We start from the raw sequence: 61,012 nt of genomic DNA, 5'->3' as shown, positions 1-61,012 counted from the left end.
CTTAACCTTGTGCGCCCTGGACCAAAAAAAAAAAAGAAGGGGGGGGGGGGAGTCTCCCGGTAGGCGAGCGCTTAGCCGGATGGGCCCCGGGTTACGCTTAAACCGGCCCAAGTGGGGACCGCGGGCGCTCCGTGCTCCGTGGGTACTCTGTGACCCCTTAGTGATCATGATGGGGTATTTCGCCACCCCACACCACATTCGTAAATTACGATGGCAAATACTGGGGTCTCGAGGGACCCGAACCACCGGAGCAAACATCTCTCAACTTCACATAATCATCATCATCATCATCATCGTCTCCTTTCTCCTCCTTCGTCCTTCTACCCTGCGCTTGCAAACGCTCAGCTTTACAGAGGGTAGTCTTCACTTAAACCGGCCCTCTCCTCAGTTCTCCTGGGCCTCGCTGTTGGACGCTTGGCTTTACAGAGGGCAGAGTTTGCATAAACCGCCCTCCTTGAGGGCCTCAGACTCTCCCTGCCGCCTTCCTACCTCCTTCTGCTCCATTCTCCTGCTCCTCGCAGGCAAGCGCTTAGCCGTGTGGGCCCCAAGATACGCGTAAACCGGCCTTCGCGAGGAATGTGGGTGCTCTCTACTCCGTGGGTACACTGTGACCCCTTAGTAATGGCGATGGGGTATTTCGCAACCCCAATGCACATTCGTAAGTTACGATGGCAAACACTGGGGTATGGAGGGACCCCGAACCGCCGGAGGAAACAACTCTCAACTTCACATCATCATCACCATCATCATCGTCATCGTCGTCTCCTTCTCGGCAGTGTTCGCGTAAACGGGCCACAGTGAGGACCTCGGACTCTCCCTGCCTCAGCGTCCTCCTTCGTCGTTCTGCTCCGTTTTCCTGCTCCTCGCAGGCGAGCGCTTAGTCGGATGGGCCCCAGGTTACGCGAAAACAGGCCTCCGTGAGGACCTCGGACTCTCCCTGCCTCAGCGTCCTCCTTCGTCGTTCTGCTCCGTTTTCCTGCTCCTCGCAGGCGAGCGCTTAGTCGGATGGGCCCCAGGTTACGCGAAAACAGGCCTCCGTGAGGACCTCGGACTCTCCCTGCCTCCTAGTCCTCCTTCCTCCTTCTGCTCTGTTCTCCTGCTCCTCGCAGGTGAGTGCTTAGCCTTATGGGCCTCGGGTTACGTGTAAACCAGCCTTCGCGAGGACCGGGGATGCTCTCTACTCCACGATTACTATGGGGTCAAAGTGTACCCACGATGGGGTATTTTGCAACCCCAATGCACATTCGTAAGTTACGATGGCAACGACTGGGGTGTGGAGGGATCCCGACCCGCCGGAGGAAACAACTCTCAACTTCACATCATCATCATCATCGTCTCCTTTTCGGCAGTGTTCGCGTAAACGGGCCGCAGTGAGGACTTCGGACTCTCCCTGCCTCAGCGTCCTCCTTCGTCGTTCTGCTCCGTTTTCCTGCTCCTCGCAGGCGAGCGCTTAGCCGGATGGGCCCCAGGTTACGCGAAAACAGGCCTCCATGAGAACCTCAGACTCTCCCTGCCTCCTAGTCCTCCTTCCTCCTTCTGCTCCGTTCTCCTGCTCCTCGCAGGTGAGTGCTTATGGGCCTCGGGTTACGCGTAAACCGGCCTTCGCGAGGACCGGGGATGCTCTCTACTCCACGATTACTATGGGGTCAAAGTGTACCCACGATGGGGTATTTCGCAACCCCAATGCACATTCGTAAGTTACGATGGCAAACACTGGGGTATGGAGGGACCCCGAACCGCCGGAGGAAACAACTCTCAACTTCACATCATCATCATCATCATCGTCGTCTCCTTCTCGTCAGTGTTCGCGTAAACGGGCCTAAGTGAGGACCTCGGACTCTCCCTGCCTCCTAGTCCTCCTTCCTCCTTCTGCTCCGTTCTCCTGCTCCTCGCAGGTGAGTGCTTAGCCTTATGGGCCTCGGGTTACGCGTAAACCGGCCTTCGCGAGGACCGGGGATGCTCTCTACTCCACGATTACTATGGGGTCAAAATGTACCCACGATGGGTTATTTCGCAACCCCAATGCACATTTGTAAGTTACGATGGCAAACACTGGGGTCTGAAGGGACCCCGAACCACCGGAGCAAACAACTCTCAACTTCACATCATCATCATCATCATCAATGTCTCCTTCTCGGCAGTGTTCGCGTAAACCGGCCTAAGTGAGGACTTCGGACTCTCCCTGCCTCCCCGTCCTGCAACCTCCTTCTGCTCTGTTCTCCTGCTCCTCGCAGGTGAGCGCTTTGCCGGATGGGCCTTGGGTTACGTGTAAATGGGCCTAAGTGAGGACCTCGGGCTCTCCGTTGCTCCTCATCTTCCTTGCTCCTTCTCCATCGTTCGCCTGCGCCTCGCCTAGTGAAAGAGCAGCTGCGTGGCCTGCCTATTATGCGAACACCGCCCTCCAGTTGGACCTCAGGCTCTCCGTGCCTCCTCGTCCTCCTTGCTCCCTCTACATCCTTGTCACGCTCCTCGCTAGAGTACGCTTAGGTTTGCAGAGGGTGGGTTTCGCGAACACCCCCTTCGGTGAAGACCTTGGGATCTCCGTTGCTCCCCGTCTTCCTTGCCCCCTCTATATTGCTTTCAAGTGCCTCGCTAGTGAAAGAGCAGCTGCTTGGCCTGCCTATTACACAAACACCGCCCTCCCTTGGGACTTCAGAAACTCCTTGCCTCCTCCTCATCCTTGCTCCCTCTACATCGTTCTCATGCTCCTCGCTAGCGTACACTTAGGTCTCCTGAGGGCCGGTTTCGCGAACACCCCCTTCGGTTAGGACCGTGGGATCTCCGATGCTCCTTGTCTTCCTTGCCCCCTTTACATCATTCTCAAGTGCCTCGCTAGTGAAAGCGCAGCCGTTTGGCCTGCCTAGTACGCGAACACCGCCCTCCGTTTATGCGCCTCGCTTGAGTACGCTTATGTCTGCGGATGGCCGGTTTCGCGAACACCCCCTTCGGTGAGGACCTCGGGATCTCCGTTGCTCCTCGTCCTCCTTGCTCCTTCTCTACCGTTGTCACGCTAGTGAAAGAGAAGCTGTTTGGCCTTCCTATGACGCGAACACCGCCCTCCAGTTGGACCTAGGGCTCTCCGCGCCTCCTCGTCCTCCTTGCTCCCTCTACATCGTTCTCAAGCGCCTCGCTAGTGATAGAGAAGCTGTTTGGCCTGCCTATTATGCGAACACCGCCCTCCAGTTGCACCTCGGGCTCTCCGTTGCTCCTCATTCTCCTTGCTCCCTCTCCATCATTCTCAAGTGCCTCGCTAGTGAAAGAGCAGCCGTTTGGCCTGCCCATTATGTGAACACGGCTCTCCGTTTATGCTCCTCGCGAGCGTACGCTTAGGTCTGCGGATGGCCGGTTTCACGAACACCGCCCTCTAGTTGGACCTCGGGCTCTCCGTTGCTCCTCATCCTCCTTGCTCCCTCTACATCGTTCTCAAGCGCCTCGCTAGTGAAAGAGAAGCTGTTTGGCCTGCCTATTACGCGAACACCGCCCTCCAGTTGGACCTCGGGGCTCTCCATGCCTCCACCCCCTCCTTGCTCCCTCTCCATCGTTCTCAAGTGCCTCGGTAGCGTACGCTTAGGTCTGCGGAGGGCGGGTTACGTGAACACAGCCCTCCGTTTGGACCTCAGACCCTCGCTCTCACGGGCCCCGCTGGCGAGCCCTTAGCTTTGGGGAGGGCGCGTTTTGCGAACACCACCGTCTGTGAGGAACCCAGTACCTCCCACACACACACACACACACACACACACACACACACACACACAGGAGGCAGTGAGGAGTAGAAGGAGGTTGTTGCTACGCCTGCGTCGCGAAACCAGGGCTCATTGTGTGTGCGCCCGGAGCAGCCACGGGGGAAACACATGGGACAACCAACCAGTTTGGGGCCATGGTTTATTCAACGTGTATTTTCAGTGTGGTTTAACTTGCTAATCTGATCTGAAATACTTTCCTTGAATGTGCCTTAATTTCACCTCTTTTTTCTTTCTTCTTTTCTTAGCTTACTGAAAATGTTGGCGACCAAAGGCCGGATCCAGGGATGTATGCTGCTTGTGCTACTGGCGTTATGTGGGCAAACTGCTCGCTGTCAACATCGATACAAAGGTAAAGTGCAATCCCAGGGTTGTGTGCTGCTTGTGGTACTCGCTTTATGTGGACAAACTGCTTGCTGTCAACATCAATACAAAGATAACAAAAGAAAAGCCTAGTGTAACGTAGTGTTTTATGGGGGTTTTTTCTGGAATGATTCAAATGTTACCATCATTTCCCCAACCCCGCAGGCTCTGCGACCCGTGAAGAACTGAGACTCCTTCTGGTCGGTAAAACAGGATCGGGAAAGAGTGCGTCCGGAAACACCATCCTGGTGGATGTGATCGCTTTCAAAGAAGACGTTTTGCCCGAGTCTGTCACCGACGGCTGTCTCAGAAAAGAGGCAGAGGGCAAAGATGGAAGAAATATCGCTGTGATCGACAGTCCAGGGCTGTCTTCTGGATGAAATAGATGAAATGGTGGATTTCAGTGGAGTAAACCACTACACCGACGAGATGTATAAGGCGGCCCAGAAGAAACTCGAAGGAGAAAGGCTGAAGGGGAGAAAGGAGGAAGAACAAAGAAAAAGGGAAGAAGAGGAGAGGATCGAATTGAAGGAGCGGTGTAAATTCTTCGGCCTCGCTTCCTTGGGATTATTTGGCACAGGAGCGTACTTTACATCTTATGTTCTCATGGGGCTCGGTGGAGCCCTTGGATATTCTCAGTTAAATTGTACACTGTCAATGTTCGCTTAGCTAAACCCACCCCGTTTCTCCTTGTTAAACTATGAAGGCTGAGTTTCATTTCACTTGTTTTCTAGGATTTCTAGTTCCAACGCAGTCTATGTACTTACTTACTTACTTACTTACTTACTTACCGTGAAAACTGCGGTGTATCACCTACTCGACCTAGTGATCAACGAGTACCGCACCGAAGCGTGCAACGGGTGCAAGACCAATCACCCCAGCCAGAGACAACACGAGTGTCTGCGAGTCTTGGACGATGACTTTTACGCTGAACATTATTACAGCATCAGGAAAAGACTCCTCACGCCTCGTTTCATTCCTTCCATTCAACGTCTCCTGATTGCCCGCAACATGGAAGCGGACGACGTCAAGGTCGGCACCGTGGCGTAGACGCTGTTGCATGAGCTGAAATCGGCAAGGAAAATCTTCGACGCCATCACCGAGGCCTACGACAAACTGGTGGGAGAGGATGTGGTGAAAATCGGCCAGCTGCGGCTGGTCACAGAGTGTTACAAAGGAGATTGCTGAGATTCGTTTGTCACGAAAGGCTGATTCTTTCAATGCACGCATCCTACGGTGACATTTTTATCATGTATTCACAGCCAAGAAATATTGACATGATATTAGTTAAAAGTATTATAGAATATATAGTGCAACCTTTCGCATACATTTGTAATCTGTCCTTTCAAACTGGTGTATTTCCCTCACAAATGAAAATAGCAAAAGTTATTCCAATCCATAAAAACGGAGAGAGATGGCAGTTTACCAATTATAGGCCAATATCACTACTCCCACAGTTCTCAAAAAATTTAGAAAAGTTATTTGTTAATAGACTTGATAAATATATTGAGAAGCACACTGTTAGCCTTTGCAGTAATTTCCATAGCTTAGTACTGCAAAATCAACAGTAAAAAACTCTAAAGGATGTTTGCAGTTTAGTACTGTAATTTGCATGTAATTGTGAGAAAATTCCATGAGATTACATTATTTTTACGGTAACTCACCGTACTCATGGAAACAGCTGTAAAATACAGCAAATGTAACAATTGGTGATGTTACTGAGATTATACTATTACACCATCCGGATTTCTGTTGTTTTCTACTGTAGATCTAAGAGTAATTACTTAAATCCTCATTCAGAGTGTATTACTATAAAATGTGATTCACTGTGAAAGTAGTATAACATATAAACTACAATATACAGCATATTTTTAACTTAAGGAGTAAGTTGCAGCCACACTAAAATTTAATTCTTTGAACTGAATGGAACCTCATATATTAATAAATGTATTTGTTTATTCAAACAATGTGAAACATTATTAATACTATTAATTAATAGTATACTTGTAAGGTTAGTATTGTGATAGAGTCGAGTATATTTTAATTATACTCTTGTAGACATTATGACATTATGCTAGTACAATTATGGTGAACAAAAAGTACATTTAAAAGTTAATTTCAAGAATACTGTTATGTACTAAAACGGGGGCCAATATAGTCCCAAGAACCATTATTAGTATACGTACTAGGTAAGGTATACTTGGGAAATATAATTGAAGTATACTTGTTTTTTGTATGGCCAGCAACAAAAACTAATGGCTACATTTAGAGTAATGTTTAAAAATGACTTCATTTAGCAGGGTGTTCCTTTTTTCTCTTCTTATTCTTTCTTATACTGGACCTTCATTTGTTTTGTATAAGGTGGTACTTTTTAAGACACCTCTGCCTAACTACAGTGAACTGACCTAATAATATGCTCTGGTCGTCATTTTACACAAGTTAAGGTGTCACATCCATGAAACCTACACCACTAACCAGCATCAGTACTACAAGTTCACTCTCAAAATTAATAAATTCTGGGACAAGCAGAAACTGTATTTTTAGCGGTGCATTTTGTGGCAGGCCAGACTGCTATTAAATACACTCTCCTAAAGAAATAATTCCTTTGTAGCACCACTTCGTCTTGGTTCAGAAGAGATGTCCTGATATACGTGATAATGTAACACATTATCACAGTTTAGCGCGTTGGGTTGTGTTTTTAAAGCGATTGTTACGTTTTTAAAGCTTTTTAATGCGACAGGTGCGATAGCCGACACCACACCTTCACCTGACGTACAACGTGACGTATGACGCACACGTCGGGTATTCACTTTCTAAACAACAATGGGGATAGAAAATATTGCTCGAGTGGTTAATGCTCCTTTCGCTGGTTGCCAACCACCATTAAATAACAACAAGAAGAAAATATTGATCTGCTTCTCTTAGTTTTGCACGTTTAAGCTGCAATTCAGACTCAAACAAAGCTGCAAAGCAGGAGAACAACATGGCCATCAACTATTCTGTGCCACAGATCCAGTTCGCTGCAGCACAGAGTGATGATGAGACTGTTAACATGTGCAACTAGAAGTAGTCAGAGGTAACTGGATGTTCAATCGGATTAAATGCAAGGTTGATTGGATTATATCTGAAGATCATATGCTATTCGTGATAACTCTGCTAGACTCCAAATTGCTCGTCCATGCGGGAGTATCTCAAAATTAAATGAAACCACTTAACAGTAATAAGAACGCATTTCGGACTTCTCTCGAATAAGTGAAAAAAACACTTACCTTCAGACTGATTAGCTGGTTCTGATCCAACTTTAATGTATCCCATGTCAGTCCGTTTTAGGTTAGTTTGTTTTGACTTTTAAGCTACCCTACCAGGATATTTTCATTCAAATGCTAAGACAAGATGTCAATATCTATGAATGTGGAGACTCAAAAGACTAGTTAGGTAATAGTTGCCGATGGATTTATGAGACTTGATAGAAACTTGGACGTTTGCAACAGGTGAATCGGTGAACTACCGAGGTTGCGCCCAAATGCTTAAAGCTGTTAGCTGGTCAGTGTTTTCAGGTGTGCTTGTACTACCTGTACGGTGCGGAGTGCTGACTAAGTCAATGTAAACCCATTAAAGCGTCGAGCTCAAATATCTTTTCATTTTTGTGCACTCTTCTCTTGTCGGCACACATTTCCTGTTTATTGAAGCCTTTTGTGAATAATTTTGATCATGTAAAAACTGGGAATTGGTCCCTATTGACAATACTCTTATTTTTTGCATTGCATATGTCATTTAGGAAAGGTAATTGGTCACTGAACTTTTTGCAACTATGTGTATTTCTAAGTTTTGTGGCTTCAGTGCACGCAAATTTATATTGTTCAGTTTGCATGTTAAAAGCCTGCCAAGCACCCCAAGGCTGATTATGCTTGGTAAGAAGTCATTTATGAAATAGAGCTGATTAGACCATATTCAAATTTCTGTTTGGCACAGGAGCTTTTCGTGGACACAGGTATCCAGTCTCTGTTTTGTTAGCTCAAATTTCTGTAATTTCCTTTATAAACCAAGGTTGTTGGACATGTGTCTCAGTGAATCCAGCAAAGTAACAACATCAAATTTCACATTACATATTACTGATCAACATAGTAGTCTAGCTACACCAACAGCAGGAATACTGAAGTCAATACTGTAAAGTTTAACAGCAGCACAAACTATAAACTCCAAAATAACCATACAGTTGATTCATCTCCGGTAATTTAACTGGGCTGACTCTTTGTTAGGTGTGTTAAATGTGCAGAATAATTCCCAATTATGTACAATTATAATATGTTAAAATGGACTTATGTACATAAGGCCATTAATAATTAACTGTATGTAGCTGTTTGCTTTATGACTATCTAGACAGTGTGAAGAAGTGAAGTATTGAAATTATTTTATGTTGCATAATGACAACATGTTGCCCTGGGACCACTGTGAAGCAAAAGGTTGTTCACATTAACCCTCATGTCACAACTTTCCTCCAGCGGCTTACTGAATTTGAGTGGAGAACTTCAAATTAGGTAACTGTTTTTGCCATTTTTAGTGATTTTCTTGTATAATTTAAGTGACCAATGTGTTGTTACCCATGTCTCCACAGATGATCCATGGCTCATGCTTTCTGGATATTTACACAAGACGAGCAACAATGAAGAGAAGCTCTCTCGCCATCTTGCAAGACGCTGTCTCTGTCCAATAGGTTTTTTGAGTGCAACAGTTTTGATTTTTTTTCCTTCTTTTACCCGTTTGTTAAAAATTATTTCAGCTACTTACACTTTAATTGTCACATGTATTGGCTCACCCTACAAATCAATGAACTCAGTCCACAAAGCAAGATAAGGGTTCAGTGCAGGTCAGTCAAGTTCCTTCACACCACACACGCTCATCCATGTCCTTGTGGACCCTGTTTTGTGCATTGATTTGGTGGTGTGAGCCAGTATTTTGGACAAAGTGTATATAAAGGCAGAAGTGTGGGGCTTGATATTATATTCATTACAATTCAGTTTATTTGTATGGTGCCAACAAAATGAATGCCAAGGTACTTCACATTGTAGGTTTAAGACCCTACAAAATATAAATAAGGAAACCCAACACTTGAGCATATGTTGTCTGCCATGATATGGATATGACATAATATCGTTATTGTTTGTACAACCATCTGAGAAAATAATGGATTACATGGTTTAGTAAAAACAAGTGCTTCCTCAATGAAAATATTTTTTCAGTTCTTTTCAGTTTTTGATTTTGGAAATGTGTATTTCAGCAGGGAAAAATCAGAATTGAAATAAAGTGGTGCAAAGCACATGAATTATATTTTGTGTGTGTGTGTCTATCTATCCATCCATCCATCCATCCATCCATTTTTTTGGAACCCTCCAGTCTCTTACAGTATGTTACTGTTAACTGAAATTACGGTAAATTACGACCTGTTAAACAGTAAATGAAATAGAAGATGGCGCCGGTGAGGTCGGCTGCCGTCACGACTGCTCCGACCACTTTTTCTTTGTCTTTGTTTTTTAAGTTAGTTTTCAGCGTTTCTAAATCGGCAAAATCACCACCATTGGGTACATTAGGTATGACAGTGACACTCTTGTTTCTATTGGTATACAATGTACTCACAATTCGAAGATTTTAACTCCGGATCCGAGCTGGCCGAGTGAGATCTTGAGGGAGAACAAAGGGAAGCGGCGGCGGCCTAGAGGGAAGCGAGCCGGCGTCAGGAACAGGCTGAGAGCTCGTGCACACCGCACACCTCTGCCTAGCATCCTGCTCGCCAACGTCCAGTCACTGGAGAACAAGCTTGACGACCTCAGGGCCAGGGTAAAGTTCCAGAGAGACATTCGGGACTGCAATCTCCTCTGCTTCACCGAGACATGGCTGAACCCAGCGGTGCCGGACCACGCCATCCAGCCGGCCGAGTTCTTCTCGGTTCACCGCATGGACAGGACACGGGACTCGGGGAAGTCAAGGGGAGGCGGCGTGTGTTTAATGGTGAACAACAACTGGTGCAACAGTGCGAACGTTGTTCCTCTCACACGCTCCTGCACACCAAATCTGGAACTACTGTCCATCATGTGTCGTCCTTTTTATCTACCTCGGGAATTTACATCGGTCATTGTAAGTGCCGTTTATATTCCACCACAAGCGGACACGGTCACCGCCTTATGCGAGCTGCATGAGGCACTCACAAAGCACCAGACACAACACCGGGACGCTGCGCTTATTGTGACGGGGGACTTTAATAGCGCCAACCTCAAACGCGCAGCGCCGAACTTTTATCAACACATCACCTGCCCCACCAGAGGTGAAAGGACACTGGACCACTGCTACACTACGGTCAAGGACGGCTACAAGGCACAATCCCGCCCTCCTTTTGGCAAATCTGATCACGCCGCCATCTTCCTCATCCCAAAATACAAACAAAGGCTGAAACAGGAAGTTCCGGTTCAGAGGAAGGTCGCGCGCTGGACGGATCAATCGGTGGCCGCGTTACAGGACGCACTCGATGACGCAGACTGGGGCATGTTCAGAAACAGCTCCGATGATGATGTCAACGTGTTTACGGAAGCGGTTGTGGGATTCATCGGGAAACTAGCGGATGATACCGTGGAGACAAAGACTATCACAACGTTTCCCAACCAGAAGCCGTGGGTGGATAAAACCATCCGCGACGCTCTGAGATCCCGCACCGCTGCCTACAACACGGGATTCATGACGGGGGACATGGACCCGTACAAAGCCGCGTCATATAACGTGCGGAAGCAGCGCTACGGGAGGAAACTAGAGTCACAACTCCAACAGAGTGACTCTAGGAGCCTGTGGCGGGGACTAAGGACAATAACGGACTATAAAGCACCAACAACTGGTATGACGAACGCGGCCGTGACTCTGGCAGACGAGCTGAACACTTTCTATGCTCGCTTCGAGGCTGCAGCTAAGGACTCCAACGATGCTAGTGTTAGCGGCGCTAACAGCTGCAGACAGGAAGATACTGCCAGCACCGGAAACGTGCTCGTCATCTCCGAGCATGAAGTGAGAGCCTTCAAGAGAGTGAACACCAGGAAAGCAGCAGGACCAGACGGCATCCCAGGTCGTATCCTCAGAGACTGCGCATACCAGCTAGCTCCTGTGTTCACTGAGATATTCAACATCTCTTTATCTCAGTCGGTGATCCCCACATGCTTCAAAGAGTCCATCATTGTTCCTGTCCCGAAGAAACCCCACCCTGCTTCTCTCAATGACTATCGCCCTGTAGCCCTCACCTCAGTAGTGATGAAGTGCTTTGAACGCCTGGTCAGAGACTTCATCATTTCTTCACTACCAGACACACTGGACCCACTACAGTTCGCTTACCGTCCAAATCGTTCCACAGACGATGCCATCTCTCATCTCCTCCACACATCACTCACTCACTTGGACACTAGAAGGGGGAATTATGTTAAAATGCTCTTCATAGACTACAGCTCTGCATTTAACACCATAATTCCCTCCACACTCACCACCAAGCTGGAGCATCTGGGACTCAGCTCATCTATGTGTCAGTGGATCTCCAACTTCCTAACTGGCAGACCACAGGCAGTAAGGATGGGCGGACATGTCTCAGCCTCCACCACTCTCAGCACTGGAGCCCCCCAGGGGTGTGTTCTGAGCCCCCTGCTGTACTCTTTGTACACATATGACTGTGTGGCCACTACCAGCTCCACCACCATCATCAAGTTTGCTGACGACACCGTCGTGGTGGGCCTGATCTCTGATAACAACGAGACGGCCTACCTGAAGGAGATTAGGAATCTGGAGAACTGGTGCCAGAGGAACAACCTCCTTCTAAACGTCAGTAAGACAAAGGAGTTGATAGTGGACTTCAGCACTAAGCAGGAGAGGAACTACCAGACCCCTGTCATCAACGAGTGCCCAGTGGAGAAAGTGGACAGCTTCAAATACCTCGGAGTTCACATCACGCAGGACCTGTCATGGTCCTGTCACATCAACACCGTGGTGAAAAAGGCCCGTCAGCGTCTCTACCACCTCAGACGCTTGAGAGACTTCCAACTGCCCTCCAAGGTGCTCAGGAACTTTTACTCGTGCACCATAGAGAGCATCCTGACGGGAAACATCTTAACCTGGTTCGGGAACAGCACCATGCAGGACAGACGAGCTCTACAGAGGGTTGTGCGGTCAGCTGAGCGCACCATCCGCTCCGAGCTCCCTGACCTGCACTCAATCTACAGCAGGCGGTGCTGGACCAAGGCCAGGAAGATCGTGAAGGACCTCAGCCATCCCAACAACAGACTGTTCTCTCTGTTGAGGTCAGGAAAGCGATTCCGCTCCCTGAAGACCAACACAGAGAGACTGAGGAGGAGCTTCTTCCCGCAGGCGATACGGTCTCTCAATCACACCACCACACAGTACTGACCCACACATATAGTTCTTACACACACACTGGACATTCTGGACATTGTTTTCACTTCATTACTTAAATCACGCTGCTGTTATTGTGTATATATTTATTTATATTTCTTCATACATTCTTATATAGTTCTATATTGTGTATTCTGTTGTACAGTTATTTTATTTTCAACTTTAATTTATATATTTTATCTTATTCTCCCAGTTAAATTTACCCTTCATTCTAATTTGTGTTGTACAGTTATTTCACTTTTAACCTTAATTTATATTTTATTCCTTCCTAGTTAAATTTACCCTTTTTAATTTTTCATATTTATTTCCTATCTTATTCATAGCCTTTTCCTTTTTTGTTTTCTTTAGGTCACGAGCAGTTGTCCAAGCATTTCACTACATATCGTACTGTGTATGCCTGTGTACGTGACAAATAAAATTTGAATTTGAATTTGAATTTGAAATGACACGTTATTGGTTGGGACACGTTATCCTCTAGCAGAGATGAATATTTTTGGTACTGATGATGCGTGATAACGTTAAGTTACTGGTTAATATATTGCAGTTTATCACCTTGCAGCAGGCTTACAGTGGCATACTGTGAATAAACGGTAGTATACCAATTTCTTAATCACAGTATGATGTTACTTTGTTGACGTAATTTACGACATAACGGTATCTCACTGGCATCACTGTCGCCAGTGAGATACCGTAAAAAGGGCTACGGTGCGTTACCATAATTTGTCCAAGAGTATTATACCACACCAGCAAAAAACGGTATCATCCTGCAGAACGGTAAGCTACCGTAACACGGCGTCACGGTATGACGCTGGCAACAGTGACGCCAGTATGTTACCGTAAAGTGGCGATGAAAAGTCTAACAGTGCATAATCTCCTAAGTGATAACCAATATGGCTTTAGAGTGAAAAGGTCCACTTCGATGGCAGTGATGGAACTTGTAGAAGGGATATCTAATGCTATAGATAATAAGGAATATACTGTTGGTGTTTTTATAGACTTAAAAAAGGCGTTTGATACAATTGATCATTCTATATTAATGAATAAACTAGAGAGAAATGGCATAAGAGGGTTAGCATACAAGTGGATGAAAAATTACCTGGATGACAGATATCAATATGTCGAATTCAATAATGTAAAATCTAAGCAGTTGAAGGTAACTTGTGGTGTTCCTCAGGGCTCTGTGCTGGGCCCTAAATTATTTATATTATATATAAATGACATATGTAGTGTTTCCAAACTGTTAAAATGTGTATTGTTTGCTGATGATACCACTCTGTACTGCTCAGGTAAAAACCTAGAACAGCTTCTGACTACAGCGGAAAAGGAGTTAAATATATTAAAAACTGGTTTGAAGTAAATAAGTTATCATTAAATATAAAGAAAACAAAATTGATTATTTTTGGCACTAGACAAATGAAAAATGTATCTAAAATCAGGGTTAATGGAATTGAAATTGAAAGAGTGCACGAAAATAAATTTCTTGGAGTGATAATTGATGATAAGCTGAGTTGGAAGTCTCATATAAACCATGTGAAAACAAAAATGTCAAAAACCATTGCTATTCTCTACAAAACAAAGCATGTCCTGAACAAAAAATCATTATACACACTTTATTGTACTCTGTTGCTTCCATATATGACTTACTGTCTGGAGATATGGGGTAATGCATATAAAATGAACACTCTTCCTATTTTCTTTTCTTTTTTTTTTTCTTTTTTCTTTTTTTCTTGCGCCTGTCCCGTTTGGCTCTTTTGCCATCAGAATTGTTGTCTAAAGGCAAAGAAAGATGCCCAACGGATTTACTTTACCAAATTGACCATCCCAGCCTTGCCGTAATGGTCCATTTGATTCACCTTTTATTGTTTATTTTATTTTCACTTACTGAATACGGGACAGACTTGACTGGGGGAAAGAAGGGGAGAAAGAAAGAGGGAAAGAGAAACAGCTGAGAAGAGGGACGGGGGAGAAGGGCAAAAGACAAAAACCAACAGAATGAGCAGAAAAAAAAAGAAAAAAAATGCATATATCAATCACCTGGATCACCTGCTGAGAAAGAAAAAAGAAAACAAGCAGAAGAGAACAAGAGTAATAGAATAAACAACATCACAATGATATATGGGAATATGACAGTAAATACTAAATATTAAACATTATTGTGCAGCACATAAGATCAACAGAACACAGTGTGCTTTGAGGTAGGAGCCAAAAAGGGTGTAGTTTGTGGGTGTGATCACCCGTGTGTACACCTGTGAGCATGGACGCGCTTGTTTTTTGTTTTTTTAAAAGGTTCCTTCATGTAATGATCTGCTAGAGGGTGTGGGGAGCCACAGCCCCGTCCTCCAGGGTATGAAGCAGGTATGGAGGAGATCAAAACTCCAGACATCCAGAGGCCCCCAGAACACAAGAGACCAAGGAAGACCAACAGAGGGGCAGCCGCGCCACTGTCCCAGTAAGAGCTGAGGAGAGTCCCAGATGAGGGCTCACTCAGCAGCTGCGGAGCAGAAGCCAGGGGGAGTTGCAGTGACGCGCCCATGAGCTCTGCCGGCAGCCAGCCGTGCCTGAGTGACCGAGCCCCAGGTCGAGAGGCCGGGGGCACCCCACCTCCGAAGTGGCCCGAGCGAGCCCCAGGCTCCAGGCCCCGATAAGCGGCTGCCAAGGAGTGAGCCTGTGTGTACCTGGATGCCCATCCCCGGACACAAAGAACCACCAACGCACCGATGTCTGAAGGAGTCCGCCACTGGCAGGGGAAGTGGTGGTGGGGGGAGATAGGCCTCCAAACCTTGGAGGGCCTGAGATGTCCCCAGAGAGGTGGCGCCTGACACCCAACCTGACATATAGACACAGACATACAGACACACACAGATACAAACATCCATTCCCACCCTCATGCTCTCATATGCACTTACTCATATGCACTTACTCCACACTCAACCAACGTGGACATAAAGTGGACATAAAGAGACGCTGTACACACGATCACACTCCCCAAGCATACTCTACAAACCGGGTCTAGGTACCCTTGCCCCTGGAGGGGGGAACTGCACCCAGACCCAGGTGGTGTTACCCTTTTCCCTGCGGTGGGGGGAGGCAGACCGCCCCGACTCCGCAGCAGCAGGGAGGCCCCACACTCCAGACCGCAGTCGGACGGCCAACTCCTCCTCCTAGCCCCCCCGCTCCAGCAGGCCGCAGAGAATGGGGGTGAGAGAAGACTCCAAACCTCCCTCCACCCGCTCATTGTAGTGTTGATGCATGTGTGTTCTAAGGTGCATTTAAAACCCAGGAGGGCATGGAGCTACCTGCCAGAGAGCAGCAGGTAAGCGCATAGCCCCTCCTGCTAGCCCTCAATGTCTACGTGTATTCAAAATTGAGAGGTGGGCAACGACGCCAGGGGTGGGGTGTACACCCTGATGGTACTTTGGATTCCGTGTATCGTGCCCACCCCCAAGATCCTATATGTATGTGTAATGAGAGTGTGAGTAATGTGAATGTCTAAGTTGTGGGATAAAATTGAGGCAGAGGCAGCCAGAAGGGGACGGGGGGGTAGCCTCCTCTGCACCCTGGTGACATACCCCTACTCCAAGGTCCTGCATGTGTGGGTGGTTGTGGTGGAGCGGGAAGAGGGAGGCTCTTCCTATTTTCAAGTTACAAAAAAGAGCTATAAGAATTATAAACCAATCAAACTATATAGACCCAACTAACATTTTGTTTATTAATCTGAATACCCTGAAATTTTCTGATTTAGTTGAATATAAAATAGCACAGATAATGTATAAAGCACAAAATAACTTGCTTTGCCCCAGTACTCAGAAGCTGTTCAAAGTCAGTGAGAGTCAATATGACTTAAGGGGAACAGATTTCTTTAAAAAAAAAACAAGATAAGGACAAATATAAAGCAGAGATGTGTTTCTGTTAGAGGAGTTAACCTGTGGAATAGTTATGACAGTGATTTAAAAAGGTGGAGTTCATTTTCCTTGTTTAAAAATATGTTTAAAAATAGAGTATTAGAAATATATATATATCAAGAATTGAATTGAATTGAATTGAAATTTTTATTTCAGTCAACAACAACAGATTATAATTTTACATAAAAGTACTCAAACAGAAACCGAAAAAGGAATAGGCTGAAGCCTTATGGCTTATACTTATCCTATCCCTTACCCCCATAGAAATAATCAAATCCTTAACCAAGAAAATAAATAGCATTGATAAATAAGTTGTATAACAGTTTGAAAAGAAATCAATGATAAATCAAGAAATTAAATCAACACAAAAAAATTTAACAAACCAAATTTCTATAACCTTGTATAATAGTAATTTTTAAAATCTTCCTGAAGAATGACAAAGAAAAACACATCTTCAGTTCATCATTAAGTCCATTCCATAATTTCACTCCCAAAACTGACACACATCTATACTTAACATTGGTTCTCACTTTAGGCATTTCAAACTTATAAGACCCCCTTAAATCATATTTTCCATCTCTTAGTTGAAACATACTTAAAATACAAATTGGAACATTCTTTTTCATCACACGATATATCATTTCTAAAGTTTTAGAATATATAATGTCCATGAATTTTAACATAGATGATCCTACAAAAAACTGGTTGGTGGACTCCCTATATCCAACTTTATTTATTATTCTAATAGCTCTTTTTTGCAATTTAAATATTGAATCCAAATATGTTTTGTATGTGTTCCCCCAAATTTCTGCACAGTAGGTCATATAAGGCAAACAAAGGGAAGTATACAATATATAAAGGCAGTTCTTATTCAAAAAATCTCTTGTTTTATAAAGAATAGAAATAGACTTGGATAATTTTCGTTTCACATGTTCTATGTGGGGCTTCCAACAAAGTTTATCATCAATAATTACTCCTAAAAATTTTGTCTCATATACTCTTTCAATTTCAACATTATTTAAATTCAATTTTGCTTTAATATTACTTTTACTACCCCCAAATAACATAAATTTTGTTTTACTTTCATTCAATGATAGTTTATTAAATACAAACCATCTATTTAACTTCATGAGTTCTGTTTCCACTGTTTTCAGTAATTTCTTTATGTCTTTTCCAGAGCAAAATAAGTTTGTATCATCAGCAAACATCACATATTTTAAAGTATCACTGGCTGTACAAATATCATTTATATAAAGTAAAAATAACTTAGGTCCCAAAACAGATCCTTGCGGAACTCCACAAGTTACTTTTCTAAGTTTAGATTTCATGTTATTAATACTCACATATTGGAACCTATTATTCAAGTAACTATTTAACCAAAATTGTACAACACCTCTTAAACCATACCTTTCACACTTCCGTAAAAGTAAAAAATGATCTATCGTATCAAAGGCTTTACGTAAATCAATAAACACACCTATTCCAAACTGTTTTTCATCCACAGCCGTTGCAATATTTTCAATAAATTCCATCACAGCTAGAGATGTTGAGCGATTTCTTCTGAACCCATACTGATGATCATTCAATAAATCATATTTATCAATAAAAGAATCTAGTTTGTTTGCAAATAGTTTTTCAAGAATCTTTGAAAACTGAGGCAGTAAAGATACCGGTCTATAGTTTGACACAATCTGTTTATCACCAGTTTTATATAGTGGGATCACTTTGGCAATTTTCATTTTATCTGGAAAAATTCCAGTTTGAAATGATTTGTTACAAATATATGTTAATGGCTGAAGGACACTATGAAGAACTTCTTTAATTAGTGACATGTCAAGGTCGTCACAATCCATGGATTTTTTACTCTTGAATTTACTCACCACTTCTACAATGTCACTCTCACAGACTCCACCAAGAAACATTGAGTTACATTTACAAGAAGTAGAATCTACTTTATCATAATTTCCTCCTGGTACAGAAATCTCTTTTGCCAAGTTGGGACCTACATTAACAAAGTAATCATTAAATTCATTAACTATGCTCTCAGTATTCTCAATCACTACATTACCTCTTGTTACAATACGTGTTGGAGAACATATATTATGTTGATTTTTTATTATCCTATTTAATACACTCCAGGTAGCCTTAATATTTTCTTTTCATATCGCATAATAGATGTTAATTTATTTCGATATTTCTTATATTTGTCTTCATTTTCCTTTGTTCTATGTGTCAAAAAAATCCTGTATAACCTATTTTTATTTTTACAGGCTCTTTCCAGACCTTGTGTAAACCATGGTTTTTTCTTTTTATAATTTTTAGAAAACTTTTTAATTGGACAATGGCTGTCATAGATTGACAAAAATATATCCAAAAACGCGTTGTATGCATCATTAGTGTCTTCCACATAAACTTTTTGCCAGTCATAATTTTCTAAGTCTGTTTTAAAAGCCGCAATTTGTTTTGGTGTTTTTATTCTACCACTGTAATCAATTTGCTTTTCCTCTTGAAAATGAAGTTGATTGTTCATTTCAAACACTGAAAAGACAGGCAAGTGATCACTTACATCTGTGACTAACAGTCCACTATGTATCTTGCCGTTTATCTTATTGACAAAAATATTGTCGATCAAAGTGGCACTATCCATCATTATTCTGCTCGGCTTTAGAATCAACGGATGGAATCCAAAACTAAACATTGTATCAATAAATTCTGAAGTCTTATTATGGTCGTTTGCCTTCAATAGATCGATGTTAAAATCACCACAAAAAAAAGTCACCTTCTCCTTGTGTTTTTCCAATATTACAGAAAGAATGAAAAGAGCAAAAAAAAAAAAACCCCAAAAACCCCCCAAAAATTCTTGATTCTTTTGCTTTGATGTAGTTACTTATCTAAGGTGGAAAGTTTTTTTTTTCTTGTTTGTTTGTTTGTTTTGTTTTTGCTTTGGTTTATTATTTGCTTCGAGCCCTGTGTACAGGAGCTGCATGCAAAAAGATCTTTTGTTAAAAGGGTTGGCGTAATAAGCAAATGCTTCAGCCAATACCTTTTGATTAGCCTTGTCTCATGCTTTCTTGCTTTGTGGTAGATCTTTGTTCTGTCTTCACTGAGATATTTGAATGCTAATCAATAAAATAAAAAATAAAAAAAAAAGCAAAAGCTTGGAGAAGCTGGTATTGCTAGGCAGTCTCCCATTCAAGTACTAACCAAGGGTAACCCTACTTAGCTTCTGGAGATCAGATGAGATTAGGCGTGCTCAGGGTGGCATGGCCATAAGCTACTAACCCCAGCACAAAGTGTCAATTTATAGAATCAAGTGGTGAAGTGGCCAGTACTTGAAATGACTGAAAGATTTATTAGGCTGTTTTTTGAGTTTTGTTAAAAAAAGAATGACTTCATATAGGAAAAAATATATCTCAAAAATAAATTCAAATATTGTGCATAGTTTTTGTTTTATACAGTTGTCAGTAGACAACTTTCTTCGTTATTACATTCTTGGTCACTCATTCATCCTGTGTTCAAACTACACCCCACTGCAGTGGCTCCACTGCATGAAATCAAGCAAAGACTTTTAAAAATTTACAATTTCATAAAAAGACATTAGATTGAGTAAACTGTGATTGGCAAACACAGAGAAAAAGTAATAGAAAATACTAGAAAGCGAAAATTTCTGAAGAAATTTTAAGTGTGCCTATGCCGCCGCTAATCAGTATAGTTTGCCATTCAAACGGCTACAGAGAGCAAAACTCAGCAGAGCAGCCATTCTCCACCATGAACTATGATAAAACCAAACACCGCTCGCGCCTCACAGATGACAGCTTACGGTTTTGTGTAAAGATGAGGTGACTTCGTACAGCCCCGATTTGTAGACGCTGTGCGCAGAGGTTCATAAGCAGACCCGACAATGTTTGCATGAACACGCTTTGAAGCATTACGTTATGGACCACTTTTCACACATAGTTGCTGTACCCACACAGCTGGCTGTAGCTTTTCATCTCACAGCCCGACACATACAAAAAAGCAAAAAGCAAAGAGAGAGCACAGACTTTACACCTGAGAGGCGTGATTGCAGATGCCCCTGAGGTGGGTCCACCTCCCCTGCAGCGGCACTGCAGACCACGCCCTGCCACACACATCAAACACGTAAAATAAATATTTATGCACTTTTGCATTCACTTTTTGTTTTTTGTTATTTTTACACAGTGTTCTGAATGATTAACAATGGTCTACAGCAGGGGTGTCAAACTCAAATACACAGTGGGCCAAAATTCAAAACTGGAACAAAGTCGTGGGCTAACATTAATATTTATTGAAAAAAAAAATCTTCCCCCAGATATAAGAATGAATCTTTTCTTATGGACTCAAACACGTTTTGCTGGAAAACTGAATATGGAACAAGCAAAGCTTAATACTAAACAATATATATATTAGCTGTATAATACCAGTAGGCCAGCTCTAATAGTAATTTGGTATGGCTTCGCAGGCCAAATGTAATTAGGCTGCGGGCCAAATTTGGCCCACGGGCCAGAGTTTGACACCTATGGTCTACAGCCAATCTTGTGTATTATTTTACAAACTTTGGTTGTAAGATTCAGATAACTATTTAATAAAAGCTAAATATTTTATATGAGAGTAAGAAAGAAAAGTATATCTTTGTGTCCCCCTCTCCCTGTTAATGCCCTACCTGGCCCCAGGTAGTTCAATTCAACCAGGCGTTCAATTTGTGGCTCGGACCGTGCTATGATGTTTCTTCGGGCTACGAAGTGAGCATCCAACCTCCTTTTAACGGTCTCATAATCGCTTGCCTCTTCGGGAGTCAGGTGCAGGGATACCAATATTTCCTCTGCCTCCTCGCCCATAGTGTAGATAAGGGCGTTCACTTGATTTTCGTCCGCTTGCGGGGTGACTTGAAACTGACTCATGACGTCTCTTTTCGCGCAGCTCCTCTCTGGCCGACCTTTAACCTGGCACCGACGCCGAAACCTTACACTTATGCCCAACTAACGTTTCCAGTTGTCTTCTGACACCATGTTCCGTTATTTGAGGTTATGGATGTTATTTGACTGGAGGCATAACTGACAGACACACGAGACGCGCCATTACTCCAATGAGTGTCCTGTATTATTTTTCATCCCCCCCCACAACAACAACCCAGCAGAAACGTTCCTACCGTTTAACATTTAGCTGATACTACAAGTAACAGCGCCCACAGCTGTATAGAAACTCCGTCGTGCTAGCTAGCACGCAGTACGAGTTATCGTTAGCCACCACTGGTCGATCAGCGGCGAGCGATCGTGGTTGAAAGGAGAGACGCCTTACTGAAAAGGTGTTTTTTAGCGAAGGGTCGCTAGCCGGCGGCTAGCTAGCCGGCTAGCAGCAACATCGTGAGAAATCTCTTGCTAATATGGGATGTTTTGACAAAACGAGCAGATATTTAACGTTTACACACCTACATTCTCACCTGAAAATATCTTAAAAGTTTACTTTGTGACCTAGAAACACGAATAAGAGGAATATATTAAACCAAGTGGCAGCCGCCATTGTTTGACTCTGGGATATGGAGTTTGCAAAGTTTCACTTTCAACTCCCATTCATTTCAATGGGCAAAAACTTGCATTAAAATATTCATATTTAAAAAACTATAGAAGTAATAAACACCAAAAGTCATAGCATACCATTCCTGATCCAGCCGCACAAAATGATATAACATATATGAAGCTTGTGTCAAAACTGTGGGATGAGTTACGCGCGAAAATTTCAGGCTGAAAAAGGAAAATAATAATAATAATAAATCCGAGCAATAGTAATAAGTGTGCCTTTTGGCATAGGCACACTTAATAAATCTGAGCAATAGTAATAAGTGTGCCTTTTGGCATAGGCACACTTAATAATAAATCCAAGCAATAGTAATAAGTGTGCCTTTTGGCATAGGCACACTTAATAATAAGAATAATAAATCCGAGCAATAGTAATAAGTGTGCCTTTTGGCATAGGCACACTTAATTAATCTGTATTTGAATTAAAAATGGAGTATGTTAAAATGAATGGTCATGTGAGAATGTGCTAAAAACAAAGGAGATTCAATCCTGGGGGCCCACAGTTAGAAACTCCAGCAAGTAACGCCAGAGGACCCACCATCACCTGAAAACTAGTCCAAATTTGCTTTGGACTCCATTTTTTCTTATCAGAGGAGGCAGGGTTGACATTTAAGAGAGAAAGGTATTTAGTTAGAACGGAATGAGTCTAATCACAGATTTCAGTGTGTTTTATAAGCTGTGTGTTTTTGCTGCACTATCATTGTTCATCCATTCATCCGTTTTCTTCCACATTTTCCACTGAAGACCATGGCCACAGACTTCGAGGTGCTGATTCTCATACCCGCCACTTCACATGGCTGCAAACTCCTCCTGGGCCCGCTGGTGGCAACCACCTGATGAAACCAACAGAATCACATTGTCTGCGAAAAGCAGACCATTTGGATAACGACTTGGTTACGCCTAGAAATTCTGTCCAAAACCATTATGAATAGAATTGGGAAGCTGTGGCAGTGTCCAACACCCACTTATTGTGCCAATAAGCCAATAAGCCAACCAAGCTCTTGCAATGGATTGTATAAGATCCGAATGCCTCTTAACAATGGGAAAGATACCCCAACATCCTGAAACTCAAAGTGACACGGTTAAATGCCTTCTCTAAGTCCACAAAACACATGTTTATTGGTTGGGGAAACTTCCATGTACCCTCAAATATCCTCGCAAGGGTGAAGAGCAGTGTTCTTTGACTGGGAAGAATTGTAGAGGTATGTCAACCAATCACTATAACATCCAGAGGCTCTCAGGGTGAACTGGCAGTTGTTGTAAAGAAAGTTGCTTAAACACATGACATCGTCACCACCTAACCACCTCTCATGGAGGTGGAAGTTGATCTTGTGGTGCTGGGTCCTCTGCCAAACATTCCCAGCACACTCTCAATATATGTTTAGGTGTGCCAGGTCTGTTCAGCATCCTCACCTCCCACCACCGGGGGGTGATCAATTGATAACTCTGCTTCTCTCTTCACCCAAGAGTCCAGAACATATGGCCTCCACCTGGGGCCCGTTCTTCGTACGTCGCTTACTACATCCAAGATCAAATGACACATCCAAGACCAAATCATCGCGCTAACCGTGAGCTCGCTAATCCGGTTCTCCGAACACACCTGCTGTTGACGATTAGTACAGCTGGATGAAGTAATGTGAGATCACTGGGTGTCGTAAAAGGGGCTACGCATTGATAGTAGAAACATTGATCGGCAACCCTCTGATTGGTCGGCGAAAATGTCGAAGGAGCGCGCTCGGTATTTTTCGGCAGCAGAGCAAGAACTCTTGATTGAGGGATTTCAGGAGTTTCAGAGTTTAATTAAAACGCAAGGGAACACTGCAAAGGCTGCAAAAGCAAGGAGAGAGGGCTGGCAGGAAGTTGCTGACAAATTAAACTCGTAAGTAATTTAATAATAATAATAATAATGGATTGGATTTATATAGCGCTTTTCAAGGCACCCAAAGCGCTTTACAATGCCACTATTCATTCACTCTCACATTCACACACTGGTGGAGGCAAGCTACGGTTGTAGCCACAGCTGCCCTGGGGCAGACTGACAGAAGCCAGGCTGCCATATTGCGCCATCGGCCCCTCTGGCCAACACCAGTAGGCGGTAGGGTAGATTTATCATATCACACTATATTATCCAATATTATATTACATTATATTATATTATATTATATTATAATATGTTATATTATATCCTCTTTCACATTAGAGCCACAACAGGACCCACTAGAACATGGGAACAAGTAAAAGTGAAATATAAGAATATTCTACAGAATGGTAATATTTATCACTCATATTGCTTTTCGTCTCTAGGAAAGAGACCCTGGAATACTCTGTTTGTTTGTTCATAACAGCAACCAAGAAAAGGGCAGAGCAAAAAAAGACAGGTGGTGGTCCTGCACCCCCTCGTCAACAAGTTGGTTAAGTAAATAATACCCTCACGGGAAAATCAATATCTCTCAATGAGCACACTGTCGCGCTGAGCTAAAGGATCCTGTCTATCCCGTAATATACGCTGAATTCTGAAAACTCTCCTTATCAATCTTGCACCTTCCGCAATGGGTGGCTCGCGTAAACGGACAGGACATGGCTGCGACAGGCTTCCCAAATCCACCTTCGCTTTTATAGCCGTGGTCTCTCATCTTGATTACACGAGCAGGTTTATGCTTACGGCTCTGTTGCTATGACAGCAAGTCCCGGATGAGCTTCGGGGAACCGAACGATCCAAGATCACGCGAAATCGTCAACAATCTAATCCAGCTAACTTACTTAGCGAGGTACGAAGAACGGGCCCCAGGAGACTAAATTGTCCTACTGGGATAACTTAATGCTCATTTGGGCAACAACAGTGAGAGCTGGATGGGCGTGATAAGGAGAAACATCATTTCCTTGTTTGTTCAGTTTTTTGTTTTTTTTACTTAAAACTCATTGTTGCAGCCAGTGTTGGGAAGGTTACTTTTAAAATGTATTCCAATACAGATTACAGAATACATGCCCCAAAATGTATTTTGTAACGCATTCCGTTACATTACTCAATGAGAGTAACGTATTCTGAATACTTTGGATTACTTAATATATTATCATGCTTTTTATAGCTACATGAATGTATTATTGCTGTGTGATTTATTACTATTACTGAAGGTTACTCGCCATTTTTGCAGCGATCTCATATTAAAACTATTTCGTACTTATATGAAATAGGTCCACGGGACCTCTGGCTAATACGTCGGCTTCCGTGTCGGGCTCTGAAAACTAGCTTTACTTTGTTGTCTGGGTCAACTTTGCTAGCGAGAGACAGAGAGAGGTGTGGAGTCTGCGCTTCCACAGGCCCCGCTAATTTACAGACTTATTCTTGTGAAGGGCGAAGACAAGACAGAACATCTTCAACGATCTTTTACTCGCTAGCGAGGGAAGGCTGATCGGAACCAGGCCCGCGGAGCTCAACGCTCCTCACCTGTCTCCAGCCCAACTCCTTCAAAGAGCAGCCCTCCTTGTAAGCCTTTTATTGAAAAGCTGTTACAATACACAGTAGTTTACACAAGCACCTCCCCTTGTAAAAAACCCCTTGGTTACAAAGACAAGGCACTGTGTGTGTATGTATGTGTGTGCACGTGTAAGCACGTGTATGTGTGTGAGTGTGTGTGCGTGTATGCGAATATGTGAGAATGTGTGCGTGTGTGTGTCTCTCTGTGTGCGTGACTTCCTGACCACAACTGTTTTTAACAACATCCTTGGTCAAAAGAGGGTAATCTCCCCCACACCCAATATATAGCTCAATCCCTGTATTGGTTCACCATGCACAACACAGTTGAAGCCATAAAAGGACAGGAAGCTTACCAAACATCAAACAGAACCTTCACATGGGATGTGTCTGTGATAAAACACTACAGCCTCCCCCCAAAACCTTGACAGGCTGGGGAGGGGAACAAAGGAATGTCTTTGATCACACAATTTGAAACTATGTAGAAATGGTAAGCATAAAAATGACAACATTTAACAATTCACTTTAACAAGAGGCGTTGAAAGGCTGCTCCAACGGAACTTATTGTTTCGGTGGAAAACACGAACATAGTGTACAGTCAAGTCTTAATAGCTTACAACTGGGCTCGTCAGGCACTCTTTTTGGCTGCAGTGGTTATTATTATATTTGCATGCTTCCAGCTCCCGTTTCTGCTCGGTGACAACTCGTACTTTTCCACTCTCCTTTTTCTCCCTCCCTCACTCACAGACACAGAGGCTGTGTCCCAATTCAGGGTCTGCACGCTTGAAGTACGCATTTTAAGTGCGATTACGTCACCGCCACGCGACGACGGCTGTCCCAATTCGAAGTGTACTTCAAATGCATACTCCAAATGCGCCGTCGATTTCCCCAAATATCAAGCGTGGTCCGGTGCACGCTTCGTGGTCCAAAATATCCCACAATTCATAGCGCGGCGGTGGGTGTGGATAATTTTGCCGCAAAATACGGCAGACGTCAGAAGGGAGCGGCCGAAGAGTGAACTGTCAAAAGTAAGTACTGAATATGTCACTTATTTATGTGCGAATGTTTAATAACGAAGAACATTAAAACATTACTGCTGGCCCCATGTCGGCAAAGTTGTGTGACATTAGTGATGTTTGTACTTTCAGCATTAACTTGGTTTTAAAGCCTCTACTTCTAAATATATATATAGTCGACCTTAAACTTACAGAGAATGTGATGATTTTATGGATAATTAAAGTCAGTCATATATCCACAAACACAACAAGCTGAAAGTCAGTGATGCTGCTCGGTTTGCAGTCCTGAATATCACGGCACAAGCAGGATTCACCGCACTGTTAATGTTAGCTGTGTTATATTGATGCCTCTGTTCGGTGGTGTCGAGCCAAACGGACTTTAACGTGTGTTTGAACGAGCTGACGGTTCACTCGTTAAGCTGAAAGAAAGATGCTTTAATCACAGGAGTCACATGTGTCCACTGTACCATCTGGGAACTCTTCTTGTTTACACTCGTAATAACACAAACACTAAATCCTCCTTCTCTTGTGCTGTTTTGTAGCAGTGTATACACCTGAGACTGTCACCTGTCTGTCTGTCCTACACTCTCTCTGTTTCTTTCTCTCTGATTGTGGAATAAAAGTATGAACATGTGTTTATAAGTTACACTTGTGTTTGAATCCTGCAGCTTATCACACATTTGATTTCCATGTGTGACAACTGCAAGTGTCCAGAGAGAGGACAGACTGAGGGACCCACTGCTGCACATCATCTGTGAGGCTTTGCACCCCTGATGATCCACCAGGACAAACTCAGCAGTGTGTGAGGAAGAGGAGGAGGAAGAGCCAGCAGCAGCTGACAGATGGAGACAATAGACAGACTGTTCCCTGTTTGTGAAGGACTGCTAGGAAAGTTTAACATAACTAATTGTCTGTCCTGAATCAGTCTTATTAGGTAATGTTCAAATAATGTTATCATCCCAGTGTTTTCAGTGTGGGAGAAAGTACTCAGGGCCTTCAAGTTACACACTATGAAAGGCAGCAACAAGTTTAATGTTCAGAAACCTAAAGTTTGTATCAGCAGCAGAATGGAGCTAAAAATAAATGTTTGTTCCAGTTCTATGAAGCTTTGAGTATTTTGGATTAGTAGCACTGCTGTGTTTGTTGCATCATATTGCTGTAACTGTTTATATGCTTTATATATTCTGAGGTAAGTTGATCTATAGTGTTACATCATATTCTATAAGGATGTTATGTGTTTGTATACTTTCTGCCCAGTTTGACCCATTTAGCAGAAGTCAGCCTATTTAAGGCTCTGATATCTATTCTGTATGACTTAAAGCAGCTATGACATGGTCTGATTTTCTCACCCAATAAAGAAATATTTCATATATCAGTCTACTCTTCATTCTATCAGACACAGTTTTCACAGGTCGTACATTTTGTTTTTACACACATATGTAAGCATTGAGCCAAATGTAATAATGCCAACATATTAAACGAACAATATTTGTCTCTTATGTATAATACATCTGTATATACACTTTTGAGTGAAGATTTAAGGTGATAGGAAATATAAATAACTGCAACTTGAATCTTTCAAGTTCAAGCTCACTGCTGTAATATATATATATTTCCAGTCATGTGGTCTCAGCCTCAGATACTCAACTAATCAAAGTGATGTCATGACAAAAATGAATGACCAACAAGACATTTTTCTTCTCCTTCATTTCTGTCACACAAAGCTGTATGTAACGTTTCTCGCGGTTAGTATCATGGTTGCTAGGCAACCTGAACAGCGCGACGCAGGCTAGACCGTCCCATTTCACAAGCCTCTCATTTCCGCACTTCTCGTACTCATAGTACGCACCGTACGTAGTACGCGTAGTGTGCGTACTTCAAGCGTGCAGACCCTGAATTGGGACACAGCCATAATAGGCTTTGGGAATGAGAACGTGTTGTTCTCCCTGCAGCATGGACTACACTGCCCATGAGGCTACATTCTTTAGGGCTATGCCTGTAACACGTCATTTGAGGTGACATGGGCCGTGAGATTGAGACCCAGGCATTAGAGCCTCCTCATACGTGTTTTGTTTGGGTTTCCACCGGCGTGGAATTACCAAAAGAAGGCATAGCCTAAAATATGAAACAGGAAAAGACCGCCGTGTAATCCATTTATTTCAACAAAGTAACTGTATTCTGAATACCATCTTTTAAACAGTAACATAACGGAGAACAGTTACTCACATTTTAAATACTTAATGGCCATTACACCGGTTTTAGTTTGGTCATCTTTTCAGCTGAGTTATCGAATGAATCACTAGTTAGGTAACATTAATTGTCGAGAAGCATCTTCAGTTCTCAAGAACTAAAGAAGCTTCTCGGAGGAGAGGAGGAGATTTAAACGTCTTTAAGAAACTTAAAGAGTCCAGTTGCTTTTCTTTTCAAGCTCCTTAGATCACCTTAAATGTTCTCTTGACTGACATTTGGTACATACTCCAAAACCTCCAAAGACAGTTAAAGTCACGATTTGATAGTGCAGAGATCGATTCTTCTCTCTAAAGTCATACTTCATACACTCTGGGACAGGAACTAGATGTGTAAGAGTTGGGCAGCAGTTAAGCAAGTTTTGAGAATTTCTGTGTTTAAGTGATGGTCTGTTTGTCACCTGGACTGAATAAAAAAGGTCTTTTTATGCTGGTAGATAAGATTTTCATACATGAACACATACAGTGGCTTGCAAAAATATTCGCCCCCCTTGAACCTTTCCACATTTTGTCACATTACACAGACATGAATCAATTTTATTGGAATTCCACGTGAAAGACCAACACAAAGTGGTGCACACGTGAGAAGTGGAATGAAAATCAGACATGATTCCAAACATTTTTTACATTTTTAAAGTGGAGTGTGCGTAATTATTCAGCCCCCTTTGGTCTGAGTGCAGGCAGTTGCCCATAAACATTGCCTGATGAGTGCTAATGACTAAATAGAGTGCACCTGTGTGTAATCTAATGTCAGTACAAATACAGCTGCTCTGTGACGGCCTCAGAGGTTGTCTAAGAGAATATTGGGAGCAACAACACCATGAAGTCCAAAGAACACACCAGACAGGTCAGGAATAAAGTTATTGAGAAATTTAAAGCAGGCTTAGGCTACAAAAAGATTTCCCAAGCCTCAAACATCCCACGGAGCACTGTTCAAGTTTGTCAGAGTAAGGGAAGCTGGTCAGAGTTGATGGGAAGATGGATGGAGCCAAATACAGGGCAATCTTGGAAGAAAACCTCTTGGAGTCTGCAAAAGACTTAAGACTGGGGCGGAGGTTCACCTTCCAGCAGGACAACGACCCTAAACATAAAGCCAGGGCAACAATGGAATGGTTTAAAACAAAACATATCCATGTGTTAGAATGGCCCAGTCAAAGTCCAGATCTAAATCCAATCGAGAATCTCTGGCAAGATCTGAAAACTGCTGTTCACAAACGCTGTCCATCTAATCTGACTGAGCTGGAGCTGTTTTGCAAAGAAGAATGGGCAAGGATTTCAGTCTCTAGATGTGCAAAGCTGGTAGAGACAGACCCTAAAAGACTGGTAGCTGTAATTGCAGCAAAAGGTGGTTCTACAAAGTATTGACTCAGGGGGCTGAATAATTACGCACACCCCACTTTTCAGTTATTTATTTGTAAAAAATGTTTGGAATCATGTATGATTTTCGTTCCACTTCTCACGTGTGCACGTTGTATTGGTCTTTCATGTGGAATTCCAATAAAATTGATTCATGTTTGTGGTTCTAATGTGACAAAATGTGGAAAAGTTCAAGGGGGCCGAATACTTTTGCAAACCACTGTATGAACATTCGGTCCTATATAAACACAGCATATTTCATTCATTACATCTGAATATCAGGAGTGGGACCACACCTCATGCACGCCCCTTCCGGTTTTCAGTGAATATATGCCTCCTGCACTAATACCTGTTCTCAATTTCAAATTCAAATTCGAATTCAAATTTTATTTATCACATACACAGTCATACACAGTACGATATGCAGTGAAATGCTTAGACAACTGCTCGTGACCTAAAGAAAAAAAAGAAAAGGCTATGAATAAGATAGGGAATAAATATGAAAATTAAAAAGGGTAAATTTAGCTAGGAAGGAATAAAATACAAAAATTAAAGTTAAAAATGAAATAACTGTACAACACAAATTAAACTGAAGGGTAAATTTAACTGGTAAAGAATAAGATAAAATATATAAATTAAAGTTGAAAATAAAATAACTGTACAACAAAATACACAATACACAGTATAGAAATATATAAGAATGTATGAAGAAATATAAATATATATACACAATAACAGCAGCTGTACAAGTATTAACTGGAAATGAGGAGTATAATGACCAGTGTTGTGCAATCCACATTATTTAGTGTCTTGTGCAGTGCAAATATGCTTAAAGTGATTTAAGTGATGAAGTGAAAACAATGTCCAGAATGTCCAGTGTGTGTGTAAGAACTATATGTGTGGGTCAGTACTGTGTGGTGTGTGATTGAGAGACCGTATCGCCTGCGGGAAGAAGCTCCTCCTCAGTCTCTCTGTGTTGGTCTTCAGGGAGCGGAATCGCTTTCCTGACCTCAACAGAGAGAACAGTCTGTTGTTGGGATGGCTGAGGTCCTTCACGATCTTCCTGGCCTTGGTCCAGCACCGCCTGCTGTAGATTGAGTGCAGGTCAGGGAGCTCGGAGCGGATGGTGCGCTCAGCTGATCGCACAACCCTCTGTAGAGCTTGTCTGTCCTGCATGGTGCTGTTCCCGAACCAGGTTAAGATGTTTCCCGTCAGGATGCTCTCTATGGTGCACGAGTAAAAGTTCCTGAGCACCTTGGAGGGCAGTTGGAAGTCTCTCAAGCGTCTGAGGTAGTAGAGACGCTGACGGGCCTTTTTCACCACGGTGTTGATGTGACAGGACCATGACTGATGTGAACTTCGAGGTATTTGAAGCTGTCCACTCTCTCCACTGGGCACTCGTTGATGACGGGGGTCTGGTAGTTCCTCTCCTGCTTAGTGCTGAAGTCCACTATCAGCTCCTTTGTCTTACTGACGTTTAGAAGGAGGTTGTTCCTCTGGCACCAGTTCTCCAGATTCCTAATCTCCTTCAGGTAGGCCGTCTCGTTGTTATCAGAGATCAGGCCCACCACGACGGTGTCGTCAGCAAACTTGATGATGGTGGTGGAGCTGGTAGTGGCCACACAGTCATATGTGTACAAAGAGTACAGCAGGGGTCTCAGAACACACCCCTGGGGGGCTCCAGTGCTGAGAGTGGTGGAGGCTGAGACATGTCCGCCCATCCTTACTGCCTGTGGTCTGCCAGTTAGGAAGTTGGAGATCCACTGACACATAGATGAGCTGAGTCCCAGATGCTCCAGCTTGGTGGTGAGTGTGGAGGGAATTATGGTATTAAATGCAGAGCTGTAGTCTATGAAGAGCATTTTAACATAATTCCCCGTTCTAGTGTCCAAGTGAGTGAGTGATGTGTGGAGGAGATGAGAGATGGCATCGTCTGTGGAACGATTTGGACGGTAAGCGAACTGTAGTGGGTCCAGTGTGTCTGGTAGTGAAGAAATTATGAAGTCTCTGACCAGGCGTTCAAAGCACTTCATCACTACTGAGGTGAGGGCTACAGGGCGATAGTCATTGAGAGAAGCAGGGTGGGGTTTCTTCGGGACAGGAACAATGATGGACTCTTTGAAGCATGTGGGGATCACCGACTGAGATAAAGAGATGTTGAATATCTCAGTGAACACAGGAGCTAGCTGGTATGCGCAGTCTCTGAGGATACGACCTGGGATGCCGTCTGGTCCTGCTGCTTTCCTGGTGTTCACTCTCTTGAAGGCTCTCACTTCATGCTCGGAGATGACGAGCACGTTTCCGGTGCTGGCAGTATCTTCCTGTCTGCAGCTGTTAGCGCCGCTAGCACTAGCATCGTTGGAGTCCTTAGCTGCAGCCTCGAAGCGAGCATAGAAAGTGTTCAGCTCGTCTGCCAGAGTCACGGCCGCGTTCGTCATACCGGTTGTTGGTGCTTTATTTCATCCCCCGCACCTGCTTTTTATTTACTTCCCATTAGTACATGGGGATCTGCCTGGCCTGGGAGCCACTGCCAGTCCCCTTGGAGACCCACCCCAAATTGCAGCATCTGTTCACGTTTCTTCATCCACCACCATCAATCGTAACTGAGAATGTAGGCCCAGCTAGTGAAATATGTCTTTAGCACATTCTCACGTGAGCATTTATTTTAACAAAATCCCCTTTTATTTCAGCTACATAGGAATACTTTCCTTCTCTTTAAAATTCTGTTTTTGTCACAGTTTACTCAATATGTTAGAAAGTGGGCAACAAAATGGCTTCAGTGCAAGAAAGAAACTAGTTCTAATAGTGACCAGTAGAAAAACGCCACAATCGCACTTAAAAAAGGGTACACAAGATTTATTGTTATTTCATTGCAGAGTAGTGGGCTGGGCACTCCTTGCTGCAGTACACAGCATGTGCTGAGTTTCTGTTTGCGTTTGTGAGTTTTGTCTGGGTCTGAAGTGAACTGGGATGTCGTGCTTGGAGAAAATTCTCTCAATAAACCTGCTGGATAAGAGATGACAATGTTGTTCTGTATACTTTATTAAGTCCCATAGGGAAATTACCCTCTGCATTTAACCCAGTGAAACAGTGGGCAGCCACCAATCCAGCACCCCAGGAGTAGTGTGTACTCAGATAGCAAGACGACATTGAATTGATGTTGATTTTTCATCCGAGGTATCCAAGGTATCCAAGGTTCATCCAAGTACCACAAGTGCTCACGAGTACCACAGGGTAGCCGTTCACTGGATTCAAACCTCCAATCTTTTGATCAGAGGTTGCCGACCCCTGTTCTACAGTATTCTAATTTCAGCTGATATCATTATCCATGCTATAGTCAAAGGAGCTTGCAAAGAAAAGCGTCTGGATTTTAAGTTGCTTGAAGACATTTGACCTCTCATCCGAGAAGCTTCTTCAGTTCCTGAACTGAAGAAGCTTCACAGACACATCCATGCTATACATCACATAGAAGAACTGGAGATGTGTTTTTATGGGAGTACCTGTGTGGCTAGTGTCCTTCTTTTTGGCATTTTTCAGTTTCCTCTTTGCTTCCTGCTCTTTCTCTTTCCTGCCGATCCTGTCCTTCTGTTGCAGTTGGTTTCTAACCGTGCACCTTCACTTGACTTGACGAAGGCTCATTTGTGTTAACCATGTGTTTTAAGAGTTTTATTCATATGTGTTCCTTTTCTTTCCTTTCAGACTTCTAGGAAACATTTTCTGCCTGGTGTTGCAGGATCCTGATCACCCCAAGTTTGTGTTCCACAGGGTAGTGTGAGTCAAAGAGTAGGTACTGGTCTGTGTGTGGGGGATTCTGGTAAACTTCAGTGTTGAGACCTCCAGCCTCCTCAATGAGCACAGCATATTTCACCACAGGCAGACGGACAGGCCATGGAGTGAAGCGGACAGCATACGCACTCACTCTGCTCAATCCAACAACGTGCTTTAATGAACCAGGTTTATTAAGGCACAATGGCAACATAACACGGTAGAACAACTTTGAATTTTTTTGATGAATGGGTGTAGTCCCTAAAGGTTATGATTACATCTTGTATCTAGAACAAAAACAGACAGTAGTGAGGTTTAACCTGTGTTTCAGTCTGAACAGTAAAGTGTATATAAAGATGGCTTGCCAGCTCCCCAGAAATGAAAGAGTCTCGAAAACGGCTACTGCCACTTGCACTGGCTTATTCCTACTATACTGGCTTATTTTTTTCCACTAACTGACAAAATTGCTTTAGGTGGGGTTTGATGGAACAGAGTACACATAAGGAACAATAAAAATAAAAAAAAACTGTAGACATAGATATGTGAAGAGTTACTTTTCTCTTTTTCTGCAGAGGTTTGTGTTTAGTTCGTTTTTGTTCAGAATCTAAAAACATATGCAATTTTTCCTGTGGCTTCATATAATGCGTGTACCAAGAATAGTGCACACATCAGAATTTAAGTCATGTTAATGTCTTCTCACACATCCACTAAAGCTGGGGTATTGAATTAAATTTTCAGGTCTAGTTCAACAAAACTTCCCCAAACAAAGGTTCGAAATACTATAAAGTTATACATCCACTGTAGTTAAATGTAGTATGCGTGGAAGCACTATAACAGCAGTATCAGTGTCTTTATATAGTCAACAATAGGCTGGAAAATAAAATGACCAAAGCACAATTCGACAGTATTTTTGCAATGTTTATTAATAATCATCATCACACTGAGCTGATCGCACTCTAATAATAAAATGTTCATTTTTCATTTCAAGTAAAATGAGGTTTGCATTAAAAATACAAGCTTTTAAAAAAAGTCCTGAAATAAAGTGCTTAATCTGAGCAATTTCAGTGTACATGCAGCTTTACGTAGCTCTTTGACACTAAAACGAGCTGCTGGTAGTCAGTTAAGTTCCAGTTTAGTCCACCATCTGTCTAACAACATGGAAAGACTAAAGAAAGTTGCTGATGATGAAAACATGCTGCGTTTCAGAGTACACCACTTTGCTTTTTGGCCCCTGCTTGAAAATTAATGGCAGATTTTTTTTAGAATATAAAAATATCATTTTCATGTGATGTGATCTTTCATGATCTTACAGGATGGTGAACACAATGCATGTGGTTGTGTCACAAATAACAGACATAAAAGTGGCAAAGTACACAACTCTATCACCTACAGTAAGTATGCTTTATTTTACAATCAGAGACAAGACACTGCTGATAGTTTTTGCATGTTGTCACTGAGGTGGAGGAGGTGGAGGAGGAGGGGGAGGGCGGGGAAAGTCAGAAAAGGGGGCAGAGTTTGGCAGCCAGAAAGAAGTGGAGAAAGCAGGATTGAAGAAAGATGGAGGAGGAGGAGGAGGGGGGGGGTAGAGAGGGAAGTTAGAGGGAGGAAAATGGTGAGGAGGTGGAGGATAAGGACAGGGAGTAGGGATGAACATAGGGGGGAAATTTGTGTGTCCTGGTGGTGGCTCTGTCTGTCTAAATGAGTAGTGGTGGTGGAAAGAAGGCCTTGTATGTCTTGGTGGGAAGCCCCTTCCATCATGCTTATGTTGCCGCTGCAAAGGGTTCTGAGTACGATTGTCTAGAAAAGAGGGGGAAAACAAGAAATTGTATTTAAAGATGGATGGTATCACCTTCTATTTGTAACACTTTAATCTTCAAAACCTGAAAACCTGCATATAAACTTGTGCTTCTACAGCAGGGGTCAGCAACCTTTAAGACCCAAAGAGCCATTTGGACCCGGTTTCCACGCAAAAGAAAACACTGGGAGCCACAAATACTTTTTGACATCTAAAATTAAGATAATACTGTATATATTGTTTTTTACTTTTATGCTTTGTGTGAACAACTAAGGTGTGTTGCTTATGAAATCCATGAAGTGCTACAGAGAAAATTACATTTTATTTATGTAATTAACACATTTTGAACTCTTAAAGAAATATAACAAAAGGAAAGACACCCAGCTGAACTAAAATGATCCATGTAGCAAACAAAAACTGTTATATCGCCTTTGGGCTTTTGGAGCCTTGACCTGACTTTTAAAAAAATAATTGGAAAAAAAAAAAAAAAAAAAAGCACTATGCTGCAAAAGAATGTACTTTGCCTAAATATGTATTTTTTCTGGTTAATGTGTGTGGCCGGGTGTGGTCTGCAGCACCGCTGCAGGGGAGGCGGACGCACCTGAGCGGCACCCGCAACCACGCCTCGCCACCTTAACGTCTGTGCCATCTATGCTGTTGTTGGTATATGTCGGTCTGTGAGCTGAAAAGCTACAGCTGGCTGTATGCGTACAGCAACAGTGTGTGAAAAGTGGTCAATAAAGAGATGCTGAAAAGCGTGTTCATGGAAACATCGTCGGGTCTGCCGTGATATGTTTACAATGGGGCTGTACTTTCATCTTTACGCAGGACTGTAAGCTGCCATCTGTGAGGCGTGAGCAGTGTTTGTTTTTAACATAGTTCATGGTGGAGAACAGCTGCTGACAATGTGGATCCGAAGATCTTGAAAGTCTCGATAAATGCACGGCGTTTTGGCGGGTACACCGGCTTCCGCGAGTGTGACGTTTATTTTGAGCGATGAAAAAAATAATAAAATATAATTTTATTTTTATATTACAATGTCACAACAATCTTCCAATTTAGAACTACAAATTAAAAAAAATAACTAACATAAATAAAATACACTTCAGCTAAATACTTTAATTTATTTTCCCAAACCACGCAGAGCCGCACTATAAGGACTAAAGAGATGCATGCGGCTCCGGAGCTGCAGGTTGCCGACCCCTGTTCTACAGTATTCTAATTTCAGCGGATGTCATTATCCATGCTATACATCACATAGAAGAACTGGAGATGTGTTTTTATGGGAGTACCTGTGTGGCTAGTGTCCTTCTTTTTGGCATTTTTCAGTTTCCTCTTTGCTTCCTGCTCTTTCTCATCATCACTATAGTCTAGAGCCTAATAGGCGGAGAGAGAGGAAAAATATATTAATTATAAAAATCTGTGACAGAAGTCATAAAGAAGGAATCCTGAAAGAGGAGTCCTATCGGGATTGGTAAGCCTGTGGGACTTCAGAGGCAGCCGATGGGTATGGACAGACCAAGCGGAAAGCAGCTCGGGCAGTGGCTGAACCAAAAACTCAAGTGTGGGAGCAACTCGGGAGGGGAAAAGTGCTCTACATGCACAGTGTATAGTGTGGGCGACTGAGGATATTGTCAGCCGGTGGAGGGAATACTTCCTTAATCCCACTGACACGTCTTCCATAGAGGAAGCAACTCTGGGGATGAGGGGGACAACACTGGGGCAGTTAAACAACTCCTTGGTGGCAGGGCCCCTGGGGTGGATGAAGTTTCTGAAGGCTCTTGATGTTGTGGTGCTGTCTTTGTTGACAAACCTCTACAATGCTGCGAGAAGATAAGGGGCAGTATTTCTGGACTGGCAGACCGGGGTGGTGGTTCCCATCTTTAAGAAGGGGGGCCGTAGGGTGAGCTCCAACTATAGAGGGATCACACTCCTCAACAAAACTGTGGTATGCAATGATGGAGTATAACAACCAAAGCCAAGAATAAAGTGATAAAACAAATTTAAAAAGAAGTCCACAAAGAGTTGGGCAGCAAGTAGCACTAGTATCCACTCAGCAAACCCAAAACATCTGTGTGAATATGACTGAATGAACAATGGACGTTGTTGGATACATACCTCTTCTGGCGGTTCTTGGTCATTTTTCCAGGATGCATCTGATCCCTGTAATCTGCACACAAATATTTTCATTTGAACATAACAAACAAACACACAGACATGAGCTTAGCCTAACAGATTCCATTCACTGAATCAAAAGTAGCTTACACACAGTCAACACAGAAAACTAAATATCTATATGCTCCTGTACACCACTGAAATGGATTGGAAGCAAAGGAATCCAAATGTGACTGTATTGCAGATTTGGACCTTCGTGATGGTGCCGGAGACAGCCAGCTCTGTGTTTCAGTGCACTCTGATAAACTGCCATACAACCAGAACTTCTCAGACCAGAGGTGAGCTCATGAACATCAGAGCTACATCTCCTGATGACTTATTTATATCATTCATCACCTCATCTGCTGATATTGTGACCATTTTGGTTCACAAAGTGAGACACTGTAGGTGAGCAACAGCCTCTCTTGTCAAACACAGAGGGTTTCATACTCTCCAGTGCATATTAGAAGACATGATTATGAACCAACAGAACCACATCAGTAGTGTACTGAGACCAATACTTATGGTGCTAATGGTGTACTTACAGTCTTAGCTGCTGTGTGAGGATGTATCCCGTGTACTCCTTGATGGCTGGTGCATAATAAAGGGTAGTACCCTCTTTCAGCCCTTTACTGATAATCTGATCCACAGAATTAAAACGTAAAACATACATTGGGCTGGACACCGGGCCAAATACCTCAAACACCTGAAACAAAGAAACAGTGCAACACTGTCATATCATTGTGTGTAAAGGCCTTTACAAAACTGAAACATTAAGTACATTTCAGATTATACAAAGAGGCCTTTTTCAGGAAACACAAAATCAGTTAACAATTTTGTTGTTCTGCAGCAATGGAGGTTGATCAAGCTTCTACAGCTATTCCTATTTTTCTGGATTACTTCCAACCCCTTCTGTCTGCATAAAAGCAGTGCTGGAACACACTGTGGTACCATACCCTCCTGAGCATCAGTTGAACTGTATTGTACTGCAGAAAGTAGTGTGTTGTTACACAAATTGTGAGAAAAAGACAATTAACAATGGAAGAGAGACACACCATCATGTCACTTATAAATGTTGGTTTGTTCTACAGAGAAACTGTCGTAGTAAGCAAGTCTCAGTTTCAACTGTGAAGACAAGACTTCAAGCTGCAGGGAGGATGAGTTGAAGCAAGAAAGCCATTGCGAAGGCATCAGAATAAGACAAAGAGGCTTGTCTGGGCCATGACACACCACCACTGGACTACTGAAGACTGGAGGAAGGCATTATGGACTGATGAATCAAAATTTGAAATCTTCGGTTCATCATGCAGGATCTTTGTACGCCGTCGAGTCGGTGAAAGGATGGTTCCACAGTGTGTGGCATCGACTGTCAGACATGCAGGAGGAAGTGTGATGGTCTGGGGCTGTTTTGCTGGATCCAGGTTCGGTGACCAGATTGAGGTACCCGGAACCAAAACAGCTACCACAGCATTCTGCAGCATCATGCAGTACCCTCTGGTATGTGTCTAGTTGGTCAGGGGTTCATCCTACAGCAAGATAATCACCCAAAACATACGTCCAAGCTAGGGCTGTGCGATATGACCAAAATCTCATATCCCGATATAAGACATCTATCGTCCCGATAACAATATAAATCACAAAAATTTTAAATTTTCTGTAAATTCTGTGAATCTCGGGCAGCTCAACTTGCGTGAAGTGTTTCCAGCTGGGCGTTGTGTACCTTGAGTCGAGTGTTTTAACCGATGCATGAAACGATACATTTTTAGACAAGTTGTAACGGCCGCCGTTTTCTTTGTATTTATTACACGGCGTGCTGCGGGGAAAAGCCTGTTCTAACGTTTGAGTCTAAGGTTTATTTTTTAGCACCTGACGGCTCTTTTTTTGCTTCTCATCCATAAACTCTCTGCATCTTTCACGTGATTCAGTTTATTTTGAAAAGTCTCAACAGGATCTTGAGCTTTATTGTGAAAGGTTTATGTGGAAAATAAACAAGCGGACATGCAATGGTTTTACCGTCGTTGTTGCTAACGACAACGCATAAAAATAGGCGCTTGTCCGTCCGTAGTGTGGTTATATTAAATATAAGAGAAAGAGAGAACTTTAAGAAATTAATATAGCCACTACAGTGACCATCAAAACGATGAGAAAATATATTGCTGTAAACAGTTTATTTTGCGACACCACGAAACAAACGATAGCGTAAAATAAAACGATAGACGTTTTTATATCGTCATCCGATATATATCGTTATATCGAACAGCCCTAGTCCAAGCTATACCAGAACTACCTCAGGAAAAAAAGAACAAGATGGTAAGCTTGAAAACATGGAGTGGCAGCACAGTCTCCAGAGCTAAACCCATCGAGCTGGTTTGGGATGAACTGGACGGAAGAGTGAAAGCAAAGCAACCTACAAGGTCCACATTTATGGGAACTTCTGCAACAGATATGGGAACAACTTTCTGAAGAATATTTGATTCCTATTGTAGAAAGAATGCCACGGGTGTGTTCAGCTGTTCTGTCTGCCCAAGGGGACTACTTTGATGAGTCAAAAGTTTAGAATACATTTTGGTCTATGAATTGATTCCATGATTTCTTCTTATTTGTACTATGCTTTCATTTCAGAGTGCAATGAGACATTAAACTGCATAATTTTCAATTTAAAAAAAAGAAAAAGAAAAATTGAGCTTTTCTACATGCAACCTGTAATGTATCAACTCCTCCACTTGGGGCAATAGGCATTCCACCCTTTTCCGGCTGAGAGCCATGGTCTCAAACTTGAAGGTGCTAATTCCAACTCCCGCTGCTTCATACTTGACCACAAACTGCTCCAATGCAAACTGGGTCACCAGCTAACATCATCTGAAAATTTTCAATTAAAAAAAAAAAAAAAAAAAGAAAAAAAAAAGAAAGAAAAAATTGGGGTGTACTAAAAGTTTTAACTGGTAGTGTACGTACACACTGAGCTTTTGCAGAAAATTAATTCTACAAAATAAAAAAAATAAAATAAAAAATAAAAAAAAAGGTTTCTGGGTTCAACCCATTTTCAAGCAGGGATAATTTCACGGTTTGATCAAGGAGTTGAAGCTGTATCACGGCCGCTTTTGTACGCATTTCAGGATGTCAGTGAGGCAGTTTGAGCTCGTTAGCAGAGACGGGACCATACCCGAGGAGGCCGAGAGCCGATTATGAGCCGTTCTGCGACACAACAATCAAATGTTCCGTCATACTGAACACTTTGATTGCATCAGCACTGGACAAAGTTGTGAGTGGTCATATGTGTTTATATGCACCTGAAGCGCCGTAAAAATTAAACCTGATGTAAAAATAAATGCTGCAAATTTTTCATGTGTAATTATGTGTTTGGTGTGAACGGCTGCATTAAGAATAGTTGAGTCTGAAAAATATTTTTAAATGCACAAAACTTTGCACGCATTTTACTCGTCCAGTGTGTAAAGGCCTTAAAACCACACAGGCAACTTATTGCATTCTACAAAAGAGAAGCTTCTGTTGGCATCCTTACCTTGGCCGCAGCCTCCCGATCAGACTTGAAGATAATGCTGCCATCATTAAGAGGGGGCGTGTCTTTCAGGGACTGGATAATAACTGCAGTGACAGAAGCAGTGGTAAAAGACAAAGTTGAAACACAAGCCAAAACTGTTCCTGCTCTTCCTCTGGTAGACACTAATGTAGCCTTAAAACAATCTGTGCCTATATTTACCAAGCTGCTGTATAATATTCGACACGGTGCCCAGTGGCTGCAATTCTGCTTCTTCTGGTAAGGTAATACATACTTCCTCCACTGCCGGAAGTTCCTGCACACAAACAACATGACATTTAGACATAAGGCTGAACGGCGTTCAGAATTCAGGACACCCCCCCCCCCCAAAAAAAACAAACAAAAACAAAACACATGGTGGCAAAGTGTGGACAATAAGACGCTAATAGTGGTTCTTGTTGGTTGGAATGTAATAACTAACAATGCTCAGTGTGGCATTAATGCTGTTGGTATTTTTACTTCACATCACATGACATCATTACAGGAACAATCACATATAAAATCTAGACATTTTATTACTTCCCATGAGTAATTTTTATTAATTTAATTCTTATTAAGCATTTCTGCCAAAATGTTGGTATCAGACTTAGTAATGAGTCACTCATTATCCTGTTGCTCCCTCTGAGATTTTCAATAACACAGGCCATCTCTGCTTGGGAGGTTAATGTAGCTCTAGTTCCCCATGATAAGTATACTGTGTGAGGCAAATGATGAAAGATTTACCTCTTATTGTAATTACTGATCATAAATGCAGGGATTTTATCCAAACAAGTAAAATCTTTTTAAGTGCTTTGTAAGTCTAGAACCCATGGGCACGACCCAATGCTGTGTTTTGCCCCTTGACTGCCTCGACTTGACCTATGTTCAGTTTCTGTCGTTTGAGGGTCTCTCTGGATTCAGTTTTGCATTTAATAACTGAAAAACATGCTCTGTCCTGCCACTGAAAAACAGACCTGAGCTGCTGTTGCGATGTGTTTTGGGTCATTATCCATTTGCACTGTGAAGTACAAACGAATGTACCCTCTTAGCTGTCTTTAATTCTTACTTTGTTGAGGTACATTTTGAAACTTAAAGGTTAAGTCTTTTGATTTATCTATATTTAAATAACCTCCAGAAACAAATGTTATTTTCAACCATATCATTCAAAAAAAACAACAACATGTTGAATGGTTAATTTGAATCAGTAGGCACTATATGGTATACTGGTATATAGCCAAAGTTATTATTATTAGATTTTCTTCACATCGCCCAGCCCTAACACAAACCATTACCGTCCCTTCAGTGTTACAATTAATATTAGACTACAGTGGTCCCTCGCTATAATGCTGTTCACCTTTCGCAGATTTTTTTTGGTGCAATTTTGCATGCTTTTTTTTTTTTTTTTTTTTTTTTAAAAACAGCACATTGTGTTTTGCATCCTGATTGGCTGTAGACCATTGTCAATCAATCTCGTGCCATGTCTCCTTGTACAGTACAGAATGTGTGCAGCTTGCCAAATTTACATAAATCTTTGATCGCTAGCAGTGTGACTCTGAAGTGCTGTACTGTACGTTTTTTAAGTTTTATCCCCAACAAACACACGAATGTCGACGAAACGTCGTCATCTGCCGGTTCCTTTGGTTTCATTCTATAACACTGAACTTATTTTTCTACGAACGTTTGAACTTTGAGAGCGAAGTGTGAAAAATTTCATGCCTGTCTGAGAAAAGCCTTAAAACATCTATAATAATTGTGAAAAATAAAGTTGGCTACTTCGCAGATTTCACCTATTGTGGGTTATTTTTAGAACGTAACTCCCGCGGTAAAAGAGGGACCGCTGTTTTAACAAGAACACACATACACACGATTACAGACTGACCTCGAGCAGAATCTCATCTCGCGTTTTGATGGGTGCTGGTTGGCTGAAACCTTCATCATCTTCTTCCTCAGCCGCAGGTGCAGAGGGAGAAGAGAAGGATGAAGATGATGAGGAAGAGCTGTCACTGAGGACAGGAAAAGAGCATTAGCGACACCCGTCTTTGTTTTACCACGCTGACAGCTGTGCGTTTTCATACCTGTCCGAGTCCTCAGAATCCTCGCTGCTCTTATGCGTGTCTAAAGACACGGTTGCTGCTATTGAGTGCCTTTGTGCATCTGCCCTTTCTTCTTCTAAAGGTGTTTGTGTGTTTGACACCATCTCAGCATTGTCAGAGGTCACCAGGACATCTTCTAGTTGAGATGTTACTGTAACCTCCATATCCTCGTCTTTTGCAGCTTCTGCCGGTCCATTTCCCTCTGTTAGGTTCTCATCCATCTGTAACATTATCTTGAAATGTGTTTCAAAATCTGTTACTTTAAATGTCATTTTATTTATACAGCCCCAAACTACAACAACTGTTGCCTCAAGACACTTGATAAATCACTATCTATTGGGGTGATAAGGTACTATAGGGTCTTTAAAATAAGACAGGGACTGATCATTCAAGACAATGTACGCGAGGAGCAGGATTTTACATTTGACTTTGGATTTAACAGGGATATAATTAGGAGGAGTCAGTACGCTCTCTCTTTCTAATCCCTGCCAGTACGCTGCAGCATTTTGGATCAGCTGAAAATTTTTCAGGAAGTTTTAAATACAACCTGATAATAACGAATTGGGGGTTAGGATAATAACTGGCTACTAAAACTTTACTGATATAGAAATATTTTGTTAATACCAGGGTTCATACGCCTTTTTCAGGGTCAAATTCAAGCACTTTTTAGGCACCTACAAGGTCCCTTTTCAAGCTAGCTTTTCCAGCACATGCCCCCCCCCCCCAAAAAAGAATGCATTTGTCAATTCGCATCACCTCAGTAAGACCATGTGAAAATTAAAACAAATCATCCTAGGTGAACTTAAACACCTTTGTTCACCTTTTGTTAAGAAATAGAAAAACGCACCACACAAAAATACTGCAAAAGGAAACAGTTGCCTTATATACATAGTGTATAAACTCAAAATGCACATTTCACTTAAAAATTAAGATGTGACAATGTGAACAAATCAACTTGTTAGGGATATTCTTCTCCTGTTGAACCCCCCCCCCCAAAAAGAAATAAAAAAAGTCTTCTCATCAGAAATTGATGCTTCTTTCCTGAGTGACAAAAAAAAACAAAAACAAAAAAAAAAAAACAGGAGACAGATGTTTGTTTGTTTTTTAAGTTAATTCCCAATAAAACTGTTCTATTGCTAACTACATTGCTGTCTGTATTATTGTTGAAGTCCTAAATGATCACCTTTAAAGTGTTTGTGCTAATAACATCATGTACAGTCAGACAGGCATGGAGAACAGCACTGACTGAGAGGCTTTGAACAGATAACATAGTTCAATTCAACATATAAGACTTTAAGGATGCACAAGCATCTACTTAAAATCTATTTAATTTATCATCTGTGATATTATTATGTACAATTCCAATGTATTTTGTATCTCCCTTAAATAAACAGGCAGCCTTAAAGTATGAAATATTCATATACAAATACACATAAATGTGTGTACTGTCTCAGTGGCTGATTGTGCCCCACAGGCCTCAGTGTGAGCTTGAAGACATTTATGAGTTTTAAGTAGTTTAATGTGCAGGTGCTGAAGATAAACACATTTTGAATGAAAGCCGGGGAACTTTGGTAGCACAGAAACAAGTGGCTATTCTTTGTGACCATATGGATCACTCATATTACCATTATTTCAAATACTCCAAAAAGCTGGGGTCCAGGATATAATTGGCCGTTTTTGACTACTTTCATTTGGCCTCTATATTTCATCTTTAAAAACTGTTTATCTTGCCAATCTGTTATTTTCTCATTTTGACAAACTGTATCAGCACAATTTATCTAAATTCAGATAAAATTTAAAATACGAGTAGAAAGTGATATTTTTGACTGTAAAAACCACAGGCATGTTTACACTGTAATCTGCCTTTGGTGGCTTTTTTGCATATCTCTCCCCCCCCCCCCCAACAACCAAATGCCACATGTTGCCATATCATTTTTTTGATTGGTCGACATAGTACATTTTTCCACCATTAGGGAAGGAGTGTTTTTTTCTTTTTTCACCAATGACTGTTGTTTTTCACTCACAAGCAAAGCGTGTTTGCTTGCACTCTCCTTAGAAAACGCAGTTTTTACAGTTTCTTCCTGGAGTAAATGCCACTGTTTTATTAAAAACAAAAAACATCGGTTTTACCTGGCCTATCAACACAATTTAAACACTGGTATATAGTTTGAAGTCTGCACGTTCGACCCAAGTTGAAATGGAGACTCTGGGTCCGTCAACCCCAGAGGGTTAATCAGAAAGCCTTAAGTTAGCTAGTGATGTATCAGGCTAATGTTTAAAGCTTTCACTTGAGCAAAGTAACTCATATCACTGCTAAGTAATGTTAGCTAAGTTCACAGCATATTCCATAATAGCGCTGCCATACTGCATCACACTCAGTGCATTTCAAACATTTCTCCAGCGAGTTTGATAGCTAGCAAAATAATAATCATAATTTTTTAAAAATAGCATGTGTAATGTACATGTCAAGAGATATATTCTTAAACACTTCTTCAGCTGAGAGTCAGAGAGTGGAGACACAAAGTTTTAATTGCATGCAAGGGCAGTCACAGAGCATTCGCACAAGAGTGAGGGCTCCGGGACTTGCACTCTGCCACTGCCCTGGTCTTTATTTATATACAACAGTAGGTGCATTCGTTTATTACATTGGAATGTGGATGTGTGTGTGCCAGGAGATGCTTCTCTACCTGGCACGAAGTGAAACTGCTCGTTAAGCTCTTATCTAGCAGGTACTGCTCCTTCCCTGCATAACGGGTCACAGTTAACTATAACTGAATCATAAAAAGGTCATCATTAGGGCTGCACGATTAATCGTTAGAAAATCGCGATCTCGATTCATGCTTATGTGCGATCTCATTTCCAAATGACAACGATTTAAAAAAAAAAAGAAAAAAAAAGACGACGACGACTGTAGTACCGCATTTTGATCTGGGACGTAATCTGCATGAAAATAAGCGCTCACTCTTCCTGCTCAACAAATGACAAGGGCGGAGCCTTATACCACGTGATACAGAAGCTGTGCCGTGTGATGCTAAAATTAGCAGGGAAAAAACAACGGAGAGCACGTCAGGGATGAGGAGAAAGTGACAGGAGAAAATCCGTCCCGGTCAACCACCCAAACATCAATAACGGGAACCTTATACAGCGCTTCCCTATACACGTCGACCTCCCGCAGGAACAAAGAAATTACGGAGGCTATCACTTATCACCTGACCAAAGATATGGCTCCCATCAACACTGTGCAAAACGAGGGATTTAGGAGAATGATCAACACCCTAGACAAACGCTACACAGTGCCGTCCCGCAACTATTTTTCTATTGTTGCACTACCTGCTCTATACACGCAGCGTCGAGCAACGGTGGAGACGGAATTTCAAGCAGTACAACATTTTGCGGCAACCACAAAACGTGAGACATTTGTTGTTTTTATGTTTATTTATTGTTTTTATGTTCAGTCTCAACTGTTACGAAGTTGATGTGCAGTTAATAAGTGCAATAAATATTTATACTGGAAAAGAAAATCGTCAGAGAATCGTGAACTCAATTCTAAGCCAAAAAAATCGTGATTCTCATTTTATGCAAAATCGTGCAGCCCTAGTCATCATGCAGTATTCTATCATTTGCAGACTTATGTTATTAAAAGATTATACTGACTACTAAGTACAATTTTCTATTGACAGTACACGTACTGGAAAATTATTTACTAGGACTCACCTATCATGCGACTGAAGAGCGCAAACTCAACCATTGTTGTTTTCCATCAAACACTCATTAAAACAGCGACCTACAGGTATGTTAGCGCACTCATCCCCGACTGTCCGAGGGAGGAGCGGGGTCACACGTTGAAACAGACGGAGGCGCAAGGCAGCCCAGGCGGGGAAATTCTGCCTCTACATTTTGCGACTCATTTTATTTCTCTATCTGATAAGAAAACTATTCAATCAGATAGGTGTGATAAATACATTTTACAGGGTTTATTTATCAGATAAAATACGTTAAATGTCACCGTTATTATTAGCTGGCCCGGAAACAGCGGGGGTGTCCAAATTCAGAGGCTGCTTCCACCTGAGGACCCGCCCTTCGCGGTCTAAAGAAAGCCGGGTAGTACTCACGAGCTCCCTCGGTGGAGTGAAACTCTGCCGTCTGCTCCTTGCTATCTAAAATATAACAGGGCGCTGGCGTAAACTCTCGACCGTCTCACACTTTTTCTGTTTGAGGTTTATTCAGCTGTGTGAAAACCCCAGAAGAACCCGCCCAAGGGATTAATAAAGTTAAATTTTATTTAATCTAATAACTTTAATCTCAGCCAAACCGATTTACTCATGAACAAATAAAACACTGAAAAAGCCAAACAATAACATTTTTAAGTTATCAAAGTGACTTATATATCATGTTTAACCCGAGTAGCGAAAGACCGCGGGGGTTTGAAAACGATGTGTCGATCGGCTCAGATATTTGAAGTTTACACAGCTACATTCTCACCTGAAAATATGTTAAAAGTTTTTTTGCGACCCACAAAGAGAAATAAGAGTAATATTAAAACTAAGTAGCTGCCGCCATTGTTGGAAACTGGAATTCTGCGATATGGTTTTTTAATTTTGTTGTCCAGGTGGAAATTCGGGAGAATGGTGGCTCCGGGGTTCTCCCGGAAAAATCAGGAGGGTTGGCATGTATGGTTGTGGCAACATCACTAACCTTGTCAAACACCTCAGAGTAAATCATATCACAGAATATGAGGCGCGTATGTTGAAATGAACTGAAGAGGAGGACAGGGACAGGTGCTGCTAGGGCGAGACAGACGTCTCTCACAGAGTCCTTTAGTGCTGCAGGCAGGCAAGGTGTTCAAATAGTGCACAACTTCAGTTTTTTTATTTCTATATGATGAACTCTGCATTATTAAGTGATAAGAACAAGTAATCTGATGTCCTGTAATCATTATGACGCTATAATTTGAGATACAATAAATAAAATACGTTTTTGTATAAAGTATCGGTATCGGATCAGTATCGTCGATACCACCCTGAATATTACTTGGTATCGGATCGGAAAGGAAATCAGTGGTATCGCACATCACTACTCCAAAGCCTTTCATGTCTGTCACGTGTGCTTGGGGTAAAGCACAGGGTGCCAGTAGTGGACCTGCAAATTCTTAATTTTGTATTCTATGGCAAATGCCAACTGGGCTCCACAGTGCTAAACCCTGAGCACAGGACCCACTTGAGGATGTCAGGCCCTGAGACCACCCTCTTGAGGCTGGTTTCTGACAGTCTGGTCAGAGACATTCACACCAGTGGCCTGCTGGAGGTCACTGCTCTGGCAGTGCTCATATTATTCGTCATTCCTCAAAGGAGCAGATACTAGTTAGGGACCTTCTACGGCCCTGTCTAGCTCTGTCTCCTGGAGTTTCCTCCATGCTCTTGAGACGTTACCGGGGGACACAGCAAAGACACATATTGATGTTCCATGATGGAGGACTTGGACTGTGAAACCTGTGTAGGTTCCAAGTATTGCCTGCTGCTACCAGTACTGACACCCTAGCCAAATGCAAAACTAGTCGGACACACTATGAGGTGACTAGTTTGCCCAGATAATTATATAAAAAAAAACATAATAATAACAACTATCTGCAAAACTACGTCCACTTATATAACACAGCCATTCATTGTCATTGCACGTGTACAACGGCATTATGGAGGCAGAGGAACTCGGATCGCTGGATTCAAAGTCAACAGTGCTAACCAGGACACCAGCATCTGGTCAGTTTCATGAGTACAAAGGTGACCAACGGCCAAAAGTAACCTCCAGGCCACACCAAGCCAAACACGTTTGCACACGTAAATAAGTGTATTGTTTATGTAAACACGTGTACTGTTTACATGCAGAAGCTAAACATAGCTAACGTGCTATTCGTTAGCCCCGTTAAACTCCCACAGAGGTACTACAGTTAAAAACCAGTATGAAGAACGGAAACTTCCCACAGCAAATTCAATATTATAAAAAGTGGACCGAGTAGTTTAATGATATTACTACCTGATTACTTGTGGAGCTCCAGAACCACGTTGCAAAAAGTCTCCCGAAGAACCACGCAAGCTAACTTCAGGGAAATGAGCGACACTGTATCCGTTACGTACCTTCAGTTTAAAAGCATTGCGACGAACTGGAACACAATGAGAAGTCATACGGACGTAAATTAGTGCAAACTTCTCAAAGGTAAATACTAAAAGCAGGGGTATTGAATAAGTCTTGTGGGGCTCTTAGCGATTTAGGTTTAAGGAATTCAAACGTTCCCCATTTTATCCCATTTGATAACCTAGCTTTGGGATAGCATTTTATAAAATGCTATTTTATTGTTCCATTGCTGTAATAATAGTTCCATTAAGAATGCCGTCATAAAATGGATATCGTATGAATTGTATCCTTATTTGTACTGTATAGTTAGGTTTAAATAAGTTGAGAATGTGGTCTTAAGTATTCTTCTATTTTATTTTGAAGGTTAGAATTGCTACATCCGCTGGTTATGTTTGAATTTGACCAGCTACAGCAACATGTTCGTGTGTAACACGTGGGGTTGTATTTTGCTGGGGGTTTTGTATTAAACTACAATTTAAATTATAAAGTAAAAAGTAGAAGTCAGGTTGGCTCTAAATGGTCTCACAGTATAAAAGCTTTAAAATGTAATATGCAGAAGCACAAATACTCACAGTGCAGAGTCATGTAAATGATTAAACTGGCTATCATAATTGTTGATATATTAATGTGTATATCACTTTAATGGATACTTGTTTTTGTTTTGAGAACTGTAGCTCTTGTGGCTTTTGTCATCATTGTTTGTTTGCTTGTTTAGTAAAATAAGGTTAGGAGATAATTCTGTTCTTTTTTGCAACTATTATTATGTTTTTAATACTAAAACATCAGCTGAGAATATAAAAATATCTCTTGATGAACACACAGTAAGCTGCACAAAGGAAGTTGGCACAGGGTGTAAGTACAGGTAAGACCACTGGGTGGCACTACAACACTCTTTAATGTGACTGAGCTATGAAAACAAAATACATTACATTTAAGAGAGGCTTTAAGCCTCTTACCAAAATGAAATGCTTTAACTTATATATGATATTTGTTTTTCCATATTTACTTTATTTAAAAAAAACACTGACATGTTACAACTACAGGTACACCTTTCTGTCAAACTCTGAAATCATTTGACAAGGAGGGGAGCCAACATGACTCACTGATGAGGTGTAGAGTGTCAGTAAAAGATACTTTGTGATTAAGCAAATCTCGTGGTCCAAGAACTGTGTTAAAACCTTTTGTTCTTTTCCAAAGCATTCCTTGGCAACAGGGAAACTTAAATACAGCATAAAATAGGGAGATGTTTGCTGGACTCACTCCATCCAGCTCCTCCGGAGCCCCCTCTTGTAAAGGGGGGTGTAATTTATAATTTACCATTTATATTAGTATTGTCTTGTCTTCTTTATTTCTTTATATTTTTCTAACATGCTTACTATGACTGAGGGAGCTCTGCAGACGAATTCCAATGTGCCTTGACTGCTGGTTTTATGCACAAATGCCAAGTTTCAAATATCTCAAAAAAGGACTACCTTTGACTTGACACACATTTCTAGGTGTACATGAATATATTTGGGAAATGGACTGGTTCTTTTCTACTCTTCTGAGTACTCTTTGTGCATTCACCCCTATTCGCACAAGCACATTTTCTTAGTGCTTTCTAACTAACATTCACACACACATTCATACTCCGATGGATGCATCAAAGAGCAATTTGGGGTTAGTATCTTGCCCAAGGATATTTGGCATGCACAGTAGGGGAAGCTTCCGATCAGTAGATGTCCTGCTCTACCGCCTGAGCTACAACCACCATCTTGAGCTGGTATTGTTGGCTCTATACATGACTCACCTCACCAGAATTGTGCTTGTGTCTGAATCCAAGTGGATGGGAAATGAAACATCAATATGTCTTATACGACCTCTGCGTCCTATGATATTTCCTATAATAACACTGCGTAAACAATTATTCCCATTGTGTCACAGGACAATACAGTTGGCACACATCATAACTGAAATAAAAATTCATCTGTGTAGTCAAAGAAAACCTTGAACACAGTTCCCACTAAATGACAATTGCTCAGTCAATTCTACATGCACACTGCACAACAAAGCCGGAATGTACAAAAATAAAATGAATGCAGGCTATCAAGGTCATTTAGACATTGTTTGAGAGAAATAGGAATAGAACTCTTGTAGGTCATACTTTATTATTAGCAACACAGAGAAGCTTGTCACCTCAGTCAGTGCTTTTGTTTTTAGCATGTAATGTCGCTTTGGCTCAACTGGCTCACAGCAGAAAAGTCATTCTCACGACTCTTAATGCAGTTCTCAAATCAATAACACATTTCCTCACCCACATCAAGGATTCTTATTGTCTTCACACACACCTTTGCTGTTTCTACACATGCTTCACCACTAAAGATATTTTGTTACTGTATTGATGCACTTCACACTTGAAACTGACAACTCATCAAACAGTTTGTACTTTTGTCAGGCACAGCTCTAGATCGCTCACTTTCTTGAATACTGTCCAGCATTGCATTGCAGTGGAACAAGTGTACCTAATGAAGTGGTTGCTGAAGGTATGCCACGTGACTTTACTGGACTATACAGTAGTTGGTGCTATGTTCTCAGACTGTATGTATTTTCTTTGTCTTTTCCTGATTCGTGTAATTTCACTAGTATTTGGCTTTTCTCCATTTCAGCAATTTTGTAAAGTTTCACAAAAATCCTTCACATTTATTTTTTGTTTCTGAAAAATGATTACAGATGGGCTAAGTGCAGTAGATGCCATCATTCGGCATAACCCTCAGCTTTCTCAGTTTGCTAAGGACACTAAGTTGGAGAACACCATAACTGCCTGGAGAGAGCAAGTCAGGGCTGGTGAGCTTGCTCTCTCACTCACTAAATCTTCCCCATCGCTGCTTCAGCAAGACACACACTCCCCACCTGCCTCTACGCTGCCACGGACTTCCTCTCCTTCCACACGCCAGCCAGGACCTTTTCCTGGCAGCTATTCAATTCAATTCAATTCAATTTTATTTATATATCGCCAAATCACAACAAAAGTCGCCTCAAGGCGCTTCATAGATACAGAGAAAAACCCAACAATCATATGACCCCCTATGAGCAAGCACTTTGGCAACAGTAGGAAGGAAAAACTCTCTTTTAACAGGAAGAAACCTCCGGCAGAACCAGGTTCAGGGAGGGGCGGGGCCATCTGCTGCGACCGGTTGGGGTGAGAGAAGGAAGACAGGATAAAGACATGCTGTGGAAGAGAGACAGAGGTTAATAACAGATATGATTCAATGCAGAGAGGTCTATTAATACATAGTGAGTGAGAAAGGTGACTGGAAAGGAAAAACTCAATGCATCATGGGAATCCCCCGGCAGCCTACGTCTATTGCAGCATAACTAAGGGAGGATTCAGGGTCACCTGGTCCAGCCCTAACTATATGCTTTAGCAAAAAGGAAAGTTTTAAGCCTAATCTTAAAAGTAGAGATAGTGTCTGTCTCCTGAATCCAAACTGGAAGCTGGTTCCACAGAAGAGGGGCCTGAAAACTGAAGGCTCTCCCTCCCATTCTACTTTTAAATACTCTAGGAACAACAAGTAGTTCTGCAGAGCGAGAGCGAAGTGCTCTAATAGGGTGATATGGTACTACAAGGTCATTAAGATATGATGGGGCCTGATTATTTAAGACCTTATATGTGAGGAGCAGGATTTTGAATTCAATTCTGGATTTAACAGGAAGCCAATGAAGGGAAGCCAATACAGGAGAAATCTGCTCTCTCTTTCTAGTCCCTGTCAGGACTCTTGCTGCAGCATTTTGGATTAGCTGAAGGCTTTTCAGCGAGTTTTTTGGACATCCTGATAATAATGAATTGCAGTCGTCCAGCCTGGAAGTAATAAATGCATGAACTAGTTTTTCAGTGTCACTCTGAGACAGGATATTTCTAATTTTAGAGATGTTGCGCAAATGGAAGAACGCAGTCTTACATATTTGTTCAATATGTGCGTTGAAGGACATATCCTGGTCAAAAATGACTCCAAGGTTCCTCACAGCGTTACTGGAGGCCAAGGTAATGCCATCCAGAGTAAGAATCTGGTTAGATACCATATTTCTAAGATTTTCAGGGCCGAGTACAATAACCTCAGTTTTATCTGAATTAAGAAGCAGAAGGTTAGCGCCAATCCAGGTCTTTATGTCTTTAAGACATTCCTGCAGTTTAACTCATTGGTGTGTGTTATCTGGCTTCATGGACAGATAGAGCTGGGTGTCATCTGCATAGCAGTGTAAATGTATGCTATGTCTTCTAATGATGCTGCCTAAGGGAAGCATGTATGATGTAAACAGAATTGGTCCTAGCACTGAACCCTGTGGAACTCCATAATTAATCTCAGTGTGTGAAGAGGACTCTCCATTTACATGCACAAATTGGAGTCTATTAGATAGATATGATACAAACCACTGCAGCGCAGTACCTGTAATACCTACAGCATGTTCTAATCGCCCTAATAGGATATTATGGTCGACAGTATCGAACGCTGCACTGAGGTCTAGCAGGACAAGCACAGAGATGAGTCCACTGTCAGAGGCCATAAGAAGATCATTTGTAACCTTCACTAAAGCTGTTTCTGTGCTGTGATGAGCTCTGAAATCTGACTGAAACTCTTCAAATAAGCCATTCCTCTGCAGCTGATCTGTTAGCTGTTTGACAACTACTCTTTCAAGGATTTTTGATATGAAAGGAAGGTTGGAGATTGGCCTATAATTTAGCTAAGACTGCTGGGTCTAGAGATGCTTTTTGAGTAAAGGTTTAACTACAGCCAGCTTGAAGGCCTGTGGTACAGAGCTGATTATTGGAGATAGGTTGATCATATTTAAGATCGAAGAATTAATTAATGGCAGGACTTCTTTGAGCAGTTTTGTAGGAATGGGGTCTAAAAGACACGTTGATGGTTTGGAGGAAGTAATTATTGAAGTTAACTCAGAAAGATCGATTGGAGAAAAAGAGTCTAACTTAACATCAATGGTACTAAAAGTAGCTGTAGATAATATTACATCTGTGGGTGATTATTGGTAATTTTTTCTCTAATGATAAAAATTTTATTTGTGAAGAAGTTCATGAAGTCATTACTAGTTAACGTTAAAGGGATGGTTGGCTCAAAAAAGCTCTGACGTTTTGTCAGCCTGGCTACAGTGCTGAAGAGAAACCTGGGGTTGTTCTTATTTTCTTCAATCAGTGACGAATAGTAAGATGTTCTGGCTTTGCGGGGGGCTTTCTTATAAAGCAGCAAACTATTTCTCCAGGCTAAATGATGATCCTCTAAATTTGTGACACGCCATTTCCTCTCCAGATTACGAGTCATCTGCTTTAGGGTACGTACCCTAAGAACCCTGAGAATTATACCACGGAGTCAGGTACTTCTGTTTAGAGACCTTAGTTTTCACAGGAGCTACAGTATCCAGAGTCGTACGTAGTGTTGTTAAAATTATTAACAACAGGGCTATGTGGTCGGAGGATCAGGAGGAGGTCTCCATTTCTCCACCGGTTCCTGTTCCCTCATCCAGAAGGAAACAACGCCACCATCACTCCTCTCCTCAATCATCTGTTCTGCCACCTGTTGTTCCTGCTGGGGGTTCTGGAGAACCGCTCCAGCCGTCTTCTGTCTCCGCGGGAGGGTCCGAGGAACCGCTTCAGCCACCTGTTCACGCTGGAGGGTCAGAGGAACCGCTTCAGCCGCCTGTTCCCGCTGGAGGGTCCGAGGAACCACTTCAGCCGCCTGTTCCCGCTGGAGGGTCCGACGGGCTCATCCTGCTGTCTGTTATTCCCGCGGGGGTTCTGGAGAACCGCGCCAACCATCCTCCGTCCTCGCTGAAGGGTCCGAGGAGCCTGTACAGCCTTTCGTCTCCGCTGAAGGGTCCGAGTGGCCCTTTCAGCCTTCCGCCTCTGCTGGAGGGTCCGAGGGGCCCATCCAGCCTCCTTCCTCCGCTGGAGGGTCCGTGGGGCCCGTCCAGCAGCCTGCCTCCGCTGGAGGGTCCGAGGGGCCCGTCCAGCAACCTGCCTCGCCTGCAGCGCCACCACCTGCGGCTCCCACACCGTCGCCTGCAGCGCCATCCTCATCTGGTCCAGCCTCCGAGTCTTCATCCTCGTCTAGTCCAGCCTGCGAGTCTTCATCCTTGTCTGGTCCCGCCTCCGAGTCTTCATCCTTGTTTGGTCCCGCCTCCGAGTCTTCATCCTTGTTTGGTCCCGCCTCCGAGTCTTCATCCTCGCCTGGTCCCGCCTCCGAGTCTTCAGCTTCGCCTGGTCCTGCCTCCGAGTCTTCAGCTTCGCCTGGTCCAGCTTCAGCTACAGCTTCAGCTTCGCCTGGTCCAACTTCAGCCTCGTCATCCTCGCCTGCAGCAGCCTCTGCTTCAGCCTCTGCATCGCCTAGTCCAGCCTCCGTGTCTTCGCCTTCAGCGTCGCCTGGTCCTGCCTCACCCCGTCTTGCTTCGTCTGCGCCTGAGGTCTCCATGCTGTCTAGTTCTGCCTCCCCTCGCCCTGTCCGGCCTGCACGTCCTCGCCCTGTCCGGCCACCTTACAGGCCATTGGCTGGACATCGTTGCCGTTGTTGCGGCTGGCCTCCGGACCTGCCCTGTCGCCGCCGTTGCCTTCCACGCGGCAGGCCTCCGGACCTGAACTGTTTTGGACTGATGTGCTGTCAACCTCCGGGCCGGCCCCCTGAACTTTGTAGAAACTGTTTTTCCTGGCCGCCTGTGCCTGTCGTGAGCCTGTTTTTGTTCTGTTGTTTTCCGGGCTCCAGTGTTTGCGCTTTTTTTTGTTTCTGGCCCCTTATGTTTAGTTTGTTTTGGCCAGCCCTTTTGGGGGGAGGGGCGGGCGGGGGGGGGGGGGGGGGGGGGGAGGTTGAGTTTATTATATTATTTATCATTTCTAGTTTTTGGTTTTTGCCTGTGTTCTGTCTTATGGTTTACGTCTCGGTTCCCTCTGTTGCAGTGCCTGCGTGTGAATCTGTGTCTTTAGTTCAGTCTGTGTTGTTTCCTGTTTTATTTTGAAGGTCCATGTCTGATGTTAATGTATCTGGTTTTGCTTCCCCTGTTTCGTTAGGCCTGATTTGCCCCAGCTGTGTTTCCCTCCTGTTACTCATTCCCTGATTGCTCCCTCTATGTATTTAAGCCCTGTGTTTCAGTTTGTCGGTGTTGTGATCTACCCTTGTCTAGCTGTGTGTTCTGCCCTTGTCTAGCTGTGTGTTCTGTCTGCGTAAGTGTATTTTGTATTCCTAGTTTTGTTGCCCTTTTGAGTTCAGCATTAAAGTTGTTTTGAGTTCACGTTCTGCCTCCGAGTGTCTGCACATTGGGTCCTCCTACTACCACTCCTGCCTGCACGTAACAAAGACTTGTATAGGTTGATGGTGACTGGACTGAAACATTTTATTTTGTTTGTTTTTTTGTTAGGTAAAAATCTAGTGTATCGAAGTATTCTAAGGTTTTAAAAAAACAAACAAAAAAACATTCCGGGTAGAGTAAATGTCACAATGAAATAATGTACCCTACCCTACATTTACATTCCAGACTTTAAAGACATTAGACTAATGAGGCAGACATTTTTTTTTTATTTGCAACATTTCAACATCTGTCTCTTGTGTAAGAATGTCATATTAATGTGACATTCACAATAATATGAACATGACATTAATGTGAATTATTGTCACATTATTGTGAATTAATGTTGGAAACATCTTTTCAGATAAGCACAAGACCTTTCAGAGGAAAATTTCAGACTTATTATATAGTTTCAATGGTTTATGATTTAAGATGTTTTCAAGACTCAAAGTAGGTTTTAGATAGCACAAATAAAAATCTCCTTGACTGCTCTGCCTAGTATTAATCTGTTGACGACTTAGTGAAGGATGTTTACGTTGAAGAGCCAATTAGGATTTACGGCTCCAGCCACAAACACACATAAACAGTTCCATGTACAGATAACACACTTGTCCTGCAATAATAGAGACTGTGGCTGACACAAATAAAAACTTTAGCTGCAAGTTAAAGTGTAGTGCATCTAGGTCAGAAAAAAACTGATTCTTACAACTTATTCCTTCCAGCAGCTTCTAAGAGTCACAGTAAAAACACAGGAGCATATAATGTTCTATTTCTGACTGTGGAAAAAAACAAAACAGTTTGTTACAATTTCTGACCCAGCCAAAGTGAAACAATTACTTTCATATCAGCTCAAATTCCACAGGCGTCTGTGATTACATGAAAAAAGAGCATAGCATTCCAATTAGGCAACACACACAAACACTGATGAGGATGAATACACACACTCAGAGGGAAAGAGAGATTGGTTGTCAGCGCATACAACCGTGATCTATTCTATGTGGGGGGTCTGAGCTCTTAATGTTTGGATGTACTGTGTGCATGTGTGTAACATTGCACTACTAACTGCTTAACCAGGAGGTCAATAGTAAGCCAAGGATTTACTGTTTATTTTACCGAGGGCTCGAAAAACACGGGGAGAGAAAACAGCATATGGATAATTTCTTCTCTAACTGTGGTAAAGGTTGTAAAATAGAAAGCCAGAATATCTGTGAGTGCCTGGAGCTATTCAAACAAGTTTCTCTTGTCTACCACAAGATTGTAGTCAGTCACTAGAATTTACCACAAGTGTATTTTTTTGTATATTAAAAATGTATGATTTAGTGTTGTGCTCTATTAAAACACGATATATTGTTATTAAAACACTGGGCCCTACAAGTCTCATAATGGAACAAACAGCATCATAATAGCAAATGTTTCCCTGATGACTTGACTACATTTGTTTATCCAGACATAATATTGCTAAAGATACACACATTTAAGTCTGGTTTTCATGGATAATGCGGTCCTAATGGCATCACCGAGCTATGACCTCCAGCTTGCACCGGGGAGGTTTGCAGCAGAGTGCAAAGTGTCTGAGATGGGAACTAGCACCTTCATGTCCAAGAGCAGGAAAGGGTCAACTGCCCATTATGTGAGAGAAAATGGGGCCTCGTTTGGAGGACTGCAAGTACACTATATTGCCAAAAGTATTTCCTCACTTGTGATGGGATTTTCGGCTCTTTTTAGAGAACCGGCTCTTTCGGCTCGGCTCACTAAAAAGAGCCGGCTCTTTCGGCTCCGAACCGGCTCTTCAGGTTGTTTTGTTGCTTCAATTAATTTATTATTAACAATAATATAAAATTATGCACAAAAGGAATTACTAATGTAAAAAAGTGGTTTTATTTATATATGTTTATATATAAATATATGCAATGGCCCCTAGAGACAAAGCACGTACAAACTCCAAAACAAATTTCTAGTGTTAACTGAACTTCCAAAACAGAGCTACCTAAATCACTTAAATTACACATTTGAAAGCATTTGTGTATTGTTTGTGTATTTATACACAAGCACTCATATATATTCAAATATTTTAAAAAAAATGTTCATTTACCTGTTACTAGTGCTAGTTCCCATCTCAGACACTTTGCACTCTGCTGCAAACCTCCCCGGTGCAAGCTGGAGGTCATAGCTCGGTGATGCCATTAGGACCGCATTATCCATGAAAACCAGACTTAAATGTGTGTATCTTTAGCAATATTATGTCTGGATAAACAAATGTAGTCAAGTCATCAGGGAAACATTTGCTATTATGATGCTGTGTGATGAGCCCTTTCCTCTACTCCCTCTTCACCCACGACTGCAGACCTGCTGATGGTCCCAACACCATCATTAAGTTTGCAGATGACACCACGGTGATTGGCCTCATCAGTGACAATGATGAGGCCGCCTACAGGGAGGAGGTGGATCGTCTGGCTGAGTGGTGCGACAGAAACAACCTGCTGCTTAACACCGAGAAGACCAAGGAGCTCATCGTGGACTACAGGAGGAATGCTGACCCACATCCACCCATCCACATTAAGGGGACGGCTGTGGAGCGTGTGAGCAGCTTCAAGTTCCTGGGAGTCCACATCTCCGAGGATCTCACCTGGACGACCAACTGCTCCAAGCTGGTCAAGAAGGCTCACCAGCGCCTCTTCTTCTTGAGGACTCTGAGGAAGAACCACCTGTCCTCAGACATCCTGGTGAACTTCTATCGCTGCACCATCGAGAGCATCCTGACCAACTGTATAACAGTCTGGTACGGGAACTGCTCTGCCTCGGACCGGAAGGCGTTGCAGAGGGTCGTGAAAACTGCCCAGCGCATCGCCGGAGCACCACTTCCTGCCATAAAAGACATCTACAGGAAGCGGTGTCTGAAAAGGGCTGGGAAAATCATCAAAGACCCCAGTCACCCATCACATGGACTCTTCACCCTCCTGCCCTCTGGGAGGCGCCACAGGAGCCTCCGGACTAACGGTGTGTTCACACCGAACGCGATGGGCGCGTGAAAAAAGCCCCAAACGCCCCTAACTTGACGCGTGCACATTCGCACCTCTACGCGTGTCCAAGAAAAATCCATCGCGCCCCAAAATATCATATTTTAACGCGCGTGAACCGGAAATGTGGGAGGGATGTGGGAGGAAGTTTTGCAAGACCGGTATCTTTGCAAGATGGCAGCTGTCGAGCTAGCGCTTGAAGAGAGAGTCTCCCTTCTCTATTTACTGTGGAGAGCAGAGTAGCGGCGTAAAGGACATCCTTGCCGTACCTGGGTCCATCAGGTCCTCCAGAGGCGTGAGCAGTTTGGTGAGTTTCACCACTTGCTCCAGGAGCTGCGCCTGGATGACGGCCGATTCCAGCGCTATCACCGTCATTCACTCGGCCAGTTTGAGGACCTGCTGTCCCGCGTCGGTCCCAGCATCGCCCGCCTAGACACCAATTACAGGCGCTCAATCCCACCTGCAGAGCGCCTGTCCGTCTGCCTGAGGTTAGTAAAAATGTTTAATACGGTAGTCCTTTATTGATACCTGTGCTAATATATGCTAAACCATCCATTTATACACTGCTAACATGGATGTGCTATGCTAACAGTGAATGCTGTCGGTGTTTACTGAAAGCAAACTGTGGTACAAAGACGACTGTTTATAATATTTCTAGTGATACTCAGGTCTCATCAAGCCCCGATTTAATTCGATTTATGCTGTTATCAGTGTTTGTAATGATAGCATGGCTGTGGTGTCACATCAATGTATGTGCTCGGTGTTTGCTGATATCAAACTGTAGCATTAGGACCACTGAGTTAACCTTTGTAGTGATACTCACTCCTTTTTATTTAGACCTGGTTTAATTCTGGGATAGTTGAATATTTGTATATAATCCCTGCAGCTGTCAGACTCTATAGCAGGGGTCACCAGCCTTTATTAAAACAGAGTTAGATAAAACTGTGAACAGTTTGGTTCATCTCTAGTTACATGGTTCTATCTTGATAAGCTGTCTTATCACAGATTAATTTTTCAAAAAATATTAATGATTTAAGCAAGGAAAGGGCTACATGTCAACATACAACTCTTTATTTCTA

At 42.6% G+C, this 61,012-nt stretch overlaps 1 protein-coding gene across 1 annotated transcript; it reads right to left on the bottom strand.

Moving 5' to 3' along the window:
- Positions 1 to 34,787: 34,787 nt before the first annotated feature.
- On the bottom strand, positions 34,788 to 49,761 carry naf1 (nuclear assembly factor 1 homolog (S. cerevisiae)). The gene is made up of 9 exons (XM_040004160.1): positions 49,495 to 49,761; positions 43,447 to 43,697; positions 43,251 to 43,374; positions 41,555 to 41,648; positions 41,357 to 41,439; positions 38,382 to 38,542; positions 37,801 to 37,852; positions 36,975 to 37,059; positions 34,788 to 35,684 (listed from the first exon to the last, which is right to left on the bottom strand). The coding sequence occupies exons 2-9, from the start codon at positions 43,692 to 43,694 to the stop codon at positions 35,338 to 35,340; spliced, it is 1,194 nt and encodes a 397-aa protein (XP_039860094.1). The 5' UTR covers positions 43,695 to 43,697; positions 49,495 to 49,761; the 3' UTR covers positions 34,788 to 35,337.
- Positions 49,762 to 61,012: the final 11,251 nt, after the last annotated feature.

This window comes from Simochromis diagramma, unplaced genomic scaffold, assembly GCF_900408965.1.
Source record: "Simochromis diagramma unplaced genomic scaffold, fSimDia1.1 OVJJ01000565.1, whole genome shotgun sequence".
NCBI classification, from domain to species: Eukaryota; Metazoa; Chordata; class Actinopteri; order Cichliformes; family Cichlidae; genus Simochromis; species Simochromis diagramma.
This window is presented reverse-complemented; position numbering and strand designations above follow the sequence as displayed.

Coding starts and splice junctions, on each gene's coding strand:
- naf1 (XM_040004160.1), bottom strand. CDS start 43,694: ATGTTACAGATGGATGAGAACCTAACAGAGGGAAATGGACCGGCAGAA. Junction 43,375..43,446: donor GATTCTGAGGACTCGGACAG/GTATGAAAACGC, acceptor TCCTGTCCTCAG/TGACAGCTCTTCCTCATCAT. Junction 37,853..38,381: donor CTCACACAGCAGCTAAGACT/GTAAGTACACCA, acceptor ATTTGTGTGCAG/ATTACAGGGATCAGATGCAT.